Here is a 72,089-nt window from a genome sequence, read left to right as displayed (position 1 = left end):
GTTGCCCTGCAGTGACAACTGACTTGCGGAGTGATGCCATCCATTGGTCATTTGAGTGGATCTTCCGCATGCCATCTGGTGGTGTGCCATTGACCCTGTTGGGTTCATCTGCCACATTGCACTGAAAAGCACCCTGCTGCCAGTACTTTATTGGTGATGTACTATTTAACCCATAATTAGAACCCAGGTAGGTGCTATCACTCCCAGTCAGAGCAGACCTAGGAGCAATGGTGATTAAAATATATATGCAGAACCATGGCCTCACTTTCGTTTATAAGTGCCTTGAGACCTCAAGAATGGCAGAAGAATAGTTTTAAGCATTAACAATTAATCTAATATAGTAATTTTTATGATTAAAGTGATTCGTATAGGTAACAGTCTGAGTGAATGACCTTGATGTCCGTAATGTCACAGCAGGAAGTCTATCGGTCTCATCGCCATTTCTGCTATACTAAAACACAGAGCTGACTGCAACTCCGATCCTCCATTTTGAGCTAATTTGTCTCCATGCCACATAGATGTGTTGTTGGCTGGTGCAGCAACATGACAGAAGGTGGATTTACATTGCATTCATGGCCCAAGAATGTTCAAACTGCAAAGATTTGGATGTGTTTTGCGAGAAGTTCAAGGGCACATTGGGTGCCTATGAAGTGCTCTTTCCTCTGCTCTGCACATTTTACTGAAGATTCGTACAAGACCTCTGATCTGTTGAGGAGCGTTGGCTATATACCGCAACATGGATAACATCATGGAGAAGCTTTCGGCTTTGCAAAGGAAATGGATTGATTTCGAGACCAGAGTGGGCAATCAGAGTGGTCATGTAAAAGAATGCGTCTACTCGCCCCAAGACCAAACAATCCCAATCTTATCTGCTTTCGGCTCCCTCAGGCAGCACTGGCCTTGGCCAAGGTCGTTGCTGGGACAACATCTCCCCCTGAAGGTCACTGCTGTGAGATACTCTTGCATTCCTTCCCCCACTTCCCGCGGTCGCCGCTTTTACCCCCAGTGTGACAATGTGTTTTTTTTTTTTAATGTTCCCACACTGTACTCCTCTAGGAGCATAGTGTGGGGGTTGCTTTTTTCTCCTCCCCTCTCCTCATGTTACTCTGTTTTTTCTTTTCATCCCTGTCTTCCTGTCCTGTCTACTCCCCCTCTGTCAATTGTATGCGTGTATGTAAGGACAGGTTGATGGTCAATTTCGCTGGTACTTGTGACTAGTGATAATAAAGGGTTCATTCATTCATTCATTCATTCATAAGCCCATATTGAAAGAGGGTGCAGGACCAACAATTAAAGGAAAAGAAAACTACAAGAAAAGGAAAGTATTTATTTATTTATAAAAGGAAAGTAAGTTCAGTTGCACCAGTTCTCCCGGAATGTGAGCTGAGGGTTGTTGGTAAAATCTGGGATGGAACGGGACGGGACATGACATATTATCGCTCGGGCAGTGACCTCCCTGCAGTTGTTGCTAAAACCGGTGACATCCCATCCCAGATTTTAGTAATTGCCTGAGCTGAGCAGTAATGGCGGAGTACTCAGTGTGGAGAAAATGGATAATGAGTGGACCAGCCGTCTGATTTCTCCACTGGATATTGCTGCCATCTCGCCCTTATGTGGAAGAAGCAAATGAACAGAGAACTGAACAAACAACTGAAAGATTGTTTCAAAACAATTAGCCACAAGATTGGACTTCAAGAAATGAGAACACAGACGGGTAAGAAGCGACTCTCATTTGGATACAAAACAACAAAAAACAACACATTGTTTACCTGCATTTAGATTAATCCATGTAACTTGTATTGTGTATTTAAGTTACCAGTATCAAATTATTTAATTTGCTTCAGAATGTGATTGTCTCAGTTCATCTGATTATTTAATTATCCTTTTACATTTTATCAGTGAAAACGTATGCATGTACATGTATGTTTCATAAGTTATAACACCTATCCTGTTTTAATGAGAGTCAACCCACAATCAATGAAGTCAAATCAGTCTTAGTTGAGCAAGTTGGTAATGGTATTTCTTACTTTCACCATAAATTTTTATTTATATGACTTTGGTCTATAGCTGTCAAAGGCCTCAGCCTTAAAACCGGTTACCGCTGTGACATCACGCACTCAGGACTGGCTGACTCAGCGGGGCAGCTTGAATGCCAACTTTGCGGTCGATTTTAACTCTCAAAAATATATATTATTTTATTCCCATTTATGCAACATACAAGAGTCAAGGACGGAGATACTATCCACTCAGAAATTTATTTAAAAATAAAGGTTCTGCGTATCTCCTTTAAGGGGTACCACCACTTTCCTCAATGCTCAAGTCCTCCTGGACCTGAGACTCACCACCGGTTACAGTTTAAAGTCATACCCAAGACACGGTATATGAGCTGATAGCCTAGTAGTAGAGTAGCCAATCAGAGCACACAACTGCTCATATCCAGTGAATGTGGATAGAATAATATGGATTACTACAGTTGTGGAATAGGGTTATTTACTGTATTTTTATTAATTACTATTTACTATTTGATTTGAAACGCATTAAGAAGGCAAGAAATTGCACTAATTAAATTTGATGAGGCACACCTGTTAATTGAAAAGCATTCCAGGTGACTACCTCATGAAGCTGGTTAAGATAATGTCAATAGTGTGCAAAGTGCCATCAAGGTAAATGATGGCTACTTTGAAGAATCTAAAATATGAAACAGATTTTTTAAACACTTTTGTGTTTACCACATAATTCCATATATGTTCCATATGTTATTTCATAGTTTTGATGTTTTCAGTATCATTCTACAATGTAGAAAATAGTCAAAATACAGAAAAACCTATGAATGTATAGGTGTGTCCAAACATTTGACTGGTACTGTGTATGCATGTTCCCAGTTTCCCTGTGAAAAGTCATGTGGTGAAGATAAATGCTCTGTTGCTAGGCAAAAATCAATTAGCCACAGATATCCTATTAATCCACATATCTTTAAAATGAGAGAGAAGATACTTGGGACTATAGGAATTATGTAGTGGGTTTTGAGGTAGTTGTTAAAAGGATTCAAATGCAGGGTTAAAAATTAACTTCAGTGCTTGGTCACCACTTGGGCCAGTATCCCTGAATTCTTAGTGGCCCAGGCCAAAATAAAGTGGCCTTTAAATTTCCTCTCGTCAAACACACACACACACACACACACACACACACACACACACACACAAATAATTTAACCCTTTTTACTTGAATAACACCCCACAGTGTTTAACATATGCCCCCAGAAACAGATGAATCAACAAAATTAATTCTGTCATTGCTGTTTAGATATTCTACATTATTCAAACATTACACTGCATTACAGTAATTTAGCTGATGTTTTTATTCAAATTGACTAACAGTAAGTGCTTGTAGCCTAGGTAGCCAAGAGAATCCAAGAGCAACCAGTCCTGAAGTACTAGTGTAAACAAATAGCCTACAAATACCATCCAATATCTGGAATGATCAGGGTAGTTAAGAAGTTGAAGAAACTTGGACAAATATGTAGACAATGAACTATTTAAGTATGGTATGTTTATTGTTTCCAAAATTTGACAGCATTTGCTTCTGCATTAAAATGGTTAGCCTATGCTTCTTTGACCTAGCTTTTGATTCTTGAGCCTAGACAAGAGGCATCATGGTACAGTAGGCTGGTAGAGTTCTATTAGACTAGAGCTAGGTACTTATGATTAATATGGTTATGGTATTTGGCAGATGCTTTTGTCCAAAGTGACTTACAATATATAAACACTACATTATTAGTAAACCAATACAATAATAGTTGCTCTACTCTGACATAACCTACCTTCCAGATGATGGCTGCTGCATGACTGCAGGATTTCCCTTTTTTTGCTCTAGTTAGGCTCAACTTCAGCCTTTAAGCAAACAAACTCGCCCTCTCTTTTACACATAATTTTGCCAATGTTATTACTGTGGAGATAGTTGTACGCCTTCATGCTTTTGTAGTTCCTTAGCTCCTCACCATCAATGGCCTCAGTAAGAATAAACTACAGGTAGTCGTCGACTTACAACTGCGTTTGGTTACGACTGACCGGTCGTAAACCGATCTGGTCGTAAGTCGGCCTATGTTAAATGAACGTAAGTATATTGTGACAGAGCATTTTTTAAGGATTTTCCACTAGGAGACCAACTGGTCTGGGCAATACAATCACAGGCCCCAGAGTCCATGCGGCTGCACCGCTGTGGCATATTCTGTGATGCAAATTGCCGCATTACGAATCCTCGTTTCAGCCAGCATAATATCAACATAGTTAATGCAGTGCCAAGTTTTCCTTGTTAAATGTATACTTACATGGTACTTGGTTAATTAATTGCAACTGATTGAACCAAATGATAAGACATAACTTGGTTTAAAATTTGGTCTCCCAGTGAAGCTGGTTTGGCATTGACTAGGAGACCAAATCTGGCCACCGGGAGACCAAATTTTGACCATTTGGTCTCCCAGTAACTATGTTAAAAAATGCTCTGTATTGTGATGTGTAATGATATTGTAATCATCTTAAAGTCTTATTTTATCAACATTTTCTTATTTCATTACCTTGGCTCATTATTTGGTTTAAGTCAAACACTGCATATTCAGGGGTGAAAGTAACTTTTATTTCTTGCCGGTATATTATTTTGAGCCATAGTGCGCGCACAGCACGTGCCGAAAAATACACCTAATTTATTATTGTCTACTTATCAAGCATTCACTAGGACTTCTCATCACTCAGTAGTACTAGTATAGTACTTTTATCACACTATCACTCTTTCATCCACCTGTATCAGTTTTTGATTATAAATAAATTGCAAACATCATTTCAACAACACAATCGTTTTAATTACATTTTTTTAGCTGAACAGTTGAAAACTAACTTTTCATTTTGGACATTGGACACAGAACAGTGTAACAGAACAGAAAAGTGAAAGTTACTTTGATTACCAGCTGCGCGCATTATAGCACAAGATCTGTTTAAGCCGCACACGCGCTGTCGCTCGCTCGTTGTTTGTCCAGCGAAACACTGCGCACACTATAGAAGGGGCTGGATGAAGTGTTGCCAGATTGGGTGGTTTTAAGTGCATTTTGGCGGGTTTTGAACAAATTTTGGGCTGGAAACCATCAGCAGTATCTGGCAACACTGGCTGGATGCTGGGCGCTGCCGGGAGATGGGGCGGAAACTGTTGTATGCTCAGCTGGGAAACACTTGCCAGTCATAACCAGACGGTCGTAAAGTCGATCGGTCGTAAGTTGCATAGGTCGTAAGTCGACGATTACCTGTAATTGACAATGTCAACATAGCTGACGTCAGGCCACAACTTCATGTCATCTATCCGTTTCGTGAGGGTAGACGGATGGGGCACTTTGATTGTACTTTGATTGCACTTTGATCCCCAGAGCACATCAGAAAATTGGACCAGTGTAACCATCTTTTAGCCATCTTTGAGCTTAACTACCTAGCAGAATAGCATTAGCTACAAACATCAACACAGTGGAGCAGAAGAAAGATCCTGGCTTCTGCTATGATGCAGCAATGAATCCCGGGAAAGGTCACAGTTTGGGAAAGTTGTATGCTGTGTCTGAAATGATTTACTCATTCACTACTCCCTACTCACTATCTATGGAATTCTATATAGAGGACTACATCGTGAGCTCATTGGTAAAATGAAAGAACACTTTCGGACACTACTCCACCGTGCCGTTATTAACATCATTACTGTCGCACAATTAAAACATGCCAGATCAGACAGCTGGTGGGTTTTCAAAATAATAAATAATAAAGAGCACTGGTTGCTCTTGGATTCTCTTGGCTACCTAGGCTACGTGCACTTATGCATGTGTTTTTGTGATAAATACATATTATACTGAGCGTATTTCCCACAGTAATAAAAGTACTTTGTGTCTGCTGCATCTTTCAGTTATTTTTAATCAAGGCTGAATACTTTCTTCATTGCTGCCGCCTTTTATTAAATCAAATTTGAGTCTTTTGATTAATTTCTTGCTCTGCACTGTAACTTTTATTCTTGTATTTTATCTGTCTTATTCTATTTTAGCTTATTTTCTATTTTCTTACTATTTTTAATTGTACTTGAATGTCCGTTTACAATGTGTTTCTTCTTCCGTCCATTCACCCCAACGCACTACAATATTATTGCCATTTTTGCATCACAACTTATAAATTTGTCTCATGCCCGTTGTCATAAGGAAAAATAAACTACTGCTATACTAAATCTAAAATACTGAATGATCCTTATGAAACAGCTTTTACAGCTCTGTGAAAATGCGCGACCGCATTTGGTTAGTGACCATCGGTTGTCCACTACTTTTCATGATGCATTGTGGGATACTATGAGCCCACTATGTAGGGTGTAATAATTCTCACTATACATCTGGACAGCACTACAAAATGTCAAACTCACTATATAGTCCACTATATAGTGAGTAGTGAGTGATTTCAGACACAGCAGTGGATATCGTGGAGTGATCTGAAAACTCACGAACGGCTTTGAATTTTACACTTTAGAACTAAACTTTTACTAGAATTCACGAACTTAGAGTTGAGGAAAGCAAAGAAAAGAGAGTTATTTTTTTGTACTTCTTAAATCATAGTCGCCCTTCGGGTGACCAAACCTCAACTTTTAGTGGCCCTGGTCAGTTTTTAGTCACCAGTGGTGACCATGCAATCACCAAGTTTCAACCCTGCAAATGTTTTATGATTGTTCCCGATTAAAATCCATGTCAGTGGTCGCATATTTCAAACATTAAACATAATATACACTACCGTTCAAAAGTTTGGGGTCACTTTGAAATTTCCTTATTTTTGAAAGAAAAGCACTGTTCTTTTCAATGAAGATCACTTTAAACTAATCAGAAATACACTCTATACATTGGTAATGTGGTAAATGACTATTCTAGCTGCAAATGTCTGGTTTTTGGTGCAGTATCTACATAGGTGTATAGAGGCCCATTTCCAGCAGTTATCACTCCAGTGTTCTAATGGTACAATGTGTTTGCTCATTGCCTCAGAAGGCTAATGGATGATTAGAAAACCCTTGTACAATCATGTTAGCACAGCTGAAAACAGTTTAGCTCTTTAGAGAAGCTATAAAACTGACCTTCCTTTGAGCAGATTGAGTTTCTGGAGCATCACATTTGTGGGGTCGATTAAATGCTCAAAATGGCCAGAAAAATGTCTTGACTATATTTTCTATTCATTTTACAACTTATGGTGGTAAATAAAAGTGTGACTTTTCATGGAAAACACAAAATTGTCTGGGTGACCCCAAACTTTTGAACAGTAGTGTACCATCATAAAGCATTAGAAATGTCACTACATCTATCAGTAGATTTTATTACATGGTTAATATTTGAATTATTTACCTTTGCATAAGAATTGCAAAGCAATTTTGTCACTGAGTGATAAATACATTACCCTGATTTGTCACAAGGGGCGGCATGGTGGTGTAGTGGTTAACACTGTCGCCTCACAGCAAGAAGGTCCTAGGTTCAAGCCCAGCGGCTGACAGGGGCCTTTCTGTGTGGAGTTTTCATGCTCTCCCTGTGTCTGCGTGGGTTTCCTCTGGGTGCTCTGGTTTCCCCCACAGTCCAAAGGCATGCAGGTTAGGCTAATTGGTGGCTCTAAATTGACCATGGGTGTGAATGTGTGTGAATGGTTGTCTGTGTCGGCCCTGCGATGACCTGGTGACTTGTCCATGGCGTACCCCGCCTCTCACCCATAATCAGCTGGGATAGGCTCCAGCTTGCCTGCGACCCTGTAGGACAGGATAAGCGGCTACAGATAATGGATGGATGAATGGATGATTTGTCACATTGAGCATTTCTAATGAGATCAGTGTCATATGATCAGATTTTTCAAAGAACTGAAATGCTCTTGCATAAAGTTTCCTTGCCTGCCTGCTTTATTACTCCATGCTCATGAATACCTTTGTGTGTGTGCAATTAATAACACCTTGTGTCTATTTTTAATGACCATGCTCGCTTTTATCACTGTGCACACTCAAATCAACCAAGCTCTATTAAAGATTCTGTTTAAATTGCATACATCCAATGCTCCTGAAATGCTGCTTGAGTAGGATTAACTGAATGAACTCTTGACAGGTTGCTGTCTTTCATGATTCATGACCAAACTGCATTGGTCTGACACTTCTCTCTCTCTCTCTAAATTATTCTCTAGCTCTGAGGACTCGTACTTAGCCATCCAACTCTCATGTTGAGAATGCAAAGATGACTGTTTCTGTTTCAGCAGGCTGAACCTTGAAAGTTATTGGACAAGTTGATGAGTGTGGAGAATAAGACAGATTTTTCTTAAATAGAGATGCTCTGGAAATGTTAGGCAAGGGCAGTCTGATACTTCAGCAGGCTAATCTCTCCTGATTTACCGTAAGAGTTCAGTGTCACTGTAAATTTGATACCTTCATCTATTATCCTGCTCTATAGCTATATTCTAAAGACTGTGAAGATATAAAATGTGTTTTGTATTCAGGCAAGGATGAGACATTCACAGTTCCTCACTAAGGCAAGGAAAGGGCAATGCAGGTTTGTTTCTATAGTATATTACATGCACTTATTAAGGCACATCAGAAAAATTGCTTTCAAGTTCATTTGTCTGGAAAAGGAGGCAATACCGCAGTCTCATAGGGCTCATCACTATCTGTCGTGTGTGTGTGTGTGTGGGGGGGGCAATAGAAAGAGAATGATAGAGTTTAATTCTGAATTATAAATGCCAACTACAGCTTTAAAATGGCTTATTTCATTGCCTCCTTGGCAGCTGTGCATAATACATGTTTTACTATTTTGAACTTTGGCAGCACTATATTTTTTTCTGCTCAAAAGTGTACATTTGGCACTTATTTATTATTAAGGACCATGTTTTATGTTGCACCGTCATGATTGCCACTCAGGCAAATACTCCAGGAGTTGAAGCTATAGTCTGAAATAAGATTTGATTTTATTGCCCTTGGAAATGAGACAAGGAGACATGGGTATTAAAGAGAAATTTAAGTGGCATGTTAACTCTAGAAGCAGGTTCCAGGCAGGTGCCGGGGCAGAAATGCACATCCAGGAACTAATGAAATCCTGGCCTGGCCTTCACCACCTGCAGTGGCCTTCATTCTCCAACTCCAGCTCTCTTGTTTTCAAAAGTTCATGTGTATCTGTGTCCGTTCTGAAGAGTGAGTGAACAATTGAGCATGTTGTCCCCTGATAAAAGGGGTCTGAATCCCAACTTTTGTATCAGTGTAATTTTGTTTATAATACCAGGAGCCAGTGGGGATTCATGAATGAGATCTGTTGTTGTTGGAAGGCCTTTGACAGCCTCATTCAGACAAACTCTCTGACCTTCAATCCTCCTCAGGTCACCCTGTCAAGAATAAGGGGCTTTGCTGAGACTTTTTCACCTACTGCTCTTCACGCATTCCAACCTGCCCTCCCTCGCTCCAATTTGAGCACGAGGAACCTGCCGCCATGTCAATCACGTCTTCACAGCTGGGTAATTAATAACGAAGTCCTCATCCTCAAGTACAAAAGCTTGTTTACAGCTGAGGGAGAGAGTGCAGAAGAGATACAGTGAGAAAGATATCAGTGAAAGTTTATTCTTCCAGCCTTTACTTTTACAGTTGTTTATCAGTCATCCTGCCTTTTGACTCATTGTTTTGAGAGAGAACATTCTTAAGATATAAAGCTGACTCTGAATCTCCTGGGAGGATATCCTTTTTTTGGATGTTTCAAAGCCAATTAAACCATAAAAGTATCACTTGGTTTGCAGGTGTTGGTTTGGTTGTATATCAAACTCACCTGTGACATCCCAAAGTTTGCACCTTCTTAAAAAAGAGCAGATCCTTGTAAATAAACCAACAGTGGAGGGGGAAAAGGTTGCTTTTATAGTTAACACACTGAATGGAGACCCAGAGCTCTTAAATACAATGGCCAGAAGAGATGCTCTGCTACAGTGTGCTCAATCACACAGCTCTGGCATCTTACCTCCTGCTAGAATTTACCTTCTTGATGGAGAGACTTCTGAGGTTGTATTTGATAAGAATAATAATGAATGAAGCATAATCTAAATTTGATGTTTTATTAAAATGTCTGTCTCAGCTGGGAAACCTGCTGCTATTTCATCCTTAGTGCTACTGCATTTCTTATATCCATTTTAAGCACACAGTACTCATAATGTTTGATAAGAATAACAATGAATATAAATATTATCTAAATGTAATGTTTTATTTAAAAACTTGGCCCTGTGTTTCACAAGTATGTCAGCACTCATAAATCTTTGAGGAAGATGACTGACACATACAGCCTTGCATAGCACTGAATAATGAATGAATCCATCACATACATAAATATTTGATGTGTTGATCGGTATTTGTATGTATGTACATTACTCTGTCTTATCAAATAGTAATTATTCTCATTCTGCTTCATGGTACCATACTTAATATTCTAAATATTAATATGGTGCCAGATATATGCCAAAATTTATACCAAAATTACAGGGGACAGGTTCAGCACTACTAATAATATATAGTTTACAGTGCATTTAGTTTGCACTGTGATTAAATGAAAACAGTATAATAAACATTTTAATAATGATAGAGCAGTTATTATTGACCATTAATTTATGCAGTGTTGGTAAATACCTATAAGCAAGTAATCATGTATTTGCTTCAGAGTGGAACATGATACTAAAAGTGTCTATATCTGTAAGAAGCATACAGAAACCACAAATCTAGCTAAAAGGTTCTGATTTGGAGTACAAGAATATGCCTCCAGTAAACAAATAAATAAATATTTGCTAAGGTAGAAGCAGCTACTGTGTGGATAATGCACACTGATTTTATTTCTTATTTTTTTGTCCTGCTGTTCTGCAAGTGGAAACCTATATAATTTATTTCAATTGCTAGTGAAAATGGTCCTGTCAAACTACCCAATGACCCACTGATGAAATAAACACCAGATTCCTAACACTACATAAAAGCAAAGCAGTTGTTGAGTAACATTGTAGGCTGTCAAGCATTGGGCTATTATGATTATGATTATATGTAATTATTTAATTGGAAAAATAACTTGAAACTTTTGTGAACATACAAAAAAAAGGGCAATATGAATACAAAGCAAAAAATAAAAAGGGCAAATTAATAAAAAGGGCAATATGAATACAAAGCAATTTATCTGTCTGTCTATCTATCTATTTATCTATCTATCATTCATTCATTCATTTTGCTTTCTTTTGCACTGAACATTGTAAATTTGTACCTTTTTTCCATGTGGTAATACAAAGTCTCTATTACTGTGAGATGATAATTCCTATGCTTCTAACATGGGGTGGGTTTTGTAATAATCATACAAATGTCTAAATGAAGTCTCCAGAGAAAGTTGAGAACATTATGGTAAAAAATTAAATGTGATCTAAATTATGAGCATTGTAGTTTCTGGAATATTATATCTGCCCTGCATTTTTCTTTAGGGCCATATTGGTAGTCGTATCGGAGTTGGTAACTTAAGGTGGAAACTCAAATTTAAAAGATGCATCAGTATTCATACAGGTATGGATATAAAGATTCAGACTCATGGTACATTGCTTCTGGGCATCCTCCTTGATTGAAATGACCTGCTTATAGTTTAGATGTCCAAGGATGCTATATTTTTCTTGTGTAACACCTCAGAGGATGTCTAAGCTATGTCTATGTCTAGGCCATCCGTTTAAATCACACTTGCCTTTAGCCCTGAAAAATATCAGTCAAGAGAAAATGTGTACTAATAAATCAGCTCATATGTTAGAGTATATAAGGTTTCAATATGAATATGCAGAATAAAAGCAAGAGACAATTAAACAAATGTTTAGACTAATACAGTGATACACAAATGTGACAAAGACAAACATTCAAATAAACATGGAATAGAATCAAAATATACTAACAATATGTTTCAGGTCTTTACACACTGAGCATTTTTTTTCAATTGCAATTAATATGCATGTTGATATACTTTTAACCCGTGAACACACAACATTGTAAGCATTGCTTTCTTTCTTGTCCAACATCCCATCTCTCAGGTTCAACACTTATGAGATTATGAAACTCTCTCTGTTGTCATTTGTACTCAAGATTTTTCTCTTTCTTGAGAGCCTGTCTAAAATTATCATTGTCTTCATCACTGCTAGATGTCTCTGTCTTTCATTCAGGACACCAGGGTGGTTGCAGCATGAAACCAGCATCAAATGAGCATGAAATAGAACATGACATTAAAAAATTTGCATCAGACTCAGTGTGCATCCTTTCTGTGTGAAAATTTTGCCTTTTTTTTTTTTTACATTATTGCATCAAAATTTCATGTTGTATCTGGTATGTAAAGGCCCTAAGGATGATTGTCATGAATATTCCTAGTTTTCAGACACTGCCATAACTTAGCCACAGGGTGTCTTTGGTTACAGCGGCACTATATTGGCCACTGGTTAGCATATCACATTATGTGTTCTGAGGCTATCTATCTCAACTCCTGACCAAAGATTCTTCTTTACGATGTGTGATTGTGCCTGCAACAGCAAAATTGCGCTGAATACCATATGAATTAGCTGAATGAAGCACATAGATTTTGCTTTTTATGTGAGGGTGTGTGGGTTTTACTGGCACCATCTTGTATGCTAGTGTATTTGCTTGTGAAAAACAGTGAGAGTAGAATTGCAGGCTTGTGGCCTTGATTAGGAAGTACAAAGAAATCCCGGCAGCCATGTTGAAAAAACGTACTTGTCTGAAGGGTTTGCATTCGGCAGCCTGGGATTTACCCATAAGTTGCCACTAGGGACATAAAACTCTTTCCCATTCTTTGTCTATAGAACACAAAATCAGCAGACCCATCAATTAGCTGTATATAAGCACATTAGCTGGTTAAGATAATGCCAATCATGTGCAAAGCGTCATCAAGGTAAACGGTGGCTACTTTTTGTGTCATTGATAGCACCAGCAATCAGAGTTCACAGCAGCCTCCAAACATGGCCGCCACAGACTACCGTACAACTCCCAAACGCCACAGTGTCCTCCCTCTCCCAAATTCTAATCACACTGAGCTTGTTCCTCATTACACCTCATCACTAACCAGTTCTTAAAGACCTCACTTTCAAGTCACCAGTGTGAAGTATTGTTCTATATACATTTACCTGATCATACCAAGCTGTTTGTTCCTCATGTTTGACTCTAGTGACTTTGACCATGCTTTCTGTTTGTTTCGGACTCTGAACTTTGGATATTCCTGACATGCTGTTAGTATGTCGATCAACCTCTTGCTCAATCCTGACATTGTCTTTAGTCTCACGATTTGGATTTAGCTGCCAGTTTGTGATGCACCTGCTCTCTCCTGCAACTGCATCCATAAGTGCCTGCACTCCTGACAGGATACTTCACCATCATGGATGCAGCAGAGGAGGTGAAGCAAACTCCTCCTTCTGCACAGGGACGACTGTTAGGAGAACACCAGCAAATGATGAGTGATTTGAACATCCATATTTCACAACTCACTGCTGCTGTCTCTCAGGCCCTCCTGACACATCCAGCGACTACTGTGAGTTCATCTATGCTTGTTCCTCGACCAGACAAATTCTCCAGTGAGGTATTGGAGTGCAAAGGTTTCCTCCTGTAATGTTTGCTGTTCTTCATGGTCCAAATGGGGACTACTGATCAGCAGATCACCCAGTTTCTTAATCTGCTCACTGGCAGGGTATTGCAATGGGCCATCATGGTATGGGAGTGAGGTGGTGAGCTCATGACCTCCCATGAACACTTCATTGAACTGTTCAAGAGAATATTCAATCATCAGCCTGAGGACATAGATGTAGGAGGAAAAACTGCTAACTATACTGCAAGGAGAAAGAAGAGTGGCCGAATATGCCCTTGAATTCCGTATGCTGGCAGTGGATGGAATGAACCAGTGTTGAAGGGCACATTCTGCCAAGGTCTTGACCCATTCATCCTTACTGAACTTGCATGCTATGATGAGCAACACACCTTGGACTATCTCATTGATCTGGCCATTAAGCTGGAAAATCTCCTCTGCAACAGGTCCTCCTTGCAACATGCTCTTGTAAACATCCAGCCAGCTCAGTCTCCAATGCCCATGGAGGTCTCTAACACTTGCATGCCCTGCTCAGAGACAGAAAGGAGATTCCAGGAGGGACTACGCTTTTACTGTGGTGAACCTGGTCATCTGTTAGTCCATTGTCCCACCCGACCACCCAACCCCAGAAAATGTGACAACCTCGGGAAAGAACCTAGCTCCACCACCCCAGTGAATCACAAAGCCTCTTCTCTTCAGTGATTCCTTAAGCTCAATGTATTGTTAAACCTCTGAGTCTTCCCATGTTCTTTCTGCCCTATTAGACTCCAGGGCAGAGGGCAACTTCATTGACAACAAGGTCATGGAAATGCTCGAGTTGCCCACAGTAGAACTCCCATGACCTGTAAGCCTTAAGGCTATTTATGGCAGACCTATTGAGGAGGAGCTTGTCACCACTCGCACCACACCTCTGGAGATTCAGAATGGGGCCTTGCATAAGGAACACATTTCATTATTTTTCACCTGTACTTCCAACCAAACCATTGTTCTGGGGTTCCCCTGGTTACAGCTCCATGATCCTCTCATCTCCTGGCAGCACAGGGAGATTCTATGGTGGTCTTCATCCTGCCATCAGTACTGCCTGCAACTGCCCAAAATCACCCTAGCTTCCACCTCTATGGAAAGCCCTTCACCTGGGGCCATTGAACCTGTTCCAGCCTGCTACCATGAGTTTAAGGAGGTATTCATTAAAGGAAAAGCCAGTGGATTACCTCCTCACAGATCTTATGACTGCACCATCGACCTCCTCCTGGGTATCACACTTCCATGCTATCCTATTTACCCATTCTCGATCATAGAACAAACTGCCATGGAGGAACACATTCAGGAAGCACTACAACAAGGTTATATCCATCCTTCCATGTCCCCAGCATCTGCAGGCTTCTTTTTTGTGGAAAAGAAAGGGGGGGGGTCTCAGACTTTGTATCGATTACTGAAGACTAAACCAGATCACTGTAAAGTACCCTTATCCTGTAAAATACCACTAGAGCCTTCTGCCTTAGAACAACTATGATCTGCCAGCGTTTTCAACAAACTAGACCTCAGAAGTGCCTACAATCTGGTGTATATCTGAAAAGGTGATGAATGGAAGATTGTGTTTAGTACCACGTCTGGGCACTTTGAGCACTGTGTCATGCCATATGGGCTCTTTTGCATGCCCAGCATGTTCCAATGTATAACAAACAATGTACTCTGAGACATGCTGGGACACTATGTAATTGCATACATTGATGACATTCTCATCTACTCCCCAGATGAAGTCAACCATTAAGAACATGTAAATTCAGTACTCACCCAGCTCCTTGAAAACCAGTTATACATCAAAGCAGAAATCTGTGAGGTCAATGTTTCCCAAATCTTGTTCCTGGGGTACATCAGTGCAGGAGGGGTTAACATGGACTCCAACAAAGTGGCCATAGTAACCAGCTGGCCCACAACCACTACAGTCAAGGAGCTCCAATGTTTCCTGGGGTTTGCCAACTTTTACCGATGGTTCATCCGAGGGTTCAGTACCATCACTGCGCCTCTCACTGCCTTGCTCAAGAAGGGGCCCAAGTGTCTTCAGTGGAACCAGGGGGCAGAGGATGCGCTTACCCAGCTCAAATCAGCATTCACCACAGCACCTATCCACCAACACCCAGACCTTGTGAAGCCCTTCACCATCAAAATAGATGCATCCAAAACTGGAGTAGGAGGTGTCTTGTCCCAGTGCTTTGAGGAGATGCTTAAACTACACCCCATGGTGTTCTTCTCCAAGAAACTTACACCAGCCAAGCCAACTTACGGTATAGATAACAGGGGACTTCTAGCTAATAAACTGGCCCTAGAGGAACGGAGGCACTGGCTTGAGGGGGCCACACATCCATTTGTCATCCTCACTGATCCCCAGAATCTCAAGTACCTCAAGTCAGCCAAACAGTTGAAGCCATGCCAGGCACGTTGGGCACTCTTCTTCACCCACTTCCAACTTCCCATCTCATACTGTCCTGGTTCCAGAAACACTAAAGCTGATGCACTATCCAGAATTCACACCTCCACAACCCTCAATCAAGAATCCACACCTATCCTGCCACCCAAGTGTGTTGTTAACACTCTCTCATAGGAAATTGACAAGGAACTGACACAAGCCCAACCTTGCAAACCTCCAGAAGCATGTCTACCTGGTCTCATGTTTGTCCCACCACAATTCTGGGGTTGCCTCATCACTTGGGTGCACTCATCCCCTGCCACGAGATACCCCAATAGCCAATGTACCTACCAGTTCATCAAGACTAAGTATTGGTGGGAGAACATGATTTCTGACATTAATCAATTTGCCTCCTCCTGCCCTGCCAGTTCTCAAGACAAGGTGCCCTGGACTCTGCCTGTGGGTAAGCTCATGCCACTGTCCACACCCCAGAGACCCTGGTCCCATCTGGCTATCGACTTCATCACCGATCTACCCAAATCACAAGACCACAATGTAATTATGGTAGTCGGCAATTGATTCGCCAAAGCTCTGAAACTAATTATCTTGCCCGGTCTATCCACAACCTTTCAAACACCAAACCTCATTTTCTCTCATGTCTTCAGGTACTACAGGATCCCCGAAGATATAGTGAGTGATAGGGGACTCCAATTCACATCTAGATTATGGGCAAAATTCATGGACAAACTAGGGGTGTCGGTGAGTCTAACTTCAGGGCATCACCTGCAGTCCATTGGCCAAGTGGAATGTGCGAATCAGGAAATTGGGTGCTTCCTGAGAGTGTCCTGTCTTGAAAATTCCAAAGACTGGTTGCAGTTTCTCCCTTGGGTGGAATACACCCAAAACCCTCTCAAACACTCAGCCACACAACCCACCCCATTCCAATGCATCCTTGGGTACCAACCACCCCTTGGGAAGACTCACCTGCAAACATTCTGGCAGTAGACTCATGGTTTCAAAGAAGTTAGCAGGTGTGGGAGAGTGTCCATCAGCAACTACAGCAACTATCCAGGAGATATAAGTTCTATGCCGACAAGCACAGAGGGGAGACACCTGTGTATGCAACAGGAAACAGGGTGTCCACCAGGGACTTACAGGATCCGAACACATATCAGAAACTCAGTGCCAGGTACATCAGCACCTTCAAGGTCCTCCATCAAATCAATGAGGTCTCTTACAGAGTGGAATTCCCACAACACTGCTGTCTGTCACCCATGTTCCACATATCCTGTCTTAAACCTGCCATTCCTGGAACTCTCACCACAAACTCCACAGAATGCCCTTTGAAGAATCTTGGAAGAATCTAAAATATGAAACATGTTTTATTTTCTAACATTTTTTTGTTTACCACAGAATTCCATATATGTTCCATATGTTATTTCATAGGTTTGAAGTCTTGTTATACAGTTAGGTCCATATATATTTGGACACTGACACACATTTTTTTTTACCTGTTTACTGAAACATATTCAAGTTATAGTTATATAATGGACATGGACATAAAGTCCAGACTTTCAGCTTTCATTTGAGGGTATCCACATTAAAATTGGATGAAGGGTTTAGGAGTTTCAGCTTCTTAACATGTGCAACCCTGTTTTTAAAGGGACCAAAAGTAATTGGACAATTGACTCAAAGGCTATTTCATGGGCAGGTGTGGGCAATTCCTTCGTTATGTCATTCTCAATTATGCAGATAAAAGGCCTGGAGTTGATTTGAGGTGTGGTGCTTGCATCTGGAAGATTTTGCTGTGAAGAAAACATGCGGTCAAAGGAGCTCTCCATGCAGGTGAAACAAGCCATCCTTAAGCTGCGAAAACAGAAGAAAAAAAAAACATCCGAAAAATTGCTACAATATTAGGAGTGGCAAAATCTACAGTTTGGTACATCCTGAGAAAGAAAGAAAGAAAGAACTGGTGGAACTCATCAATGCAAAAAAGACCTGGACGCCCACAGAAGACAACAGTGGTGGATGATCGCAGAATAATTTCCATGGTAAAGAGAAACCCCTTCACAACAGCCAACCAAGTGAACAACACTCTCCAGGAGGTAGGCGTATCAATATCCAAATCTACCATAAAGAGAAGACTGTATGAAAATAAATACAGAGGGTTCACTGCACGGTGCAAGCCACTCATAAGCCTCAAGAATAAAAAGGCTAGATTGGACTTTGCTAAAAAACATCTAAAAAAGCCAGCACAGTTCTGGAAGAACATTCTTTGGACAGATGAAACCAAGCTCAACCTCTACCAGAATGATGGAAAGAAAAAAGTATGGCGAAGGCATGGTACAGCTCATGATCCAAAGCATACCACATTATCTGTAAAACATGGTGGAGGCAGTGTGATGGCTTGGGCATGCATGGCTGCCAGTGGCACTGGGTCACTAGTGTTTATTGATGATGTGACACAAGACAGAAGCAGCCAGATGAATTCTGAGGTATTCAGAGACATACTATGTGCTCAAATCCAGCCAAATGCAGCCAAACTGATTGGTCGGCGTTTCATAATACAGATGGACAATGACCCAAAACATAAAGCCAAAGCAACCCAGGAGTTTATAAAAGCAAAGAAGTGGAATATTCTTGAATGGCCAAGTCAGTCACCTGATCTCAACCCAATTGAGCATGCATTTCACTTGTTAAAGACTAGACTTCAGACAGAAAGGCCCACAAACAAACAGCAACTGAAAACCACTGAAGTAAAGGCCTGGCAGAGCATTAAAAAGGAGGAAACACAGCGTCTGGTGATGTCCATGAGTTCAAGACTTCAGGCAGCCATTGCCAACAAAGGGTTTTCAACCAAGTATTAGAAATGAACATTTTATTTACAGTTATTTAATTTGTCCAATTACTTTTGAGCCCCTGAAATGAAGGGATTGTGTTTAAAAAATGCTTTAGTTCCTCACGTTTTTATGCAATCATTTTGTTCAACCCACTGAATTAAAGCTGAAAGTCTGAACTTCAACTGCATCTGCATTGTTTTGTTCAAAATTCATTGTGGTAATGTACAGAACCAAAATTAGAAAAATGTTGTCTCTGTCCAAATATTTACGGACCTAACTGTACATTGCAGAAAATAGTCAAAATACAATGATTAGGTGTGTCCAAACTTTTGACTGGTACTATATATCAATGAATTAGACTTGGTGTCATAACATCAAAATAATGCTTAGCAGTAATGAAAATATGTGACAAAGAGGGTTTGTGATCACTCTGAACGTGTCTAACAGGAGTGTCAATGTTCAGCAAGCATTTTTTCATATGTTTATAGCCAACATGAAAAAAAATCCATGTTTGCTCAAGTAAATGAAACTGGATATTATGACAGGTCAGACTATCGTGTTTTATCATAGGTCTTTTTGATAGAGATTTCTCCTTTGCTCCTTCCAAATATAAGGTTTATTTATATTTTTATGTCAGTAAGTATTGCTTAATTTAAAACTGTAAATAAATGGTGTTTGCTCATCATCTTACCAACTTGTGTCAGTTGTCATACCTGTCATGACACTGAGACTTATTATCATAGATAAGAACATTTGAATATGTTTTTGAGAGAGATGAAAACAGGACAATTGCCTGGCTTAACATGCTATTTGTTCATGCATAAATACATCCAATAAAGTTAGTTTGCGGTTAGCTATTCAGAATTCAGCAAGCTATAAAAATGTTATACACAGACTTTACTGAGCACAATCCTCCAATCCACCCATCCATCCACCCACCCAGTGTCAACTAATCCTTTAAATAAATCTATTCTTCATCCATGCCTCCATATATAAATCATTATAATGGCAAACATGTAAGAACATATTATCATGTTATATACAGCCCCTTATTGTGTACCACATGAAAATCAGCACACCAAAATACCATAAATGGTGTAAACAAAAACAAAAAAAAGTTTTGCATTTGAATTCTTATTTGTTAAAGGTGATCCTTCTTGATTTACAATATTTGTTGGTATAATGGGTGCAGGTAATTGCAAAACATTCATGCCTCTTCCAAGAAATTTCACCCACTTGCTTATCTGTCATCTTAAAGGACGCCCAAAACTCAGCTTTCCAAGAAGGCATTGTGATAAGCCCACAGTTTGACAATATGTTCAGCGCAGTGTGTCCATTCTAGTGTATTATAGGATTTATATGTGCACAGCAAGCATCTTCTTCGGAGTTTTATGTCAGCCACGATTATATTACTGCCACCTTCTGGAACTAGTCCGTTACTGTCTCAAAGGGGAACCCAAAACAAAAACAAAACTGATTTTATCTGCAGTTCTATTTATTTTTAGTTTGTGTTGCATTGTACATTGTAGTTTTTATTTAGTTTTTTTAAATGGCATTCTAATTTTTTATTTCGGTTAACAAAATCTCTTAATAGTTTTAGTTTTAATCTTAGTTTTCATTCATTATATTAACCCTGAATTGCACCCAGGTTATCTCCATTCAATTAATTTTGTGATTTATGATTGGAAATGGTTGCACCAGAACTAATTTAAAGGTTTCACAATAATGAAAATGAATACTTTGTAATCACAAGTTCTAAATTATTTGTAAGTAGTTTTGCAAACTATATAGATTTCCCCCAATTAGGCAATAAGGGTTATTTTGCATAGAATCATGACATACTGTATAATCCCCATTAAGTCCATTTAATTTCCAGGTATAACACTACAAAATGTAGAAATGTTCAAGGCAGTGAATACTTATGCAAGGCACTGTATGTATGTGATTGTGACAACTTTGTGAGTTAGGACAATGAAGAACTGGGAGACAGGCTTGACAATTCATGGTGTGTTTTCATTTTTGGTTGCTTTCACTTTTCAGTGACTACAAGTGTCTCTCTCTCTCTCTCTCTCTCTCTCTCTCTCTCTCACTCACACACACACACACACACACACGAACGAACATAGTGCTGGGTAGCTCAGCTCTCTCTCTAGTTGCTCGCTACTGAAAGACACAAAAGACACACATTAGTAGACAGCTAATAATTAACCACAGGTGAAACTCATCACATGTTACCTGCTGGTTCACCCGACTCCTCACCGTTCACAGCCAATGCTCATTCACACAATCGCCGCCACAGTGATTACTCCTGTAATCTACATCAAACAGTGCACACATCCTCAGTAGTTACACATAATTGCATATACTATATACTTAATTAATAGGTCTGTAGGGTTTAGGGACACTGGAACCAAGTACTTCCTTTATAAGTCATTTATTTGGGCTGGCTTGAGTCAACTACTGAAAGCATGTCTGCCTACCTCAGAATTCCTTGCTTGCACAAGTCTGCTTTAAAAATAGAGAGCTTGTGTCTGCTTAGCGTCCTGGTACAATTTGGATTGGAGGTCAGGAACAGAGGAAAAACCAAATATGATTTAAGCAGGATAGGTTGAACAATGGGTTTATAATGTTTATAATTGTGTGTGTGTGCGCGCACATGCACTGTGAGTTTTTGGGTACTGGGAACCCAATCTAACTACAAGAAGCAGAATAGGCATTAACAGAGCTGTGTTTGGCATATTCATGCTGGGTGGCCGGCTGGCTGAGTTGACTGTCTGTGTGTGTGTGTGTGTGTGTGTGTGTGTGTGTGTGTGTGTGTGTGTGTGTGCGCGCGTGGGTGGGTTGTGTAAGGCATTAAGAGAAGGAGGAGGAATATTCAGCTTCTGTGCTAATGCTGAGGCAATAGAGGGCCAGGGGTGGTGGTTCTGTGTTCTTTTACACACCACTATTTAAGTCAGCTGCATAGCGTAGTTGGTCAGGATGCACCCAACAAATCTGTGAACATCTCTGTCACTTGTATTTCATGTCTCTCATTAGGATTTTTCATTCTCTTTCTCTGGCTACCCACTAAAGATGTAGGGCTTAGATTTGGCTCCTATAGATTTTTGTTGAACAATTTAAGCCAACCATTTCCAACCTCAGAATGCCACAGCCCAGTTTGTAACCTGAAAACCTTCTGCAGCCCACCCAAACCTTTAATCACAACTCTGATCAACACATTGTCAGTAACGCGATAGAGAGCACCACTTCCAGTCAGAATACAAACATGGCCGATCTGAACTACAATACCCAAGAATCACAGCGCCCTCTATCACTTGTCTATTAATTACACCTGTCACTCATTTCCTGTTGATCAGCCCACGCTATATAAACACCTCTCCCACACTCACTTGATGCAAAGTACAGTGGCACTTGAAAGTTTGTGAACCCTTTAGAATTTTCTATATTTCTGCATAAATATAACCTAAAAATCATCAGATTTTCACACAAGTCCTAAAAGTAGATAAAGAGAACCCAGTTAAACAAATGATACAAAAAGATTGTACTTGATCATTTATTTATTGAGGAAAATAATCCAATATTACATATCTGTGAGTGGCAAAAGTATGTGAACCTTTGCTTTCAGTATCTGGTGTGACCCCCTTGTGCAACAATAACTGCAACCAAACAGTTCCGGTAACCGTTGATCAGTCCTGCACACTGGCTTGGTGGAATTTTAGCCCATTCCTCTGTACAGAACAGCTTCAACTCTGAGATGTTGGTGGTTTCCTCACATGAACTGCTCGCTTCAAGTCCTTCCACAACATTTCGATTGGATTAAGGTCAGGACTTTGACTTGGCCATTCCAAAACATGAACTTTATTCTTCTTTAACCAATCTTTGGTAGAATGACTTGTGTGCTTAGGGTTGTGGTCTTGCTGCATGACCCACCTTCTCTTGAGATTCAGTTCATGGACAGATGTCCTGACATTTTCCTTTAGAATTCACTGGTATAATTCAGAATTCATTGTTTCATCAATGATGGCAAGCTGTCCTGGCCCAGATGCAGCAAAACAGGCCCAAACCATGATACTACCACCACCATGTTTCACAGATGGGATAAGGTTCTTATGCTGGAATGCAGTGTTTTCTTTTCTCCAAACATAACGCTTCTCATTTAAACTAAAAAGTTCTATTTTGGTCTCATCTGTCCATAAAACATTTTTCCAATAGCCTTCTGGCTTGTCCACATGATTGTTTAACAAACTGCAGATGAGCAGCAATGTTCTTTTTGGCGAGCAGTGACTTTCTCCTTGCAGCCCTGCCATGCACACCATTGTTGTTCAGTGTTCTCCTGATGGTGAACTCATGAACATTAACATTAGCCAATGTGAGAGAGGTCTTCAGTTGCTTAGAAGTTACCCTGGGGTCCTTTGTGACCTCGCTGACTATTACACGCCTTGCTCTTGGAGTGATCTTTGTTGGTCAACCACTCCTGGGGAGAGAAACAATGGTCTCAAATTTCCTCCATTTGTACACAATCTGTCTGACTGTGGATTGGTGGAGTCCAAAGTCTTTAGAGATGGTTTTGTAACCTTTTCCAGCCTGATGAGCATCAACAACATTTTTTCTGAGGTCCTCAGAAATCTCCTTTGTTCGTGCCATGATACACTTCCACAAACATGTATTGTGAAGATCAGACTTTGATAGATCCCTGTTCTTTAAATAAAACAGGGTGCCCACTCACACCTGATTGTCATCCCATTGATTGAAAACACCTGACTCTAATTTCACCTTCAAATTAACTGCTAATCCTAGAGGTTCACATACTTTTGCCACTCACAGAGATGTAATAGGATGAAAATCTGCTAATAGGTAATAATATGTAACAAATCATGTCAAAATTCATATTCTTTTATTGAAAAATTAAACTACATCACATTAAACTTTTATTATTTTATTAAACATATTAACAATTGAAAAGATAGTAATCACACTGGATTTTCAAAAAATCATCTGCGAAGTTATCAAATCTACGCTTATGCATGTTATTTTTTGACGGAAAAAAATGAAGTATTTTTAGTTTTTTTCTCCTTATTTTACAAAACTCCATGCATATAAGAATGAAATAATCAGGTTTTTACAATACTTAATGGAAAATATCAAAGATCTTTCCAGAAAATGAGAATATAATTATTCAAGAAACAGGTGAAAAGATTCACGAACAAGAGCCAAGGTGATAACTTTTCTGTTATCACTTATGAACCGACATAACACAAGAATTCATTGTGAAGAAATCCTCATAACATAACAGTAGTAACTTACTATTAACATTAAGGATTGGAAACAGGACTCTGTGGAACAGTACAATATTAAAACACATGTGGGTTAGTATACTTTTGCATGTTACTTTTGACGGACATAAATTACCAAAGATGAATTCATTGAAATGTAATTGCACTATAAGATCTGACTAGGGAAAGGGGAATATGAATATTTAAGTAACAGGAGAAATCTAAGACTAAAATTATATTGTAAAATTCATAAATGAAGACTACAACATGAGTATTGCACACAGCCGGAACTGTCTGATAGTAATATGCATGCACCATAAAGTAATAAATGAGACTTAAAATTTGGATTACAGCCATGGAAACATATTTCTGGGCCATCAATCTCTTCCTTTTTCCAACAAGTCCACTTAAAGCTCTCTGACTCCAGAAGGAGACCTGTCTGACATGGTGACAAGTACACCCAAAACAAATTTTATTTATCTTCAATTGGGGGACGTCAAAATATAACGTGCATAAGAAATGTCCGTCAGATTGTAACGTGCGACTTCCTGCTTCCGTCAGGGACCAGCACATTCCACACGATCATTCACCCTCCCGGCAAATTCTTTCAGTTGCACTGGCGTCAATTTTTGTTTACATCCATTATGAAGTATTTCAGCCAGTTCCCCGATCGCTACGGTTCATTTTTAGTGAGTGAAGAACAAATCTATACTTACGTGCGTTACGTATTATGCACGTTAGCTTTCTTGACAGACTGCAAACACACGCTGCTCAGGCGGCCAGTTTCTCCATCTTCTCGGAAATCGATGATGTCATCAAAACTTGTGGTAGTGTGGATTTCCTGGAGGTTTGTGTATCATGCGGTGCTATGCCGGTCGGAGATATACGATACAGTCTTGTGTACATTATTTTCTGACAGACAGCGATCCTTTGATTTTACCATCGATGTATTTTGAAAACAGGCAGATTCCAAGGCGAGAATTAATTATAAATCAATTGGTGCTTTTATATTAAAGTGATTGATTGATTACATATATTGTTCTATATTAATGTTTTTAGTTGGAATATTCTTATTCACAAGTTGATGTTGACTTCTGACGGACACAGTAACGTGCATAAGGGTCTTTTTTTAAATGATTTTTTCGTGTTTAGAAAATGTGCAGGCCCATTGTATGTGGTTTTTTAAACACTTCAGTAAACCTGTTTTATGGAGTGTAGTTGATTTAATTCCGACAATAAGTTGTATAGCAATCAAACCTTGTCGAAGTTGGTTAGTCAGAACTGTTACGGTCGGGTGTCTAAAATTCACCAACTTCAAAAAATTAATTCATGATTTTATTGGGAAAATATAGCTTGTGATATCTGAAGTTGTCAACATTATTTCTTAGAGCAATATTATTTTATTTAAACCAAAAAATATCCAATTTATGTTTAAAATAGTGGATGGAGATGATTTTTTATACGTGTCTCACCATTATTACCATTAGCAAATTTTGACTCAATATTGGATCATTTTCCTCAACAAATAAATGACCAATATAATCTTTTTGTCTCATTTGTTTAACTGGCTTCTCTTGATCTACTTTTAGGACTGGTGTGAAAATCCGATGATGTTTTAGGTCATATTTATGCAGAAATATAGAAAAGTCTAAAGGGTTCACAAACTTTCAAGCACCACTGTATCATTCAGTGTCTTACCTGTCATACCAAGCCATGTTATTCTGCCTGCCTTATCATGTTCTCGACCCTTGTTATTGCCTCGTTCTTGTTACTCTTTAGTCTTGTCCTTATTACTCTGTCTGCCGATTGCTCGACCCCTGCCAATCCCTCGACTTTGATTTCATCGAGTGTTTTAGATTTGTTTGCCAGTCTGCATTCCCTGCTCTCCCCTGCACATACATCCATAAGTGCCTGCAACCTGACAGGATACTTTGCTGCATATGCATACAGCAGAGGAGGTGTGGCAGACTGCTTTGATCACTCAAGTGTGCCTCTTAGGAGAACATCAGCAGATGCTCACTGATCTCAACACCAAGATGGCTTAGCTCGCTGCTATGATGCCCTCCTAACGTGCCCCGAAGCTCCTCTGAGTCCTGCACTCCCACTTCCATGCCCCAAGAAGTACACTGGGGATGCACTCAGGGGTTCCTGCCTCAGTGCTCCATGTACTTCTCCTTGCTCCCACACATCTTGGATGTTCACAAGATCGCCGGATTTCTTTTGCTTTTAACCGGCAAAGCGATACAATGGGCCAGTGCAGTGTGGAGGAGCAGAGGCGAACACACCACCTCCTATGACAGTTTTATGGAGTTATTCAAGTGTGTGTTTGATCACGAACCGGAGGGAATTGAAGTCAGCGAGAGTCTACTCACCATTACCCAAGGTTCAAGGAGAGTTGCCAATTATGCCCTAGATTTCCGGGCTTTTGCAGCTGCCAGCAATGGAATGAGCCAGCATTAAAGGCGGTGTTTCACCAAGGACTTCACCCCTCAGTATTGAGTGAACTATCACGCCACGATGAACATTTCACTCTGGACGCTCTCATTGATCTCGCCATTTGGTTAGGTCATCTGCTATCCAGCTCCCCATCCCTCCAGGAGGAAGCCAAGCCTGCCATGACCTCTGATTCTTCCTCTCCCATGGAAGTTTCTCATGCTCACCTGAAATGCTCTGAACAAGATTGGAGAAAGAAGGAGGGCTTGTGCTTCTATTGCGGGAGCGCCAGTCACCCTATCATCCAGTGTCCAGTCTGCCCGCCATGCACCAGCTCCGAGGAGACCAGTGGAAGACCACCTTCAGTACCAGCGCTGGCCATTTTGAGTACCGGGTCATGCCTTATGGCCTCTCTTTGGCACCAAGCATGTTCCAGTGCCTCATTAATGACGTGCTTATGTAGACATGTTGGGGAGGTATGTCATAGCTTACATCGATGACATCCTGATCTACTCCCCTGACGAAGAGATTCCTCTTCACCATGTTCGATCAGTATTCAAATGCCTGTCTAAGAACCATCTCTATGTCAAGGCTGAGAAGTGTGAATTTCACATGCGTAAGATCTCCTTCCTGGGGTACATAATCAGTGCTGAGGGGGTCGGCATGGACCCCTCCAAGGTAACTGTGGTCACATCCTGGCCTGTACCTACCTCGGTGAAGGAGCTCCAACGTTTCCTAGGCTTCACAAACTTTTATCATTATTTCATTAGAGGGTTCAGCACCCTCACGGCGCCCCTGACCTCTCTCCTGAAGAAGGGACCCAAACACCTCCACTGGAACCCCACAGCTGAAGAGGCCTTCGACAGGCTCAAAACAGCTTTCACCATAGCCCCTATCCTTCAGCATCCGGACCCAACCCGACCCGACCTTTCATGGTCAAAGTGGACGCCTCCGAGATTGGTGTAGGAGGGGTTCTCTCCCAGGGCTTTGGCAAAAGGCCAAAGCTCCACCCAGTAGCATTCTTCTCCAAAAAGCTCACTCCAGCAGAGAGAAACTATGACGTTGGGAACCGAGAGCTACTGGCCATCAAGCTCGCCTTAGAGGAATGGAGGCACTGAGATCACACACCCCTTTGTCATTTCTATTGATCATAAAAAACTTAAGTATCTCAAGAAGGCAAAGAGACTGAACCCACACCAAACCCGATGGGCAGTGTTCTTCACCCATTTCAACTTCATGATATCCTATTGTCCTGGCACCAAAAACACCAAGGCTGACGCCCTGTCATGCATCTTCAGCCCATCTCTCCATGACCAGGAACCTCATCCCATCCTGACACCTGAATGCTTCATCCAGGCGATCACTTGTGACCTCGATAAGGAGATAAGGGACTCACAACCACAGAATCCTCCAGCCAACTGCCCACTGGGCCACCTGTATGTCCCTAATCATCTCAGGAGCAGACTCATCACATGGGCACACACTTCTCCTGCCACTGGTCATCCCAGCAGCCATCGCATCCGCCAACTGCTGTGAAACAAGTACTGATGGGAGACCATGCTGACTGAGATCATTCATTTCATCTCTTCATGCGCTGAGTGTGCTCAAGCCAAGGTCCCTCAAACTCCTCTGGCTGGCAAACTATGCCCTCTTCCTGTGCCTCAGAGACCATGGTCCCACCTGGCAATCAACTTCATCACTGACCTGCCGCCATCCCAAGGCAACGCCACAGTTTTGGTCATCATTGACCACTTCTCCAAGGTGCTGAGACTCATCCCATTATCCGGCCTACCCACAGCATTTCAGACTGCTGAATTAATGTTCCAGCACGTGTTCCAATACTTTGGCATCCCAGAAGACATAGTGACCATGGCCCTCAATTGATCTCTCATCTGTGGGCCAGCTTCATGGAGTGGCTAGGGGTCTTGGTGAGCCTCACTTCGGGATATCATCCCCAGTCAAATGGCCAGGTAGAGAGAGCCAACCAAGAAATACTGTAGGATGTTTCTTCAGAATCTTCTGCATACGAAACCAAGGGGACTGGGCCTGATTCATCCCATGGGCCAAATACGTGCAAAACTCTCTCAAGCACTCACGCACACAACTTACACCTTTCCAGTGTATGCTCAGCTACCAACCTGCCCTGTTTCCTTGGGACAACTCTCCAGCATGGGTACAGGTCATGGAGGAGTGGTTCACCCATAGCCAGTCGATTTGGGAGGAAGTTCACCAATGCATCATATCAGTTAATGCCAAGTACAAGGAATACGCCAGTAAGCACTGGAGCAACAACCCCGAGTACTCTCCTAGTGATTGGGTATGGGTGTCCACCAGGGACCTTAGGGAACCCAACACATGTTGAAAATTACAGGCATGCTATATTGGACCATACAAGGTGCTCTGGCACATCAACGAGGTTTCCTATAGACACAGTCGTCTGTCACCCACCTTCCACATCTCCTGTCTCAAACCCTCCATCCAGGGTCCCCTGTCTGAGAACGTGCCCACCCCCGACCACCCATCTCCTGGCCTAGAAGGAGAACCCATCTACCAGGTAAATCAGATCCTAGACTCTAGATGTAGAAGTGGTCAGCTAGAGTACCTGGTAGCTTGGGAGGGCTATGGACCAGAGGAACGAAGCTGGGTGGAAGCAAAGGACATCCTAGACTCTCTCCTTACTCAAGAATTTCACAACCAACACCCCGACAAGCCTGCACCCAGAAGGAGGGGGCATCCTAGGGAGAATGTAGCTCCTTGAGGGAGCTCCTCGGGAGGGGGGGTTCTGTCAGTAACATGATAGAGAGTGCCACTTCCAGTCAGGCTACAAACATGGCTGATCTGAACTACAACACTTAAGAACCACAGTGCCCTCTGTCGCCTGTCTATTAATTACACCTGTTACTCATTTCCTGTTAATCAGTCCATGCTATATAAACACCTCTCCCACACTCACTCGATACAAAGTATCAATCAGTGTCTTACCTGTCATACCAAGCCTTGTTATTCTGCCTGCCTTATCATGTTCTCGATCCTCGTTATTGTCTTGTTCTCAGTATTCTTTAGTCTAGCCCTTATTACTCTGTCTACTGATCAATCAACCCCTGCCTGTCCCTCAACTTTGATTTCATCTAGCATTTTTGATTTGTTTGCCAGTCCGCGTTCCCCACTCTCCCCTGCACATACATCCATAAGTGCCTACAACCTGACACACATAGGACTAAGATGACGTATTTTCATATATATCTTTGTATTTCATAAAGAGAACAATTCTATATAAACATGAACCTACAGTATGACAATGCAGTGCAAGCTAATAATCCATCTGCAGGAACATAATTTGTAAAGCAGCAAATGTAAGAAATTAAATGAAAATACACTCAAAAAAACCAACATGGGTGTTTGTTACATGAACCTAAGTCTAACATGTCACGGTTGACATTTAGGTCACTCAACAAAATAATTTTCTGGCTAAGTTAACGCATTTTACTTGGGTGGAAATACTTTCCATAATTTTATTATGTTCACTGAGCAAGTTATTTGCAAGTTATTTTTTTGAGTGTAGTGAATTGTTAAGCTTGTATTCTCATTGTTTGACACTGGATAATAAAACGCTGACATAAAATTTCACAATATCCAACCCAATATCAACATGAAAAAAGCAGACAGTAAAAATCATTTGACATTATCAGGCCAACACGAATATCCTTTAACAAATGCATTCTGATGCTGTTATTACAACCCATCACAGTTAGGCTCACTGCTGTGTAATACTTCAGAATCAGAATTACTTTATTAATCTGTGGGTGGTAAACGAGAGCAACTGGACTTGCTTGAAGATTCTTGAAGACGTTTCACCTCTCATCCGAAAGGCTTCTTCAGTTCTGTCTGACTAATAGGGAGTATCAGGTATTTATCCTCTCATGGATGAAAAGCAAACCTAAGGTGTCGTTAAGTCATCCTGTTAGTGTGGGTCACTGGGGGCTGGGTGTGAACAGCCTCGAGAGTCGTTGGGGTGATCAATGGATTGCTAGTTCTCTTTGTCCAGTCACAGGAGGACAGAGAGAACCAGCAATCCATTGATCACCCCAATCAGTACGTTTACATGCACATCCAAATCGAGCTGCTGTCGGTAATCGAGCAAAGGGTCCCAGCAGGGGTGCCAGAGAAATCCAATTCTACAGGCACACAAGGAAATCAAGCTATTGTGTGAGGTACATTGTGCACCCGAGCCACAGGTGGTGCTACACACCCCATCGTGTTGGTACACTTCCGGTTGTCGTCATGAAGAAGAGCTATTCAAGAGTGTAAACAAAGTTATCAGTTCCATGTTCTCCATTGCGTGTTTTTCTCCCATCCATGAATTTTAATATATTCAACTCCTTAAGCTGAATGAGCATGAACTCTGTCTCCTCATTGCTCCAGAAGTGCACGTTTCTGCTCGCCATTTTCTCTTCTTCGTTTGTTCCTCCTGGCCTCTTCTGCTGCTCGCTACTACTGTTGTCATGCCGACCGAGGCTGTCGTGTTTCCCACTTGTGGTCTCGTCACTCATCACTTCCGGAAGGGGCAGTGCTGAAGTAAGTAGCTCGACTACGTAGCTCGATAGGGTATACATGCACTAAGTAGCTCAGCAAAAATCGCATAATCTAGGTCGTGTAGCTCATTACGAGAAATCAAGTTCGGTTCAATTTCAGCCTAGCTAAGGTGTATCCATGGCATTTAGAATTTCGATTTCAGTCGAGCAACGGCAGAAATTCGATTTTCTCTATGTGCATGTAAACGCACTCAATGACTCTCGAGGCCGTTCACACCCAGCCCTGAGTGACCCACACCAACAGGATGACTCAACGACACCTTAGGATTGCTTTTCATCCATGAGAGGATAAATACCTGATACTCCCTATTAGTCAGACAGAACTGAAGAAGCCTTTCGGATGAGAGGTGAAACGTCTTCAAGAATCTTCAAGCAAGTCCAGTTGCTCTCTTTTACCACCCACAGTTTACTATGACCTGGATGACTGAGAATCTTCAGACATACTTTATTAATCCCTGGAGGGAAATTCAAAATTGCAACCAAGCTCCTGAATCAAGGAAGAAGTAAATATATCTAAAAATATAAGATAAAATAGTCCTTAAAAAAGAATAAATAAAAATACAATTAATTTAAATAAGTTCAATAACTTAAGTAAAAGCAAAATGAAGTGATTTTATATACAATGATTCCTATATACATATATTGCACCTGAGTTAAGGATACATGGTAAGAAGTGTACCACAGTTATACAGTGGCATTGAACAGCTTGACAGCAACAGGTAGGAATGATTTCCTGTGTCTCTCAGTTGTGCAGCATGGAAGAATCAGCCATTTACTGAATGTGCTTCTGTGGCTGATCAGCTCCTCATGTAGAGGGTGGGAAGGACAGTCTAAGATTGTTTTTATTTTGGACAGTGTCCTCTTTTCCAACACCACTGTCAAAGAGTCCAGTTCCACACCTACAACATGGCCGACCTGCCCCAGCAGACGATAGCATACAGGATGGCGCTGGCCACCACAGACTCATAGAACATCCGCAGCATTGTTCAGCAGATGTTGAAGGACCTTAGCCATCTCAGAAAATGGAGACAGTTCTAGCCCTTTTTGTATACAGTGTCCACGTTTTTGGACCAGTCCAGTTTATTGTCCAAGTACACCCCCAGGTACTTGTATTCCTCCACCATGTCCACACTGACCCCTTGGATGTTAACAGGATTCACCGGAGCCCTGATTCTCTTCAGATCGACCACCAGTTCTTTCGTCTTCATCACGTTGAGCTGTAGGTGGTTCTTCCTACTCCACATGACAAAGTTGTCCACTACCATCCTGTACTCGCTCTCATCACCACCGGTAATACATCCAACCACTGCAGAGTCATCAGAAAATTTCTGGAGGTGGCAGGTCTCTGTGCAGTAGTTGAAATCAGTGGTGTAGAGAGTGAAAAGGAAAGGAGAAAGGACAGTCCCTGCGGAGCCCCGGAATTGCTGATCACTCTGTCCGACACACAGCCCTGCAAGTGCATGTACTGTGGTCTGCCAGTCAAATAATCTACAATCCAGGACACCAGTGGGGCATCCACCTGCATTGCTGTCAACTTCTCACCCAGCAGAGCCGGCTGGATGGTGTCAGAAGCACTGGAGAAATAAAAAAAAAAACATGATCCTCACAGTGCTGGCTGGCTTGTCCAGGTGTCCGTAGACTCCTCTACTCCAAGACGGGGCTGGTAGGCGGACTGAAGGGGGTCAAGAAGCGGTTGGACCATAAGCCGGATCTGCTCCAGGATGAGTCTCTCCAGGGTCTTCATAATGTGTGACATCAATGCCACAGGCCTGTAGTCTTTGAGGTCACTAGGACGCGGCTTCTTTGGTACAGGGACAATGCATGATGTCTTCCACAGCATGGGGACCCTCTGAAGACCCAGGCTCATGTTGAAACATTTAACGGTGTTGGGTACTCACTTAGGCGGCACGGTGGTGTAGTGGTTAGCACTGTCGCCTCACAGCAAGAAGGTCCAGGTTTGAGCCCTGTGGCCGGCGAGGGCCTTTCTTTGAGGAGTGTGCATGTTCTCCCCGTGTCTGCGTGGGTTTCCTCCGGGTGCTCTGGTTTCCCCCACAGTCCAAAGACATGCAGGTTAGGTTAACTGGTGACTCTAAATTGACCGTAGGTGTGAATGTGAGTGTGAATGGTTATCTGTGTCTATGTGTCAGCCCTGTGATGACCTGGCGACTTGTCCAGGGTGTACCCCACCTTTCGCCTGTAGTCAGCTGGGATAGGCTCCAGCTTGCCTGCGACCCTGTAGAACAAGATAAAGCGGCTAGAGATAATGAGATGAGATAATGAGATGGGTACTCACTTGATGGCAGCACGGTGGTGTAGTGGTTAGCACTGTCACCTCACAGCAAGAAGGTTCTGGGTTCGAGCCCAGCAGCCAATGAGGGCCTTTCTGTGTGGAGTTTGCATGTTCTCCCCATGTCTGTGTGGGTTTCCTCTGGGTGCTCTGGTTTCCCCCACAGTCCAAAGACATGTAGGTTAGGCTAATTGGTGGCTCTAAATTGACTGTAAGTGTGAATGTGAATGGTTGTTTGTCTCTGTGTGTCAGCCCTGTGATGACCTGGTGACTTGTCCAGGGTGTACCCTGCCTCTCGCAAATAGTCAGCTGGGATAGGCTCCAGCATGTCTGCGACCTTGTACAGGATAAGTGGCTACAGATAATGGGTGGATGGATGGATGGGTACTCACTTGCCTACAACCCCAGTTCCAAAATTGAGATGCTGGGTAAAACATAAATAAAAACAAAGCAATGATTTGCAAATACTTTTTGACCTATATTCGCTTGAATACAGTACAAAGAAAAAATATTTAATGTTCAAACTGAAACTTTATCTTTTTTTTGTAAATAAGCACTCATTCTGAATTTAATGCTTGCAACACTTTCAAAAAAATTTGGGACAGAGACAATAAAAGACTGTGAAGCTTGTGGAATCCTAAAAAAACAAACAAACAAAAAAACACTTTGTTTGGAACATAACAGGTTAATTGTCAAGTCAAGTTTATTCCAATTAGTAATTGGAAAGATTCAGTCATTCACAAGCACTTTGTGAAAATCTGCATAGGCAAACAGTTCAACATACCGGTATATCTCAGTATCTTCAATATACTGTATCTCAATGTACAATTGCAAGGAATTTAGGAACTTCACCTTTGACAAGCCATAATATCATCAAGAATTCAGAGAAGTTTTTGCATGTAAGGAGAAAGGCCGAAAACCAACACTGAGCGCCCATGACATTTGACTCCTCTGGTGGCACTGCATTAAGAACCGACAACCCCAATCCCCAAAAAGTTGGGATGCTGTGTAAACTGCAAATAAAAACAGAATGCAATAATTTTCAAATCAGGGACCCTATATTTCATTGACAGTAGTACAAAGACAACATATCAAAAGTTGAAACTGAAAATTTTTATTGTTCTTTTTTTTATATATATACGGTATGCTCATTTTGAATTTGATGTCATCAACACATTTCAAAAAAGTTGGGACGGGGCATATTTACCACTGTGTTGCCAAATCTCTACTGTTAACAACACGCTGTAAATGTTTGGGAACTGAGGAGACCAGTTGCTGTAATTTTGAAAGAGAAATGTTGTCCCATTCTTGCCTGATATACAGTTGCAGTTGCTCAACAGTTCAGGGTTTCCTTTGTCATATTTTGCGCTTCATAATGCGCCAAATCTTTTAAATGGGAGATAGATCTGGACTGCAGACAGGCCAATTTAGCACCTGGACTCTTTTATTATGGAGCCATGCAGTTTTAATATGTGCAGAAATATATGCAGTTTGGCATTGTCTTACTGAAAGAAGGAGGGTCTTCCCTGAAAAAGATTTTGTCTGGATGGCAGCACATTGCTCTGAAACATGCACATATCATTCAGCATTAATGATGCCTTCCAAGATGTACAAGCTACCCATGTTTTGTGCACTAATGCACCCTCATACCATCACAGATGCTGGCTTTTGAACTGTGGTCGGATGGTCGGATTTTGAAGAGGGCCAGATGGTCCCTCTCTTTAGCCTGGAGCAGGGGTTTTCAAAGTGTGGGAGAGTCAGCCCCCCCTCGGAGAGCAAATAAACAACAGTGCCCCCCCCTTACAATTTTTGTTGTTGCTATACTTAATGTTCCATTCGTATTTTTAAAAAATGGTTGTTGTACACATTTTTATTTTTTTCTTTTTCACATTTTAAATATCTGTGCTTTTTAAAACAGCTTGTTTTACACGTTTTAAACATCTCATAGCATCGTTAGCTAGCACCTCTTGGCAGACAACACACTGTGGCAGTGGAGCATCTTCAGATCCAGACCATGAAAATCCAAACTTTAAATAATCGTGGTCATACTTCCTTCTTTTTTCAGTCCCCCCAGGATTCCGCGGGCCTTTTTTGTGATTGTTGCGGGCTAAAATGTCTGATGTTGCGGGGGGGTTTCCAAAAAATTGCGATGAAAGTTGCGGTGTTTTTTAGGTTTTTGTTGTGATTACATTGCGGGAGAAAGTGAAAGTTGCGAGAAATTGTTGCGATTTTCTCTTTTTGTGATTAAAATTGAGTGATATGTTAAATATTAAGTTATTACTGAAAAACTATTGATTAAAAAAACAGACACTGAGAAATGGTCCTATAAACAACTTTACCAATATAAAAGATTACCAGGACTACAAAAATGCAGAAAAATAGGCTTTACTTATCCAAATGCACCTGTTGGTTCAAAAGTTAAAGTGCATAGAACCTCACAGCACAACATGAAGTTACCTTAAAATATAATATAAATGCCTCAGCTTTCATGTAAGAAAAAAAAAACTATTAATACTAGTACTGTGTTCAGGCAGTCTCTCCTGAAGACTAAATTAAACAATAATTATAAACTAATAAAATAAATGGCTCAGGCTTCATAGAAGAAAAAAAACAATTTGAACAGAATCTCACAGTATGATGCTGAAGCTGCCTAAACAATGGAAAATAAAATACCATTTTGGCAAAAATGTTGGCATCCATTAATTTCTTGTATTAGGTAAAAAAAATAAATAATGTAAAGTGCACAAACAGTCCTTCACTGTAAACATAACTCACTTTCAGTAACAGAATTTAAGCCTATATAAACACTGGCTCGCACATCATGCAATGTTGCCAGATACTGCTGACGTTTTCCAGTCCAAAATATGTTCAAAACCCGCCAAAATGCATTTGAAACCGCCCAATCTGGCAACACTGCGCGCATGCTGCTTCTTTTGAACGTATACACGGAAGTAAGGCGGAAGGTAGTTTTTCGACGTCACCTCAAGACGACGCCAACGATTGGTCAAATTTGCGGGAAAGTTGCGGTGATTGGATATAATTGCAACACCACCCTGAATTCGCGGGGATTGGTTGAATTTGCGTTGCAGTTGCAAATCGCAACATCCTAGAGGCTCTGTTTTTTTGCTTGGCCCAGACTCTGTCTCCTCACTCACTGTAGCTTTAGGTACTAAAAATCGATCCATTTTGTCTCTGGTAAAGGCTAGCTGAAGTTCGCTAAATGTCCACAATAGTAACTTATTCTGGTTTATTTTTCCTCACATTGCGCCCCCCCCCCCGAAGAACTCTGGCGCCCCCCAGGGGAGGCACGCCCCACACTTTGAAAAGCCCTGGCCTGGAGGATGTGGTGTCCATGATTTCTAAAAAGAATTTCTACTTTTGGTTTGTCAGATCTCTGGACAGTTTCCCACTTCACCTCACTCCATCGGAAAACAGCTTGGGCCCAGATAAGTTGGCAGCGTGTCTGGATATTTTTATATACAGTATAACTTGCATTTGTGGATACAGTAATGAACTGTTTTCACAGAAGATGGTTTTCTGAAGTGTTCCTGAACCCATACAGTGATATACACTACAGACACATGTCTGCTTTTAATGCAGTGTAACCTGAGGGCCTGAAAATCACAGGCATCCAATATCAGTTTTCAGCCTTGTCCTTGCATACAGAGATTTCTTCAGATTCTCTAAATCCATCCATCCATCCATCCATCCATCTATCCATCCATTATCCGTAACTACTTATCATGTGTAGGGTCGCAGGCAAGCTGGAGCCTATCCCAGCTGACTATGGGCGAGAGGCAGGGTACACCCTGGACAAGTTGCCAGATATGTTTAGGGCTGACACATAGAGACAAACAACTATTCACGCTCACATTCACACCTATGGTCAATTTAGAGACACCAATTAGCCTAACCTGCATGTCTTTGGACTGTGGGGGAAACCGGAGCACCCAGAGGAAACCCACACAGACATGGGGAGAACATACAACCTCCACACAGAAAGGCCCCATCAGCCACTGGGCTCAAACCTTCTTGCTGCGAGGTGACAGTGCTAACCACTACACCACTGTGCCACCATTCTCTGAATCATTTAATTATATTATGTACCATAGATGATGTGATCCAAATTTCTTTGCAATTTTACACTGAGGAATGTTGTTCTTAAATTGTTGCAGTTTGCTTACATAGCCTTTCACAGAGCGGTGAACCTGGCCCCATCTTCACTTCTGAGAGACTCAGCCTCTCTGGGAAGCTCTTTTTATACCAAATCATGTTACTGACCTGTTGCCAATTAACCAAATTTGTTTTTTTTTGTTTTTTTTTTATCATTACACAACTTTTTCAGTCTTTTGTTGCCTCTGTCCCAACTTTTCTGAAACATGTTGCTGACATCAAATTCAAAACGAGCATATATTAAAAACAAAACAAGACAAAAAACAATACAATTTCTCAGTTTCAACCTTTGATATGTTGTCTTTGTACTACTTTCAATGAAATATAGGGTTTCCATGATTTTCAAATCAGCACATTCTGGTTTTTATATATGTTTTACACAGTGTCCCAACTTTTTTGGTATTGGGGTTGGACATGATTGTATCAAGGATAATATAGATATTTAGGCAATGCCTAAAAGAGGAGTTCCTGATGAGTGTATGAGCAAAATATTTGCAAGGGCAAAAAAATCAACCTGAATAAAATAATCATCATATAGCATATGAACCATCGAATTGTGTAGTGTAATGCATTTCACATCAATAAATTGCTGCGTTGTCTTGTGACAGTCTCATCTCATTCATCTCATCTCATTATCTCTAGCCGCTTTATCCTGTTCTACAGGGTCACAGGCAAGCTGGAGCCTATCCCAGCTGACTACGGGCAAAAGGCGGGGTACACCCTGGACAAGTCGCCAGGTCATCATAGGGCTGACACATGGACACAGACAACCATTCACTCACATTCACAACTATGGTCAATTTAGAGTCACCAGTTAACCTAACCTGCATGTCTTTGGACTGTGGGGGAAACCAGAGCACCTGGAGGAAACCCACGCGGACACGGGGAGAACATGCAAACTCTGCACAGAAAGGCCCTCGCCGGCCATGGGGCTCGAACCTGGACCTTCTTGCTGTGAGGCAACAACGCTAACCACTACACCACCGTGCCACCCGTCTTGTGACAGTGATACCAATAATGAGTTATGAATTGCTGTTATGAATATATATTTATTCCTTTCTTTGACACCACATGCCATGCACCAGAAACAACACCAGAATGTTTATTATGGTGTGACTCTGCTGAGTGTCTGGTAGACAGCAGTGAACCAATACCTTCACTTTACATTATTACTATATAGTTATGATCGAATATCAAACTTGATGTCTAGTTGCAATTGTCACATCCACACACATTGCAGCTTGGAGCACAGACAGACTGCAAAGTGCGTGCACGCCATTTGGACTCATTACCATGCACCTGTTATTGGTTAGAGCTCAATCACAGTGTATACATATAAGGACTCTCAGTAATACATAGACATTGTGAAAGTCCTGTATTTTTGTATCACTTTTGGTTTTGACCCTGTTTGTGTTTCTGCACTGTGAGTATTATATTACCTCTGATATCCTGCTTGTGCCTCACTAGACCACTGCCTATTTTTCAACTCTGCCTTTGTCTCCATTTTGGATCTGTTTGCCAGTGTGTTTTCACTAAAACTCTTTCTGCACTTACAACCATCTACTGCTCTAACATGACAGAATCTGTCAACTGTCCAACATGCTAGTGGACTAATAAAACTGTTTTAACTAGTTGTATAGGTTCAAGATTCAAGAAGTTTATTGTCATACGCATAGTAAAAACATGGAAGTTCAGACAATGCAATGAAATTTTTACTTTGCTGCTCTCCTTACACACAACAATAACATATACACTCAACAAACACATGACAAAAAGATGCACAAAAAGGGAATAAAAGTAATAAAAATAGTAAATGTAGTAAAACTAAATAGGTAAAAGAAGTGCCAAAAAACCTGAGTTCATTTGTAAAGTGACTCTGTGCTTTGTGCAAACAGGTAGCTGCAGTAGGGATGCTGGAGAATGGGGAGTGCAGTATTTAGTGTGTTGTATTGTTCAGGAGCCTGATAGCCTGTGGATAGAAACTGTTGGTGAGTCCTGTAGTCCTTGATTTGACACTCCGGTAGGGTCTCCCTGACGGCAAGAGTGTAAAGAGACTGTGTTGTGGGTGGGTATTGTCCTTAATAATGTTATGGGCCCTTCTGATGACCCTGGTGTTGTAAATGTCCTGTAGTGATGGGAAGACTGTTCCAGAGATGGACTGTGCAGTCTTTATCACCCACTGGAGAGCCTTCCTGTCCTGAGCAGTGCAGTTTCCATACCACACTATGATGGAGCTGGTGATGACACTCTCAACTGTGCATCTGTAGAAGTTGCTGAGGATTTTGGTTGGCATGCCAAACTTCCTCAGCCTTCTCAAGAAATACAGTCTCTGCTGTGACTTCTTCAGAAGCTGCTGAGTGTTGTGAGACCAGGTGAGGTCCTCACTGATGTGGGTGCCAAGGAACTTGAAAGTTCTTACCCTCTCCACCTCTGTCTCCCCAATGTATATTGGGGCATGCTGCTCCCTCCTCCTCCTCCTAGGATCAATAATCATCTCCTTGGTCTTATCTGTATTTAAGGAGAGATTATTTTCCTGGCACCAAGCCACCAGTCCTGCCACGTCTCTCCTATATGGGCAGTTCCGTGGTTATGGACGTACAATTCGCACACTTCGCAAGGACCTCTCTGACAGAGGAATAGTAGTAGGATGGTTTTGATTTGTGCATGATATATGTACTACTTAGCACTATTAGTCATACCATTAACAGGGTTGTTGACTTTTTTATATTTGAGCTGTAAGGGGAAAATACACTGGTTACGGTATGGACGTATGCAGACAAAGTTAGTTTTTCAACGTTGTGTCATTCCTTGTCAAAACTCTGTGAAGTATACGGAGATATTAACAAAGAAAAACTTTTCATGGGTAGGCAAGTATATCTACAAACAGAAAAAATAACCATTAGGATTATTCATTGCATATTAAATGAACGGCCCAACTTAACACTCGGTTATGGACGTACCATACATGAATTTGGTTATGGACGTACCCGTGTGAAGGTTATGGACGTACATGGTAATTGAAAGTATTAAGTCCTTTTCAACATAGTTTATTTGAATATGGCAGGTGTGAAACTAATAAAGACACATTGAAATTTTAATAATAGGACACAAAACAGGTATTTTAGAAGATTTATTAAAAATTCTGGAACAAATTACAAATTCACATTGAAAGGATTTCACACGTTCGTATTTAAAGAAAAACATCATAACTAATCAAAGAGTAAGTGTCAATTCTTCATTATTTCTTTAATGCTTAATCCATATCAGACTTTAAAAAATAAAAAACAGGATAGGTTTTAATGACTGCAAACTGAGGGAAGGATTCTGGCTACCATTCCCAAGAATCGATTTGAATGGTCACAGTTCTGACATCATACAACATGCATATTCGTATATTCAATTGGAGTTCTAGACTATTATATTATATTTGGGATTTGGCACCATGAATAGCACATAACTTAAAATACCTCATTGAGATTTAATGATCTCATGTTTTAGTCACTCAATGAACAAGAAACTAGGTTCACCAAAATCAAATAATTATGAAAAAAGAAAGGTAACAATGAAACATCGTTCTAACTGATACTACTCATTATTACACAGCTACTAGTAGTTTAAAATAAACTGATTGCAACAGCACAGTAAAAACTGCCAAACCTGGGTACCTATATTGCTTCATAAAGTTTCACATTCTTTGGCTGTAAATCACAGAATTTACTCCTGCTGATTTCGATCTCTTGGCAGAGTATTTGATACGCTTCAGACAAGGATGTGAGCATGTACCTTGATTGGATGTAGGTTTTCTGCTTCACACCCTTGTCATCTTTGGTGCGAATAATTGTGCGGTCTTTCAGGTCTGGTGCTTGCCAAGATATATCATCACTTAAATAGAAGTCAACTACTTGCTGCTTCGTTTCATCGGATATTCCCCTATTCATTTTACCCAGAGAAATAGCACTTTTGGCAACAATGCCACTTTCTTCGGCCAAAACTGCCGTGACGGCCTTGCGCTTCCTCAGCGATTTGGGAAGGGCTTGCTTTGCCTTTTTTACAGCCTTGCCCAGTGACTGACGTGAGCGAAAACCTGAGGGGGATTCTTCCCCAGCCCCATGACCCCCTGCATTTTTCTGTGCGCGGAATTCTCTCAGTCTCTTGTTTTCTTTCGCCCGATATTCTTTCCACTTTTCTGTATTTCTCTTCAGGACTTGTCTTTCAAGGGATTTTCGTTTCCGGTCCTTCTCTGTAAACTTCTCATGAAGGGAGGGGTTCTTCTTCAGGCGCTCCCGGAAGCGGGCCTGCTTCTCTCTATTCGTTAGAGCCATGGTCCCCACACCTGGTTGGCAAATAAACCTACTTTAAGTATTTGACTACATCCACAACAAATCAAAAACTCTTAGTCAAAGTGAACAGGATAGCAAAGAACTTGGTAAACATTGATTGGCTGCTTGCAGTTTACAAGGATTTCACATTACTCTGAGAATCAGTGAGATGTAGTATCCATCTTGGGAAGTGTCAGGAATTTTTTTGAGGGAAATGAACATTATACATGCATGGAAATTGATTAAAAATAATTAGAAATTCTATCAAATAACTTCATAAAGAATATAACTCGCCTTGTATTCCACAGAACTGGGGTTCCTTTAATGTCGATTGTTGCAGATTTGAAACTTTGTATCAGGTGTGTCTAGATCTAGCAGGGCACATGGAATTCAACAGGAAGTGATGTCATGCTTAGTTAAAAAATTGTACACCAGAGGGCATGGGTTATTTAATGGCAAAAGAGATCCACCAGAGGGCTGAAAGATACAAAACATGTGATCTTGCATGATTATGGATGTATGTTTAAATTGGTTATGGACGTATGGTTATGGATGTACATAAATTTGGGTATCTTTATTTCTGTAAAAAAATATGAACAGCCAATTTTTTTATGGTTGCTTAGGCTTAGGATCTGAAGTTAGCTTTGCATCATGAGAGAAATTGAAATGGTACAAAAATTCTTTAAAGGGGATTAAAAAAATCAAATTTTTGGTTATGGACGTACATGCATCGGCCATTTTAGTATTGAAGCTGGCTATCCCAGAATGAGACCATAGTTGAGCCAATTTAATAACATAGGAGAAAGACCAAATGTTATATTGTTAATTGGATATAAAACAGTAACTCTCAGTAAGTAACATTAGTGGATTATGAGGCACCTCATGATTTCATCCTTTTTTGTTGAAATTCGCAAATTTTATTTCAAGAGACTTTAAAGACCTATATGTATCTCTTGAATGCGTGATTCAACAAACACATAGCATTTCCAAGAAGTACAGGTTGTTAGTTTTCCAATGATACCTCATTTATGTATATAGTCCCAGTTTGAAATTCTGACTGTGTGTTTGACAGTTCCACGGAATTGCCCATATGCTGTCTCTTCTCCACCGGTGATCAGTCCAATGACTGTGGTGTCATCCGCAAACTTTATAATGCTGGCGTTGGACTCAGAGGCCACACAGTCATAGGTGAAGAGAGTGTACAGCAAAGGGCTCAGTACACAACCCTGGGGGGGTCCCTGTGCTCACAGTTCTGATGCCTGATGTCCGGTTTCCTACTCTGACTGACTGGGATCTGTTTGACAGAAAGTTCAGCACCCAGTTGCAGAGGGAAGGTGACACTCCAAGGGTGAGGAGCTTTTCAGATAGTCTGTGTGGTACAACTGTGTTAAATGCTGAGCTGTAGTCTATGGATAGCATTCTAACATATGGTACGTGTCCTTGTTCTTTAAGTGAGTGAGGACTGTATGGATGGCAGTGTTAACAGTATCATCAGTGGACCAGGTCTGTCTGTATGCAAACTGTAAGGGGTCCAAGGTGGGTGGTATGGTCCTTTTTATGTATGTCATGACTATCTTTTCAAAGCACTTCATTACAGTTGAAGTGAGTGCAATGGGGCGATAGTCGTTTAAGTAGGTCACTGTGTTTTTCTTGGGGATGGGCACAATGGTTGTTGTTTTAAAGCAGATGGGCACCAAAGCCTGAGTGAGCGACAGATTGAAGATGTCTGTAAGCACATCAGCCAGCTCAGATGAGCAAGCCCTGAGTACTCGCCCTGGGATGTTATCTGGGCCAGCTGCCTTCCGTGGGTTCGTCCTCCTCAGAGTTGTGCTCACTTCTGCTGATGACACAGAGAACGGTGTGCCCAGCTTGCTCTGCACAGTCAGAATCCCAGTGTTGGAATTAAGGGCTTTGAAGTGAGCATAGAATTGTTTCAGTTCATCTGGGAGCATGCTTTTTTTAGTTCTGGCCCCCAGATTTTTCTGCCTGTACTCCATGATGTGTTGCAGCCCTTGCTACATGCGCCGGGAATCTACAGCAGTATAGTGTCCCTCCAGCTTCAGCCTATAGTGCCTCTTGGCCCGTATGATGGAGCTGCACAGGTTATACTTGGCCTTTTTATATTCTTCAGCATCACCTGAGGTAAAGGCAGTGGTGCGAGCACGTAGCATGGACTGCACTTCCCCGTTGATCCAGGGTTTGTCATTGGGGTAGGTTCTACATTGTTTTGTTTGGATAATGCTCTCAGTGCATGTGCTGATATAGCCAGTTACAGCTGCAGCGTACTCCTCTAAGTCCACAGTAGAGTCCTGCCTCATAGCAGCAGTTTTAAACACATCCCAGTCTGTGCTATCAAAGCAGTCCTGAAGCACCAGATCTGATTCCTCGGTCCACATTTTAACAGAGGAAACTGTCATGAATATTTTCTGTAAAATGTGTTAGTAAATAATCCTACATTATTTAAAAAAAATTAAAAATAACTACTGGATAAAAACCCACCTGTCTTATGTAAATGAAGACACAAAATTTGTTGACCGTGGTCAAGTGTTCATGAGAGACATTGCCTTGCACTTATGGTCGGGTTCTCTGTGGTGGTACACATTTGTATATACATACATACATACATTATACAGTCAAGCCATCAAAAACTCGAGAATCTAGAAAAAGACTGGAGAGGCACAGAATCCAAGGTGTTTAAAGTTCAGTGTGAAGTTTCCGCAGTCTGTGATGATTTGGGATGCCATGTTATCTGCTGATGTTTTTAAAAATTCATAACTCGGCTACCAAAAGCCAAGTTATGCCAAACTTTACAGGCACCCTGCCAAATTTTACAGGCACATCCCTCTCCCCGAGACCTTTTGAAACAGCTCAGGCTCCGCCTGCTACGACGATGGTTCAGCCCGTTATTCGCCCTCAAACCCCCCCGTATGAGCGCGACTCACCGAAAACTTTAATATGAGCCCTGGGTCCAGCTGCTCACGCATGTGGGGATTTAAAAATTCATAACTCAGGCACTGAAAGCCCTAGCCCTGCCAAACTTTACAGCCACTTCCCTCTCCCCGAGGCCTTTCAAAACAACCAGGCTCGGCCTGCTACAACCGCGGCTTGGCCTGTTATTTGCGGCACATTTTGAATTTTGATCTCTTTCTGGAGCATTTTATTGGTTTGACCTAGATTCTTTGTCTCAGGTCATGCTATAGAAAGCATCATGAGAATGCAGGTAATTAGGTCAGGTAAGTATCATCGCTTACCACATGTGGTCGGATGCTGAACCGTTGGTCTGTTGGTTGAGCTTAGCTATAGCCCATGTAGCCAGCTAGCGGTAAAATAAACAAATGCCCTGTGACCGATACCAAGCGATGCACATATATTTCTGACCCAATGCACGTGCATCAGTTGCATCGGTCTGGAGCCGTCCCTGGTATATTATCAGTGTCTTACCTGGTGAATTGTAATCGGTATGCTGATGTGTTGTAGGCTCTTCAGTGCATACTGGAAGAAAATATGGGTAACAAAGAAAACACTGACATTAATGAACAATCACCAATGGCTCAAGAGACGGAGCATTCAATTGAGCTTCGGGTATGGTCAACTATACTCCAGATAAGAGAATTACTCAGAACGTTTTGCATGAAACTCACTCGTTTGAAATTTCCGGAGTTTTATTTCATGGTAGTTTCAGTTTCATTTTCCTTTATGTTCTAGGAACGTGAATTGACCAGAAAGAGGGATATTGCTGTGCAGACAGATGAACCAGTCAGTGTTGAAATCCAGACAGACACAGTTGTCTTCCAAGACAAGGTTATCCAGTGTTCTTTGTTGGGAGATGAAAGCAACTCATTAGATGATTCATTCAAACTCTACTAGCAAAATCACAATGTAAGCAGAGGATATAAACAGCCGAGTTGCCCCAAGCTTCCACTATGCCATGTTATCGCATATGTCACTTCCGTAGGAGGCCCATCTGGTATTTTAATAAAAAATAATTTTTTCTAGAACACTATTTGGTCTCCAAAAATGAATGTTTGACTGAAATCTACTAATACATTTATTTAACATAAGTTTAAGAGTAAATCCCTGGAGGATCCCTTTAAGCACTTGAGCCATAACTCCCACCTTGGCCAGGGCTTAGGGGACTGTAGGCAACGTGTGACACCTCTAACTCCAGAGATTATCCTCAAATTGGCCTTCATTATGTTTGAATAAATTCCCCTTTAAGAAGCTTATAGTGGGCTGTGCAGTGCAGTTTCTCCATTACAGTTTCCCCAGAATGAGAGACCTGTGTTTTGCTTTGCCTGAACACATTGTCACTTTATTAAGTATCTCCATACTTGTTTCTGTCTTTATTAAGTGCCAGTGAACAGTTCTCTGAATCAGTTAATATACTTATTTGTTTGACTGCTTTTCTTAATGATTTATTGCAAATTATTCCTGCTGCAGTTAATGATTGAAAAGAGAGTGAAGTGATTTATACGGTTCATCTGTGATTTTTGTCTGGAAATGTGGAGCATCTGCAAGTGCTGAAACAGTGCTGAACTGCCTCTCACCAGTATATCAATGTACTAAAAGCTGGAGATAAAATTTACTGCTGAAAGCACAAAACTCAGCTGTATTTATACTTTATAGAACTTGGTAGTTTCCAAAAACAATTATCCTTTTGCTTAGATGCCTGCAGAGTTTAGGAACTAGTAATAAATCCACCACACTAAGTTAAAGGTGAATCACTAGGTGAGACTTCTACAGAGAAAAGCTAGTGTAGAGTGATATATCCACACATGCCATTTTTAAGTGAGACTAATCTGAATTAAAATATTCACCATGATGCTCACCTTAGCACAGTATATTGTGTGATTGCACTTTGGAACAGTGCCCATAGGACATTTCTGGTAAATCAGATTGAGTGTGCTGATAGATAAATAACTTCGGCTTATCCAGCTTTGCTCCATCAGCTACGGGAAGGCAGCAGAATTTAGTGCCAGCCATGAGGAATGACATGCCACATGTGAATAGTGAAATATAAATTAGACCTGGCTGCACCTGCTCTGTGCTCCTCTGGAAAACAGATGGCATCAGTGTGCTGATGGGTCAAAGCCTGCTGGGTAAAAAATTTTGGAAAAAAAAACACCAAGTTACATAGCAAAGATTTACCTATCAAGTCCCAGCTGAAATGAGGATCTCAGCCTGTTATGTGTGAGGAGGTATGCTCTGCCCTGGAGACTTGTATCTGGTATTGGCAGCTTGCAGATGAGCGCGTTCACTTTATATTTTAGATTTGGAGAGTGAGTTGGAAAGCTGCTGCTAATTCACACTTTCAGATTTGACTTTATTTTGAGCTACTGCTATCCTCCTCAGGGCCAAGAATAATGCCTATCTTGGAGGAATCTTTAATGGTGGAAGGATGAGTGCCCTGCCCATGTACAATGCAAGTATTCTCTTGTGTAGAGAATAGGAAAGTACTGCAGCATTCAGGTCTAACAAGTGTTAGTGAGTACACTGTGTATCTAAACTGGACATGACTAATTTTAGACTGGCCCATGTTAGCACAGATGAAAGAATATTCTATATGTTCCCCTGAGAAAACAATTTCACTCTCTACTATATTGTTTTCCTGTAATTCCTAGGAAAAAACAAGCAAGCAAGCAAACAAACAAACAAAACCTTAAATCCCCAAGCTTCTTTGAAAATACTGGTTAGGTTTTTCCTTGTATGTGAGAAGGTACTTGGCAGTAAATTTGATTCTGATTCTTAATGTGGACTAATATCTAAAATGGTTTGCTTGTTATCACATGCAGAGTTCACGCAAATATCTCAGACTTTCTCAGTTCTTCTTTTGGGGAAAACTTAATTTTATAAAGGGTTTATTCTGGAACTAATTAATCTGTGCATTAAATTTTAGATGGTTGTTTATAACAAAGCCTCCTATTGTCCTTACGTTGAATAAAGAAAGAAGGAATGGGGAAGTAAGAGAGAACTGTGTTTCAAGGGTGTTTTCATGGGTTAGAGACAGCAAGAAGCTAGCTAGATGGAGAGATTAACTAAAGGTTAGCAAGAGAGAGAGAGACTTTATCTTCTTTTTTGCTGTAGCCTGGTATATTAATGAAAGCCTCCACATTCTGCTCTGGAAGTGTAAGCCACTAGCTCCCTTCACATGCAGAAATGTACCGTATCCTTCAACTCTTTCTTTCACTCTGCTCTGCTTGTCACTTCTTTTTCTACAACTACCGTCTTTTTAGTTAGCCTAACAAGAGATCATTTCAGTGTGCATGACTTTGAGTGTAGAATAGGTATGTCTACAAGCACTGTAAAAAAAAGGTTACAAGGAGAAGAAAAAGTTCTGCTGCTGCAGTTACAACATATTGTGTGTGTGTGTTCTGTTTTCTCCTGTGGAATTTCAGTAGTATAAAAGTCTGGTTTTTTACAAAACATTTTAAAAGTCTTGTTATTTGCATACCACTTTATTTTGTAAGCATTTGGTTTGAATAAATGCCTTGGGCTTCCATTCATAAAAATAAAAATCCCACATGGGGAAGCTGTAAAGCATTGAACCTGGCCACTCCTTGATGAAAGTTTTCATACTTGAAAGCTTTTTCTTTCTTTCTTTCTTTCTTTCTTTCTTTCTTTCTTTCTTTCTTTTAAATAAATTGTTAAGGGTTTTTTTTACCTCTCTGGCCCTCACCATCTCGAGATCAGTCCCCCCGTGTCACCCAGATGTCTGGGGGTGAGTCGTGAAAGAAAGACAGGAACCCCACAAAGTAGTTCGCATCTTTATTCACAAGTCCCCCCAGTACAACGAGAGAATACAGGGATTTTATATGGATGAAGTGACATCACTGTTTGATATCTGTCTATGTGTGTGTGGTTTTCTGGTCTGTTTTTTCGTGGTGTTCTTTCTTTCTTTCAGGTTATGAGGAGGACCAAATTATATTAGAATTAATAGCAAATATACATTCTTTTGAGAGTGAACATGAATTTCAAGTGAGTGTCTAATAGTTGATGTTCAAGTCTGTGCGCACATCATAACCAGAAAAAGTCTCAATAAATCGGTCTGCTTTAGGAGTTACTAACATGAGCCACATATACAGTGGGAAACCATGGCCTAATGGTTAGCAAAGCAGTTTTGGGACCAAAATGTCACTGGCTCAATTCCCTGGACCAGCAGGAATAGCTGAAGTGCCCTTGAGCATGGCATCTAACCCCCACCTGCTCCCCAGGCTGCTCTGGGTATGTTGTACATCACTCTGGATAAGAATGCCTGCAATGTAACAGAGAGGTAACAAATTAAAAGAGAAACTGATGGCACTATTATGCTGACTTTTGTTGGCATGGATGGTTTAGCTCTATTTGTTCTCTTAGAGGAAGGTGCACTGTTAAAATAAAAATATAAAAAAAAAAAATTAAAACTTATTCGGACTGATCACCTTTATCTGAATGGAGTGGTCTCTTCCATGATGTCCTCATGTACAGAGCATGAGGCATCAATGAATGGTTTGATGAGTGGGAACATCATGCAAATCATATGCTATGGTCTTCACAGTTACCAGATCTCAACACCTATATTTTAGACAGTGCTCCCCACCGCCATCATGAAAACAGCCAATGAGGGACTGTATTGTGGAGTAATGGTGGTTCATCCTACAATACAGCTCCATAAAAAGTTATAGAATATGTGCCAAGATGAACTGAAGTGGTTCTGGTGGCCTGACACCTTACTAATACACTTTAAGTGCATTTTTTCTAATTTGTCAGCTACCTGTACATTGAGCATTATGCAACTATTGCACAGGAGCATACAATAGTAATTATCCTGTTTTACACTACAAAGTGAGCAAAAAGAAATGTTAACAACTATTTTTTAAAAAATAGAACCCATATGGTTCCACAATAAGAACGTGTAGTGTATGCAGAGTATATGTGCTTCCAAAATGAGACCTTTGACCCTGTTTGTGTCTTGCTGCAGTTGTCTCTGTAGATCCGAGGTAAAATAATCTATTTTTATGAACTAATCTTGTGTTTGTATATTAGTGCATGTGAGAGTAAGAGCGTTTTGCTACAAGATGTGTGACAAGAATAAATGTCTGTCAAATTTTCAGTTCTCATAGGACATTTCTGGTAAATCAGATTGAGTACGCTGATAATAGATAAATATTCCATCACTATTCATTTCATCACTATTGCATATTTAGCCTAGTGGCCGACAGTGGCCTTTCTGTGTGGAGTTTGCATGTTCTTCCCATGTCTGCATGGGTTTCCTCTGGGTGCTCCGGTTTCCCCCACAGTCCAAAGACATGCAGGTTAGGTTAACTGGTGGCTCGAAATTGACCGTAGGTGTGAAAGTGACCGTGAATTGTTGTTTGCCTCTATGTGCCAGCCCTGCATTGATCTGGTGACTTGTCCAGGGTGTACCCTGCCTCTCACTGTTAGGACTGGGACTGTTTTGGCCTCTAGAGGCCGCTGTTTTGTTTATCTTGTCATGTTTGTTTTGGCCTCTAGAGGCCACCACTGTTTTGTGTTTGTCTTGATTGCCTGTTTCCTGCCCCGCCCTGTTCCTTAATTGTTTTGTGTATAAATACCCCTCTGTTTGTTCCCTTGTCATGGAGTCTTTTTCCTATGCTATGCTGTTAGTGCTAGTTCCCTCTGTCCCATGTACCTTGCCTGTGTCTTTGTATTCTTGGTTTTTGCTTCTTTCTTTTGGACTTTGTGGATTTTGTTTTGACCTTTGGATCTTCTGTGCATTTGAGTTTTTGCCTCTTCTTTTCTCATTTGGATTTTGGACCTTGAACCTTGGGATATTTTATTTCTGTTTATCTTCTGAGCTTTGGATTATTCTTTTTTTTTCCCTTGGATTGTACATATTGTAAATAAACTTTTTATACTTTTCTACTTCCGCCTCATGCCTCTGCACTTGAGTCATCCCCCTGGTGGCCTAGTGGGGGTTTGCTGGATTTCCACACCAGCGAACCAGGTTCGAATCCCAGCAAAACCCTAACAGAAAGACTCCGTCATGACTGACTCAGCAGAGGCTTCTTCATCTGTCTACCCGGCCAACCTTCAGGGAATTATGGCTGCGTTAACACGCCTTGGATCCACCATGGACACTCATGGACGGACTTTCGCAAGCCAACGTGAGACCCTTGCTCGCCACGAGGTACTGCTTCAGCAGGTTGGGAAAACCCTGGCACAGCTGACTTCTCTGCCCCCATCTCCTCCGCCTGATTCTGCTCCTGCTCCACCATCAGCTCCTGCTCCAGTGCCTCCTGCCATGCTGCCTTCTTCACCTTGCAAACCCAGCCTTCCTACACCACAGAGGTATGACGGCAAGCACGGTGAGTGTCGAGAGTTCCTTACCCAGTGCCAACTCACCTTTGAGCTTCAGCCTACCACCTACACTACGGATCGCCGCAAGATTGCCTTTGTGATAACCTTGTTAGCTGGTAAGGCGCGGGCCTGGGCCACTGCTATCTGGCAGAGACAGGGACCCGAGTGCTCTGATTTCCAACTGTTTACTGAGGAGATGCTTCGTGTCTTCGATCAAGCAGACATCAGTAAAGACGCAGCCAGAAAGCTCATGTCCATCCGGCAAGGGGGAAGCGTCGCAGACTACGCCATCTCGTTCCGGACGCTTGCAGCAGTAAGTGGATGGAACGAGACTGCCCTGGTGTCAGCCTTCCACCATGGTCTGTCTGACCCCATCAAAGACGGTCTGGCTTCTATCGGATGCCCTAGTGACCTCGAAACACTGATCTCACATTCTACTCGTCTGGACAACAGGATGAGAGAACGCCGCCAAGTCCTGAGCCTCCCCGGCCTCCCTGCCTCTACCTGGAGCCCGTCTACCTCTTCCAGTGACTGTCCAGAACCCATGCAAGTGGGTCGTACTCGCCTCTCCGCATCTGAGAGGGAGCGCAGAAGGAGGGACAAGTGCTGCATCTACTGTGGCAAGCCTGGTCACTTCCGAGCATCATGTCCCGAACTCTCGGGAAAAGGACCGCCCCGTCCGGCCGAGGGAGGGTTGTGACGGGGCCTACCCTCTCTCCTGAACTTCCTGGCCAAGGAGTTTACATCCCGGTCTCCATCTCCTGGGGTGAGTCCGTCCACTCTTGTCAAGCCTTGTTAGACTCTGGGGCAGCTGGAAACTTTATGGATGTTCACTTCGCCCAAAGTATCAATGTCCCGACTGCACCTCTTGAAGTCCCACTGTCTGTGTCTGCCCTGGATGGCCAAGCCTTAGGTGATGGAAGAGTCACCCAAGTAACTTCTCCAGTCTTCCTCCAGTCTCAAGGTCACAAGGAAGAGATATCCCTGCACCTGATTCCTTCACCAGAGTTCCCAGTGATTCTAGGCCTTCCTTGGCTTACCCGCCACAACCCTCGCATAGACTGGGTAACTAGCCAGGTTGTGGAATGGGGCCCTGCGTGCCATGCCTCTTGTCTGCTCTCTAGCTCTCCTGTGTCTCCTGCCGAGCCCCCTGATCTCACCGAGCTATCTCAAGTTCCCACAGAGTACTGGGATTTGAAGGAGGTATTCAGCAAAAGCAGGGCCGCCGTTCTTCCTCCGCACCGGGCCTACGACTGTGCTATCGACTTGCTCCCTGGGACTACCCCTCCTCGTGGCAGACTGTTTTCCCTCTCTCAGCCAGAACGCAAGGCCATGGAGGAATACCTCAAAGACGCCCTGGTCTCTGGGTTCATTCGACCCTCCACCTCACCTGCTGGTGCCGGCTTCTTCTTTGTCGGCAAGAAGGATGGGGGGCTCCGACCATATATTGACTACAGGGGCCTGAACAAGATCACTGTGCGCAACCGATATCCCCTTCCGCTGATGTCCACAGCATTCGACCTGCTCCAAGGCGCCACCGTCTTCACCAAGTTGGACCTACGGAACGCATACCACCTCATCCGTATCCGACAGGGAGACGAGTGGAAGACTGCCTTTAACACCCCGTCTGGGCACTACGAATACCAGGTGATGCCCTTTGGACTCACCAACGCACCATCTGTTTTTCAGGCCCTAATCAACGATGTCTTGAGGGACATGATTAACCTGTACGTTTTTGTCTACCTCGACGACATCCTTATCTTTTCCAAGACCGTGCAGGAGCACCGCCACCATGTCTGCCAGGTTCTCCAGAGGCTGCTACAGAACAATCTGTTCACCAAGGCCCAGAAATGCGAATTTCATGTTCCCGAGGTCTCCTTTCTGGGTTTTATTGTACAGACAGGCCAACTCCAAATTGACCCAGCCAAGACCCTGGCCATCTGGGACTGGCCCACTCCCAAGTCCGTCAAAGAGGTTCAGCGGTTCTTAGGATTTGCTAACTTCTACCGCAAGTTTATCAGGAACTTTAGTTCTGTAGCAGCACCCATGTCGGACCTCAGCAAAGGGACAAGTGGATCTTATGTCTGGTCTCCTCAGGTGGAAAAGGGGTTCAAAGACCTCAAGCACTGCTTCTGCATGGCACCCATTCTGGTCCTCCCAGACACCTCCCAACCATTCATCGTGGAGGTGGACGCCTCGGACAGTGGTGTCGGCGCGGTGCTCTCTCAACGTTCGGAAGGAAAGCTGCACCCCTGCGCATACTTCTCCCACCACCTGAGTCCTGCGGAGTCCCGGTACGATGTGGGGGATCGAGAACTGTTAGTAGTCAAACTGGCCCTTGAGGAGTGGAGGCACTGGCTAGAGGGAGCGCAACATCCATTCCTGGTTTGGACGGACCACAAGAACCTGGAGTACCTCCAGCAAGCCAAGAGACTGAACCCACGACAGGCTAGGTGGGCCCTGTTTTTCAGTCGGTTTGACTTCACCCTATCGTACCGCCCTGGCTCCAAGAACACCAAACCTGACGCACTGTCCAGGCTGTTCTCTGCCACTAACAGGGAGAGTGAAGTCGGGCCTATTATCCCTGTGTCCTGGATTGTGGCCCCTGTCTGCTGGGGTATTGAGGAGGCCGTCCGATGCGCCCAACGCCAGGACCCCGGTCCTGGGACGGGGCCACCGGGCCTCTTGTACGTCCCACATCAAGCCCGGGCCAAGGTTCTCCAGTGGTTCTCCCACCCGGGAGCTCGAAGGACCCTGGACTTTTTGAGAAGGCGCTTCTGGTGGTCTAGCATGGAGAAGGAAGTGAGGTCATTCGTCCTTTCCTGCGAAGTGTGCACCAGAAGCAAGAACCCACGACAGCACCCCCAGGGTCTCCTGCATCCTCTGACCATTCCCCGGCATCCCTGGTCCCACGTGGCAGTCGACTTCATCACGGGTCTCCCCAAGTCACAAGGTAACACTGTCATATTGGTCATAGTTGACAGATTCTCCAAGGCCTGCCACTTTTTACCACTGTTCAAGCTCCCTTCTGCTCTTGAAACTGCTAAGCTATTATTCACTCATGTCTTCCGAGTCTTTGGTCTCCCGCAGGACATTGTCTCAGACTGAGGGCCCCAGTTCTCCTCCCGAGTGTGGCACGGGTTCTGCAAGGTCATCGGAGCCACTGCCAGCCTCTCCTCTGGGTTTCACCCACAGTCCAATGGCCAGACGGAGAGGCTCAAGCAGGACCTGGAAACTACCCTGCAAGTCCTGGCTATGGATAACCCGACATCATGGAGCACCTGGCTGCCATGGGCAGAGTATGCCCACAACACCCTGCAGTCATCGGCCACCAAGCTGTCGCCATTCCAGTGCCAATTCGGGTTCCAGTCACCTCTGTTCCCGGACCAGGAGGAGGACGCGGGGGTGCCCTCAGTCAACCAATATGTGAGACGGTGTCGCAAGACCTGGAGCAAGGTCAAGAGGACCCTCATCCAGACCTCCAGAACCAACCAGACTCAGGCCAACCACCATAGAAGACCTGCCCACACTTTCTGCCCTGGGCAGCAGGTTTGGCTGTCCACCAAGGACCTTCCGCTGCGGGTGGAGAACCGCAAGCTTGCTCCTCGCTACATTGGCCCCTTCAGGGTGGTGCGCAGGGTGAACCTTGTCGCCTACTGGCTCCAGTTGCCCTGGACTCTGATGATCAACCCCACATTCCATGTTTCCCTGTTGCGGCCTGTACTGACGTCCATGTATGCCCCTGCCCCAGGAACCCCCACCCCCCCGCATCTTCCAGGGTCAGACTGTGTTCACTGTGCATCGCCTGCTTGACTCCCGCTGGGTCCGCGGCGGGCTTCAATATCTAGTAGATTGGGAGGGCTATGGCCCTGAGGAACGCTGTTGGGTCCCCGCCCGGGACATTTTAGATAAAGGACTGTGCCGGGACTTCCATTCGGCCCATCCAGATCGCCCTGGGAACGTCAGGAGACGCTCCTGGGGGGTCCTGTTAGGACTGGGACTGTTTTGGCCTCTAGAGGCCGCTGTTTTGTTTATCTTGTCATGTTTGTTTTGGCCTCTAGAGGCCGCCACTGTTTTGTGTTTGTCTTGATTGCCTGTTTCCTGCCCCACCCTGTTCCTTAATTGTTTTGTGTATAAATACCCCTCTGTTTGTTCCCTTGTCATGGAGTCTTTTTCCTATGCTATGCTGTTAGTGCTAGTTCCCTCTGTCCCATGTACCTTGCCTGTGTCTTTGTATTCTTGGTTTTTGCTTCTTTCTTTTGGACTTTGTGGATTTTGTTTTGACCTTTGGATCTTCTGTGCGTTTGAGTTTTTGCCTCTTCTTTTCTCATTTGGATTTTGGACTTTGAACCTTGGGATATTTTATTTCTGTTTATCTTCTGAGCTTTGGATTATTCTTTTTTTCCCTTGGATTGTACATATTGTAAATAAACTTTTTATACTTTTCTACTTCCGCCTCATGCCTCTGCACTTGAGTCATCCCCCTGGTGGCCTAGTGGGGGTTTGCTGGATTACCACACCAGTGAACCAGGTTTGAATCCCAGCAAAACCCTAACACTCACCCATAGTCAGCTGGGATAGGCTCCAGCTTGCCCATGAAAAGAAGAAAATGAAAAAAAGTAAAATATGAAAATGCAGAAAGAATAAGAATTAATTAAAACAAATGCAGGAATAAGAAAACATTTTTTTCTTTATTGTTTATGCTATTCCCTATTGCTTTTCACTATTACAGTACCAGGAACAGAGAGAAAAAAAGCATTAAACTGCAATCACATTTTTTAAAATTGAAATCAAAGATTATGTTCTTTTATTTGACAGTGCATAGGCAAGCACTGATGTCAAACCAATAATGAAAACTTACATATTACAAGGCATATTTCTGAAAGTAATTTAAAGTGTTTGATAATATTTTAATATGAAAATAAATAAATAAATTTATTAAACTTTCTGACCTTTTGACCTACTGGCAAAACAACTTTCATAGACAGAGAAAAATGTTGCTTGCATACTACAAGGTGTAATATAAATGAGGCCCATTATGTTAAAAAAAGAGGTAAAATTATTTATTCCATTTGGATCTTATTAAAACAGCATAGTGATAGAGGTGGGGGCATGGCTAATTATGTTTGTGCAGAAAGTGGGAGGCAGTACATTTGTGTGAAAGTTTAAAATGTTGATATGCATCATATGCTTGTAACAGGACATCATACAGAAGGTGTTTATGGAGGCTGAAATTCACTGAAATTCACGTATTGAACAACATAAATATAGAAAGCAATTGAATGCAATTTGCTTGTAATATTTAAATACATTACCGTTCAAAAGTTTGGGGTCACTTTGAAATTTCCTTATTTTTGAAAGAAAATACTGTTCTTTTCAATGAAGATCACTTTAAACTAATCAGAAATACACTCTATACATTGCTAATGTGGTAAATGACTATTCTAGCTGCAAATGTCTGGGTTTTGGTGCAATATCTCCATAGGTGTATAGAGGCCCATTTCCAGCAACTATCACTCCAGTGTTCTAATGGTACAATGTGTTTGCTCATTGCCTCAGAAGGCTAATGGATGATTAGAAAACCCTTGTACAATCATGTTAGCACAGCTGAAAACAGTTTAGCTCTTTAGAGAAGCTATAAAACTGACTTTCCTTTGAGCAGATTGAGTTTCTGGAGCATCATATTTGTGGGGTCGATTAAATGCTCAAAATGGCCAGAAAAATGTCTTGACTATATTTTCTATTCATTTTACAACTTATGGTGGTAAATAAAAGTGTGACTTTTCATGGAAAACACAAAATTGTCTGGGTGACCCCAAACTTTTGAACGGTAGTGTATATAAATATGACAAACTTCAGCCCTGTGATGACTTGGCGACTTGTCCAGGGTGTACCCTGCCTTTCGCCCATAGTCAGCTGGGATAAGCTCCAGCTTGTCTGCGACCCTGTAGAAGGATAAAGCGGCTAGAGATAATGAGATGAGATGAATATGACAAACTTGTCTTTGAATGCTGTCTCCTCGTTTTTATATTATACTATTAATATAAACTATTCTTTTAATTATTTTCTTTTATGTTACATCATATTGCTCCTGATGTATCTTCTGACCGAAACTTTATTATTTATTTATTTTCCAAGATGGCAGCATGGCAGTAGCATGCAGCAGCCTCTCTGGATCCACAATGGTGCTTTTTTGTGTCATTTTGTTCCTTTGCTCGATCCTGTACAGCATATGGACATCAGGTCAACTGGTGTTCATGTCTTCCATCGCCAGATGCTCCTCCAATACAGATACCATGCAGAAAACATTATAAAAGATGATCTGCTGGAGAAACTACGTGACCTGGGCCTGCTGTGAGGAACTCCTTGACCTCACCCGAGGCCAGTGACACAGGGAGGAGTCATTGGAAGCAATGTGCTTCCACTTTGCCAGTCAGCAGTGGAAGTAGGCACGCTGTGAGCTACTTGACCGGCCACCCCCACACTTCGGCTGATTGCTCAAAGAGCATGAGGAAGGCTTCCGGATCGTTGTGCGGACCCATCTTCATTAGGGTGAGGTGGGGAGGGTCCACTGCAATGGCAGTCGATGACCCCGCCGACGCAAGCAGGTGTTGGAACGCCTGGCGGCCTTCTTACTGGGCCAGCATCAAGGCCTCAAAGGATTGTTCCTGCTCCTTCCAGAGGGCGATCAGCACTTGATGCTGGTTCTGCTGGGCTGTGGCAAGGGCATGAACGAGGTCCTTGAATGGCGAGGACTCCATGGATGAGCTCCCTTCTGTACTCCCGGGTTTCAGCACCACTGTGATAGTTTCCGATGTGGGTGGAGCACAGAAGTACGGCAGGTGGGGGATAGTGTTCAAACACTTGTTTATTATGATAGCTTTTCAGCTTCACTTGCTCAACTATAGGAAACAAACGAATACACGCACACAGTCGTGTTCTGGTCACAGCCAGCCCTCCTTTGCTCTCCCACACCTCTTATGCTCCAGCACTGCAAGAAACACACACGCTAATTGACACCAGGTGTAACAACTTGGCCACTCACCTTCCCTGACCCCACCCTCCATTCACAAACTGATACTTGGCCATGCCCCCACTGCCACAATCAAAATTAATTCTGTGTAATTGTTGTTTAGATATTGTACATTATTCAAACATTACACTACATTATCGTAATTTAACTGACATTTTTATTCAAAGTGACTAACAATAAGTGCATGTAGCCTCGGTAGCCAAGAGAATCCAAGAGCGACCAGTGCTGAAGCACTAGTGTAAACAAATAGCCTACAAATACCATCCAATATCTGGAATGATCAGGGTAGTTAAGAAGTTGAAGAAGCTTGGACAAATACATAGACAATGAATTATTTAAGTATGGTATGTTTATTGTTTCCAAAGTTTGACAGCATCTGCATTAAAATGGTTAGCCTATGCTTCTCTATCCTAGCTTTTGCTTCTTCAGCCTATACAAGTATAAAAACACTACATTATTACATAAACACTACATTATTAGTAAATCAATATGATAATACAATCACTCTACTCTGACATAGCCTACCTTTCAGATGATAGCTGCTATATGACTGCAAGATTTCCCTGTTTTTGCTCTGGCTTGGCTCAACCTCAGCCTTTAAGCAAACAAACTTGCCCTCTCTTTTACACATAATTTTGCCAATTTTATTACTGGATATCGTGGAGCAATCTGAAAACTCAAGAACAGCTTTGAATTTTGCACTTTAGAACTAAACTTTCACTAGAATTCACAAACTTAGAGTTGAGGAAAGGAAAGCAAAGAAAAGAAAGGTACTCCAAGGAAGGACCATTTTATTTAATTTTTAGTGTAATTTTTATAGTACTTCTCAAATCATAGTTGCCATTTGGGGGACTAAACCTCAACTTTTAGTGGCCCTGGTCAGTTTTTAGTCACCACTGGTGACTGTGCAACGGCCAAGTTTCAACCCCGCTACTGTCCCATTGCACTCACACCCAGCATTATGAAGTGCTTCAAGAGGCTCATCCTGAGGCACAGAAAAACCCTGCTGCCTCCCTCACTGAACCCCCTGCAGTTTGTGTATCACTGTATCTGGTCAACAGATGACGCCATAGCCACCACCCTTCATCTGGCCCTTAGCCACCTGGACAAGAAGGACACATACATTTGAATGCTGTTCATAGCCTTCAGTTCAGCATTCAACACAATCATTCCTCAATAGCTAATTGGAAAGTTGAGCTTACTGGGCCTAAAGACCTCCCTCTGCAACTGGATCCTGGACTTCCTGATCTCGGTCAGTCCAGATTGGGAGCAGAACTTCCAGCACCACCATACTGAGCACTGGGGCCCCCCAAGGCTGTGTGCTCAGTCCACTGCTGTTCACTCTGCTGATTTATGATTGTGCAGCAACTCACAGTTTGAATCACATCATCAAGTTTGTTGATGACATGACTGTGGTGGGTCTCATCAGTAAGAACGATGAGTCAGCATACAGAGAGGAGGTGCAACGGCCATCAGATTGGTGCAGATTCAACAACCTGTCTCTGAACATGGACAAAACAAAAGAGATGGTTGTTGACTTCAGAGGAACATGGAGTGACTACTCTCCATTGTACATCGATGGCTCGCTCGTGGAGAACATCAAGAGCACCAAATTCCTTGGTGTTCACCTGGCAGAGACCCTCACGTGGTCACTCAATACCAGCTCCATAGCCAAGAAAGCAGCATCTCTACTTCCTACAGTGGTGCTTGAAAGTTTGTGAACCCTTTAGAATTTTCTATATTTCTGCATAAATATGACCTAAAACATCAGATTTTCACACAAGTCCTAAAAGTAGATAAAGAGAAGCCAGTTAAACAAATGAGACAAAAATATTATACTTGGTCATTTAGCAGTTTGCTAATGATCACATGGACAAGCCAGAAGGCTATTGGAAAAATGTTTTGTGGACAGATGAGAACAAAATAGAACTTTTTGGTTTAAATGAGAAGCGTTATGTTTGGAGAAAGGAAATCACTGCATTCCAACATAAGAACTTTATCCCATCTGTGAAACATGGTGGTGGTAGTATCATGGTTTGGGCCTGTTTTGCTGCATCCGGGCCAGGACGGCTTGCCATCATTGATGGAACAATGAATTCTGAATTATACCAGTGAATTCTAAAGGAAAAATGTCAGGACATCTGTCCATGAAATGAATCTCAAGAGAAGGTGGGTCATGCAGCAAGGCAACAACCCTAAGCACACAAGTTGTTCTACCAAAGAATGGTTAAAGAAGAATAAATTTAAAATGTTTTGGAATGGCCAAGTCAAAGTCCTGACCTTAATCCAATCAAAATGTTGTGGAAGGACCTGAAACAAGCAGTTCATGTGAGGAAATCCACCAACATCCCAGAGTTGAAGCTGTTCTGTATGGATGAATGGGATAAAATTCCTCAAAGCCGGTGTACAGGACTGATCAACAGTTACCGGAAATGTTTAGTTGCAGTTATCGCTGCACAAGGGGGTCACACCAGATATTGAAAGCAAATGTTCACATAATTTTGCCACTCACAGATATGTAATATTGGATCATTTTCCTCAATAAATAAATGACCAAGTATCATATTTTTGTCTCATTTGTTTAACTGGCTTCTCTTTATCTACCTTTAAGACTTGTGTGAAAATCTGATAATGCTTTAGGTCTTATTTATGCAGAAATATAGAAAATTCTAAAGGGTTCACAAACTTTCAAGCACCACTGTAGCACCCTGGTCCTGGAGAAACTTTGTTTTGTTTTAACTATTGTCAGGATGCAGGCACTTACAGATGTACCGTATGTGCAGGGGAGAGTGGGTAAAGCAAAGTGGAAACAAAGGCAAAACATGAGACTAGAATCAAGGTCATGGGACAGGTGAGGGTTGATCACAATGCGGACAGGACTAGAGAATAACGAGTAAGATACGAGAGTGACATTTGAGAACACAATAAAGCAGGCAGTAGAATAAAGGCTTGGTATGACAGGAATGAACACTGGATGATACTTCACATCAAGTGAGAGTGGGAGAGGTGTTTATATAGCAGGGGCTGATGAACCAGGAAATAAGTGACAAGTGTATTTAATAAACAGGTGATAGAGGGCACTGTGGTTCATGGTTGTTGTAGTTCTGAGCGGCCATGTTTGTAGTTGGGTTCAGACTGGTGCTCTCGACAGCATTACTGATAGGACAATCCCCTGAGGAGCTCCCTCCAGGAGCTACATTCTTTCTAGGATGCCCTCTCCCTCTGGGTGCAGGCTTGTTGGGGTGTTGGCTGTGGAACTCCTGAATCAGGAGAGGGTCCAGAATGTCCCTTGCTCCTACCCAGCTTCACTCTTCAGGTCCATAACCCTCCCAATCTGCCAGGTACTCAAGCTGACCTCTCCTATGCCTAGAGTCTAGGATTCTGTTTACCTGGTAGATGGGATCCCCTTCTGGACAAGGTGACAGGTGGTCTGGGGTGAGCGTATTTGTGGACAGAGGACTTTGGATAGCAGGTTTTAGGAAGGAGACATGATACATGGGTGACAAGCGACTCTGCGTTGGTAGCTCAAGCCTGTAGGAGGCTTCGTTGATGCGTCGGAGCACCTTGTAAGGTCCGATGTTGCGTGCCTGTAGCTTCCTACACATATTGGGTTCCTTGAGGTCTCTAGTTGACACCCATACCCAGTCACCAGGAGAAAACTCAGGGTTGCCGCTCCTGTGCTTGTTGGTGTATTCCTTATACTTGGCATTGACAGACTTGATGCATTGATGAACCTCCTCCCAAACTGACTAGCTGCACAAGAACCACTCCTCCACTGTCTGTACCCATGCCGGTGAGTCATCCCATGGGAACAGGGGGGTTGGTAGCCAAGCATGCACTGAAAGGGTGTTAGTTGTGTAGCAGAGTGCTTCAGAGAGTTCTCTGCATTACTCAGCCCACGGGATGAAACAGGCCCAGTCCCCCTGGTTCTGCATGCAGAAGATTCTGAGGAAACATCCCATCTCCTGGTTAGCCCTCTCTACATGGCCTTTGGACTGGGGGTGATATCCGGACATGAGGCTCACCGAGACACGTAACCGCTCCATGAAACTGGCCCATAGACGAGAGATGAACTGAGGGCTATGGTTGGTGACTATGTCCTCTGGGATGCCAAAGTATCTGAATACCACCCTAGAATAATGGTTTGACGGTCTGGAAAGCTGTGGGGATGCCAGATAACGGGATGAGTCTCAGTGCCTTGGAGAACCTGTTAATGATGACCAGGATGGTAGTGTTGTCCTGGGATGGTGGAAGGTCAGTGATAAAGTTGACAGCCAGGTGAGACCAGGGTCTCTGAGGTACAGGGAGAGGGCATAGTTTACCAGTGGGAGGTGTTCAAGGTACCTTGGCTTGTGCGCACTCTGTGCACTAGGAGATGAAATGGATGATCTCAGTCAACATATTCTCCCACCAGTGCTTGTTCCGCAGCAGTTGGTGAGTACGATGACTGCTTGGGTGACCGGTGGCAGGAGATGCATGTGCCCAAGTGATGAGTTTACCTTGGAGATGGTTGGGGACATACAGGTGGGCAGTTAGCTGGAGAAGTCTGTGGTTGCGACTCCTTTATCAACTTCTCTAGGTCCCATGAAATCGCTTGGAGGAAGCATTCTGGCGTGAGGAGATGGGCTGAAGACACGTGACAGGGTGTCCGCCTTAGTGTTCTTGGTGCCTGGACGATAGGATATTGTGAAGAAGTGGAAGCATGTGAAAAACAGAGCCCATCAGGCTTGGCGTGGGTTAAGTCTCTTGGCCTTCTTGAGATATTCCAAGTTCTTATGCTCCATAAGTATGATGAAGGGGTAAATGGCTCCCTCCAGCCAGTGTCTCCATTCCTCCAGAACAAGCTTGATAGAGAATAGTTCTCTGTTCCTGATGTCATAGTTCCTCTCCAATGAGGTGAATTTCTTTGAGAAGAATGCAACTGGGTGGAGCTTGGGCTTCTCGCCGAAGCGCTGTGAACCTGTCTTGGAGATGTCCAACTTGACCATGAAAGGCCGGGTAGGGTCAGGGTGTTGGAGGATTGGGGCTGTGGTAAAGGCGGTTTTGAGCTTGTTGAAGGCCTCTTCAGCTGCAGGAGTCCAGTGGAGGCGCTTTGGTCCCTTCTTTAACAGGAAGCATGAGCACTGCGTGAGTACTGAAATGTCTAATAAAATGGCGATAGAAATTTGCGAAACCTAGGAAGCATTGGAGCTCTTTGACTGAAATGGGCACCAGCCAGGAAGTCACCACAGAGACCTTGGAGGAGTCCATACTGACCCCCTCTGCACTGATGTACCCCAGAAAGGAGATCTGATGCGCGTGGAACTCGCACTTCTCGGCTTTGACATAAAGGTGGTTTTCTAACAGGCAGTTGAGCACTGATTGGATGTGTTAGAGATGGATCTCTTCATCTGGGGAGTAGATCAGGATATCATTGATGTTTGCCACCACATATCTCCCTAACATGTCCTGAAGTACATCATTGATGAGACATTGGAACACACTTGGCACCAAAGAGAGGCCATATGGCATCACTCGATACTCAAAATGGCCGGCATTGGTGCTGAAGGCTGTCTTCCACTCATCTTCTCGGATACGGACCAGGTTGTAGGAAGTGCGTAGGTCTAGCTTAGAGAACACATTAGCACTACAGAGCTGTTCTAAAGTTGACGGCACCAAAGGAAGAGGATATGGGTACTTCATTGAGATCTGATTGAGTCCTCAAAAGTCTATACATGGGCGAAGGTTGCCTCCTTTCTTCTCTACCAAGAAGAATCCCGCCGATGCAGGTGATGTAGACAGGTGCATGTACCCCTGCTTGAGGGCCTCTTGTATGTACTCCTCCATTGCCACTTGCTCCGTCTGGGACAGAGGGTAAATGCGACTGCATGGTGGAGAAGTGCCCGGTATAAAGTCAATGGCACAGTCGTAGGAGCAGTGTGGGGGTAGGGCGCACGCCTTACCCTCACTGAAGACCTCCCTTAGGTCCAGGTAACACTCTGGGACCCCTTCTAGGGAGTCAGACCGGGGACTGTCTACAGAGGTGGAGAAGAGACTTAGCTGAGGATGCTGAAGACAGTTCTGAAAACAGGTCAAGGACCACTGGAGTGTCTAGTCCACCCACCATGCACCAGCTCTGTAGAGACCGAGGCTGTCCCGGTGAGTCCAGTGAGATTTCCTTATTCTGCGAAGAGATGAGCGGGTCATGAAGCTGCAGCCAAGGATAACCCAAAATGTCGTCATGATGTATGGTAGTGGTAACTAGGAGTGAGATTAGCTCTGAATGTAGGGCTCCCACCTGAATGTGCATAGGAGCAGTCTGGGTGGTGACAAGACCCTCCCCTATAGAGATCTTGCATGTGACGTCACAGCCGATCCAGATTGTGACAGACGCCATCTTGTCGGTCAAACGCCATATTTCCGCCTTCTACTTCTGCTTCTACCTTTTCTTCTGGAAAACCCTACTATATACAATTCTACTACAATGGCTGCGGCTACAAGCTCTCCCTACCTGTGCACGCTTTTTATGTTTTTTGTGTGTATTTTTGTGCGTTGTTCATCTGTATCAGACTTCAATATCCACTACAACTGTATGGACTTACTGGACATTGGTTTCCAGCAGAAAATGATGGTTTGTAGCGATTTCCATCGCATGCACAACATTCCGGATGAGATAGCGAGACCAGTGGGGTCTCCGTGGATTGTTATCGGAAGCAAAGCGAAGGAGGCGGCGTCGGGAGCGGAAGCAAAAGCGAGGCTGCAGGCAGAGTCGGCCTGTTGACTAAGCTCAGAAAACAGCCACTCAAATCTCCACTGCTAAGCCTCTACTTCTCCAACGCCAGATCGATGGTAAACAAGACGGACAATTTGGAATTACAGCTGGAATTACCTTATTCTATTCTATAATTGGCTGGTCAGTGCAGTACTAGTAATACTTAAGTGACTTACCCGTCCAATGAGGATTGTTATTTTCTTGTTTACAAGATGCCACATCTGAGTCGCTGACAAATCCTGAATTTCTGTAAAGATAACTGTCCAGAGATTTATAAGCACGCAGTGCTTCACCACGGAACAGCGAAGGAAAGTTAATGAGGTAATTATACACATCTGGGTATTCCACTGGCAGTTCAAAATCCACTGACAAGGTCGTGAAAACTACGTCCGGTAAGCCATAAGGGTCACTAATCTGTAGATCGTTTATTTTAGACATATATCTAATTATCTGTTCATTAGAAAAATGAGCCGTGTAGTCCGTCAGTTGAAATTGATCCATTCTGTACACGAGTGCAGCAGTATTCAGCTGTGTTTTTTACCGACAAGGTGGCGGCTGTTAACTTTCCGGTCATGTGACTGCAAGATCTCTATAGGGCCTCCATCGATTATCCTGATGCTGAGTGGGCTCTGCAGAGGGTTTGTGGGCAAACTGAACTTCTGGATGACTGTGCTGTTGATGAAGTTCCCCTCTGCCCTTGAGTCAACAAATGCAGAAAGCATGTGGGTCAAGGAAGGCAGTTTCAGCAATACAGGAACCTTGAAAGACTGAGCTCTAAATGATCTCACTGGACTCACCGGGACAGCCTCGGTCTCCACAGAGCTGGTGCATGGTGGGTGGACTAGACACTGAATAATCTGATAGCTGGCACTCCCGCAGTAGAAATACAGGCCCTCGCTCCTCCTCTGATCTCATTCAGAGCATTTCAGACGAGGTTGTGAGGTTGTGGGTGTCACAGTCTGGTCCAGTCCATCCATGCCTTAGATTGTGGGACTTCCATGCCGGCTCCAGGACAGGAATTCAGTCCTACCTTGCTGAAGGCCATTTCCTGAAGCGGCAGTCCCACACCTGCTACCACTCCTCTCTCATCAGCCAGGGCTTTTTAAGAACTGTTTGGAGCTACTCCATTTGCCAGACTGTCTCTTGTAGACTTTCCTCGCCTCGCTACAGCTCATTGGTATTGTGTCTTCTTGATTCCCCCTGCCTGAATTTTTCCTTGTTTTTAGTCAAGTTTTTCTGTCCAGCTTTTTGTCCCCGTTTTTGCCTGCCTGTTCTTTTGAATTGTGTCTTTTGCTACCTCTGCCTGGATTTCCCTTGTCCCTGTGTTCATCAGTTTTTGTGAAGATTTTTCTGTCCTGTTTTTTGTCCCTGATCGTGTCTACCTGCTCCTCTGTGTTTTTGACTTCCTGGCCTGTTTTTTGACTATCGATTTTTGCCTGAGCCCTACTGTACCTTTGCCTTTCTGCCATCTACTTCATTAAAGAAGTTCTCTCTTTACACTGCCTGTTTTCTGAGTCTGCTCTTGGGCCCTCACTTCACCTCAGCTCACCATTCCTGACAGTGGGAGCATCAGTGGTTGAAGTGGGTGTGGCCTCCTTCTTGAGTGATGGGTGACTGGATAGTAGATGGTCCAGCCGAATTGCAAGATCAATCAGGGCGTTTAAGGTGAGATGTTCATCACAGCACGCCAGCTCACTCGATACAGCAGGACGGAGCCCCTGGTGGAAAACAGCCTTTAGAGCCAGCTCGTTCCATCTGCTGGCTGCTGCGAGCATTCGGAAATCTAGGGCATAGTCGGCAACTCTCCTAGAGCCCTGTGTGATGGTCAATAGGCTCTCTCTGACCTCAATTCCCTCAGGTTCATGATCAAACACACACTTGAATAGTGTGAGAAAATGATCATACGACGTTGTCTGCTCCCCTCCACTCCTCCACACCACACTGGCCCACTGTATCACCTTGCCAGTCAAGAATGAAAGAAACCTTTTGGCATGACAGGAATGAACACTGGACGATACTTCGCACTGAGTGAGAGTGGGAGAGGTGATTATATAGTAGGGGCTGATGAACCAGGAAATGAGTGACCGGTGTATTTAATAAACAGGTGATAGAGGGTGCTGTGGTTCGTGGGTGTTGTAGTTCTGAGTGGCCATGTTTGTAGTTGGGTTCGGACTGGTGCTCTCGACAGCATTACTGACAACTGTGTACTGTACCAACTGTATATGGTTGAAAGGACAAATAAAAAAGCCTTAACCTTGACATTAGTCAGACCCTATTGCACTGATTGGATATAATGCAACAAAAAAAGTTTAAGTGTGAATAGCAGCTGACTGAACCACACCTCTGTTTTGGACAAACTTCTGTCCAAAAAAAAAAAATGTCTGAACAGCACAAGTCCATTAAGATAATTGTGTGAATAACATAGTGCATATTTGTGATATAGCCCTGCGATGATCTGGGGACTTATCCAGGGTGTACCCTACCTCTCATCCATAGTCAGCTAGGATAGGCTCCAGCTTGCCCGCGACCCTGCACAGGATAAGCGGTTACGAATAATGGATGGATGGATATTTGTGATATCTTCTAAGTATTTGACTCAACTCAGGATATATGCCTTTTTTGTGATCAATGTCTATGATTAATTTAAAATTTGATTTGATGAACTCACTCTCCCTGGTTGGTATCTGTATGATCTGGGGAGAAGTAGTGGACTGGATGGGACCTGGAAACTATTACAACTAAGAAAATTGAGGTAAAAATAAAGTGAATAATCAAACAAACAAACAAAAATAGTAAAAATCCAAACCAACCAAAAACAGTAGTTGTTAATGTGTGATTGAAGTAGTGTTTGCCATTCCCTTTATAGACCAAAGAGAGATGGAAATTCTTGCATTGGTTCTTATAAAGTCTCTCTCCAGAATTACAAGTGTTATCAAAAGCATACTGTATATTAAAGCGCACAAAGTCGAAAAAGCAGTTGCTTTGCTCATTTTATCACCTTGTCTCGATCACTATAAAATGCTCCCTTTTTTGGATAAATAAGTTTAAACGATTAGAGAAAATGTTTCCTCAGACCATTCTGCATAGGTTGGTGGACTGTACAAATGTTTCTAGAGGAGGATTAATAATTTATGACTGGACCAGCCTTATCTCTTAAACTTCTCATTGGCTTGTTTAGCAAACAGGAAGTGACAAGGCTGACAGGGTGGCCCTTGAGAACAGGGTGACAGAGAGAGTGATTTCATAAGCCAGCCTGTCAGAAAGTTTTCTCACTTGTAATGAGATTCCTACTTTTATGAGACCAGGTCATAATCTGTTCCACCATGATTGTCCCCATTCTTCCTGGTAACAGCTGTGAAATTGCATATGCATGTGGTATGAAGGTTGTAGGTTGGTAAAAATGGTATTTACTCCTACAGTCAGACCCTCCAGGATTTCACGATGTTGCAATTTGCAACTTCAACGCAAATTCAATCAATCCCTGCGAATTCAGGGCGGTGTTGCAATTATATCCAATCACCGCAACTTTCCCGCAAATTTGACCAATCGTTGGCGTCATCTTGAGGTGACGTCAACAAACTACCTTCCGCCTTACTTCCGTGTATACATTCAAGAGAAGCAGCTGTGCAAGTCAGTGTTTATGTAGGCTTAAATTCTGTTAATGAAAGTGTGTTATGTTTACGGTGAAGGACTGTGTGCACTTTACATTTTTTTTTTTACTTAATACAAGAAATTAATGGATGCCAACGTTTTTGCCAAAATGGTATTTTATTTTCCATTGTTTAAGCAGCTTCAGCATCATACTGTGAGATTCTGTTCAAATTGTTTTTTTTCTTCTATGAAGCCTGAGCCATTTATTTTATTAGTTAAAATTGTTTAATTTAGTCTTCAGGAGAGACTGCCTGCACACAGTACTAGTATTAATAGTTTTTTTTCTTACATGTAAGCTAAGCCGGGCGGCACGGTGGTGTAGTGGTTAGCGCTGTCGCCTCACAGCAAGAAGGTCCGGGTTCGAGCCCCGTGGCCGGTGAGGGCCTTTCTGTGCGGTGTTTGCATGTTGTCCACGTGGGTTTCCTCCAGGTGCTCCGGTTTCCCCCACAGTCCAAAGACATGCAGGTTAGGTTAACTGGTGACTCTAAATTGACCGTAGGTGTGAATGTGAATGGTTGTCTGTGTCTATGTGTCAGCCCTGTGATGACCTGGCGACTTGTCCAGGGTGTACCCCGCCTTTCGCCCGTAGTCAGCTGGGATAGGCTCCAGCTTGCCTGCGACCCTGTAGAAGGATGAAGTGGCTAGAGATAATGAGATGAGAAATGAATTTTTTCTTAAATCAGCATCTCTGTGTATGTCAGCTGTTTCATTCCAGTGTCAATGCTGGAATGTCACCAAATCTTGACCATAGGTGTGAATGGTTGTCTGTGTCTATGTGTCAGCCCTGTGATGACCTGGCGACTTGTCCAGGGTGTACCCCGCCTTTCGCCCGTAGTCAGCTGGGATAGGCTCCAGCTTGCCTGCGACCCTGTAGAAGGATGAAGTGGCTAGAGATAATGAGATGAGAGATGAATTTTTTCTTAAATCAGCATCTCTGTGTATGTCAGCTGTTTCATTCCAGTGTCAATGCTGGAATGTCACCAAATCTTGACCATAGGTGTGAATGGTTGTCTGTGTCTATGTGTCAGCCCTGCGATGACCTGGTGACTTGTCCAGGGTGTACCCCACCTCTCGCCCATAGTCAGCTGGGATGGGCTCCAGCTTGCATGTGACCCTATAGAACAGGATAAAGCGGCTAAAGATAATGAGATGAGTAAGCTGAGCCATTTATATTATATTTTAAGGTAACTTCATGTTGTGCTGTGAGGTTCTATGCACTTTAACTTTTGAACCAACAGGTACATTTGGATAAGTAAAGCCTATTTTTCTGCATTTTTGTAGTCCTGGTAATCTTTTATATTGGTAAAGTTGTTTATAGGACCATTTCTCAGTGTCTGTTTTTTTTTTAATCAATAGTTTTTCAGTAATAACTTAATATTTAACATATCACTCAATTTTAATCACAAAAAGAGAAAATTGCAACAATTTCTCGCAACTTTCACTTCCTCCCGCAATGTAATCGCAACAAAAACCTAAAAAACACCGCAACTTTCATCGCAATTTTTTGGAAAACCCCCCACAACATCAGACATTTTAGCCCACAACAATCACAAAAAAGGCCCGCGAAATCCTGGGGGGACTGTACAGTACATGCTTTACTCTGAGCTTTACTTTAGCCAGTGAATGGGACATTATGTCTTGTCCCAGACTTTGTCTCAGTAGTTGGTAAATTAGCTATTTGCTGGACTGAGTGTTAGACATCAGTGGAAACCAGGGCAAAAGCTTGTTTAATCAAAACACTTTACACAGAGCATCTGTGTAGGAGCGCCCTGAGTTGCCATGTATAAATTAATTTTCCGTGAACTTTAACATGTGGATTGTTTTGATGAATTTATTGAGAAAGGGAGGAATGGAAATGTCCACCTAAATAGACTGCAGGTTTATCTGATAGAACGGGAACTTCTTTCAGTTAAACGTAAAAGATTATACTACCATATACTTGCTTGCTATTCTGGAGCTGTGTGTGGTCATTTGTGTGTCCGTGTCTTCACATTCTGTCAGCTGTTGTTGGCTGCTGTTGGTAGGCTTGGGCAGACCTTTTAGCTGTTGTTGAAGCTTTACTTGAAATTGGACTTTTTAGAAATTGGTGAAATGTCCTTAACTAGTCACTATATAAAAATATAGCTAGCTGACATAATAGAACTCAGATTTATTTCTTACAATCATTTTATTTTATTGTGAAATGGTAGCGTCTAGGAGCAACAACAGCTCAGCCATGAAGCAGAAGACCATGCAAACTCCCAGAGCAGGGTTGGCAAGTGCTGAAGCACACTACAGAGGTTCAAACTGCCACTGGAAACAACAGCAGCTGTGTGTTGGGAGTTTCACGAAATGGGTTTCCATGGCTGAGCGGCTGCACACAACCCTATGATTACTGTGTGTAATGCCAAGCCTGCCACTGTACTCTGGAGCAGTAGAAACGTTCTCCAGAGTGATTAATTATGCTTCATCATCTGGCAGTCTGATGAAGGAATCTGGGTTTGGTGGATGCCAGGAGAATGGATAGTACCAACAATAATGTTTGGTGGAGGAGGGATAATGGTCTGGGACTGTATTTCAGGGTTTGGGCTTGGTCCCTTGTGGTTCCAGTGAAGGGTAATGTTAATGCTACAGCATACAAAGACATTTCACCTTGCCTTTTCACCTTCTCAATGATAAAATGGTAGTTTGAATCACGTGATGTTATGTTGAGCATTTGTTGCTCAACATAACATATGTTGATGCAGTTGAGTGTATTTTAAACTTGTCTCATCAAGTGTGTGTCAGAAGCCATTAACAATTTACTGGCTGTTTCCTTTTCAAATGCGGCACTGTGTACTCTAGGTTATTGTCAAGGACCAGACAGGAGAGGAGATCAAATGCACTCAAACCACAGTTTAATAATAACAGGGGAAAAGGGAGAATGTGTGTGTGAAGTTCAGTGGCAGGAGGACTGAGAGGCAGGGATGGCTGGTGGGAGCGTCTGAGGTCTCCCATCCAAGTACTGACCAGGCCCGACCCTGCTTAGCAGCTGAGATCAGACAGGATCAGGCATTGTCAGAGAGGTGTGGCTGTAGGCTGACAGCACTTGGGTTTCAGGCAGTCTCCCAGCAGTAGTCCCTCAGCAGGCTGGAGTTAGTGAGCAGGACCGGGCTGATGGAGAGGCAGGCGAGCAGCAGGGCTGGGCAAGCTGGAGATCAGGCGAAGGTACAGGAGAAGCAGGCAAGAGGCAGAGTCGACAGGACAGAAGGCAGGTCAGGTTACTGGGGCTGGAGAGCAGACAGAGTCAGATGGAACAGAATATCATCAGGAGTCAGAGTAGTAGGAACACAGAGCAGGTTATCATGCTGGAAGTTGCAGACGATCTGACACTGAGGCTTGGGAGAACTGCAGCTTA

Source organism: Neoarius graeffei, chromosome 8 (assembly GCF_027579695.1).
Source record: "Neoarius graeffei isolate fNeoGra1 chromosome 8, fNeoGra1.pri, whole genome shotgun sequence".
Classification (NCBI taxonomy): domain Eukaryota; kingdom Metazoa; phylum Chordata; class Actinopteri; order Siluriformes; family Ariidae; genus Neoarius; species Neoarius graeffei.
This window is presented reverse-complemented; position numbering follows the sequence as displayed.